Source organism: Porites lutea, chromosome 13 (genome assembly GCF_958299795.1).
Source record: "Porites lutea chromosome 13, jaPorLute2.1, whole genome shotgun sequence".
NCBI classification, from domain to species: domain Eukaryota; kingdom Metazoa; phylum Cnidaria; class Anthozoa; order Scleractinia; family Poritidae; genus Porites; species Porites lutea.
In genome coordinates, this window is record NC_133213.1 from 4,759,007 (window position 1) to 4,819,954 (window position 60,948).

General features: G+C 38.7%; 4 protein-coding genes across 4 annotated transcripts; 2 read left to right on the forward strand and 2 right to left on the reverse strand.

The window, feature by feature from the left end:
* The first annotated feature begins 12,940 nt into the window (after positions 1 to 12,940).
* On the forward strand, positions 12,941 to 14,603 carry LOC140922967 (transcription factor HES-1-like). Its single transcript, XM_073373014.1, has 4 exons — positions 12,941 to 13,093; positions 13,204 to 13,299; positions 13,521 to 13,614; positions 13,966 to 14,603. The coding sequence occupies exons 1-4, from the start codon at positions 13,031 to 13,033 to the stop codon at positions 14,385 to 14,387; spliced, it is 675 nt and encodes a 224-aa protein (XP_073229115.1). The 5' UTR covers positions 12,941 to 13,030; the 3' UTR covers positions 14,388 to 14,603.
* A 6,941-nt stretch (positions 14,604 to 21,544) lies between these two features.
* Positions 21,545 to 23,421, reverse strand: LOC140923014 (dehydrogenase/reductase SDR family member 6-like). Its single transcript, XM_073373069.1, has 2 exons — positions 23,111 to 23,421; positions 21,545 to 22,313 (listed from the first exon to the last, which is right to left on the reverse strand). The coding sequence occupies exons 1-2, from the start codon at positions 23,403 to 23,405 to the stop codon at positions 21,862 to 21,864; spliced, it is 747 nt and encodes a 248-aa protein (XP_073229170.1). The 5' UTR covers positions 23,406 to 23,421; the 3' UTR covers positions 21,545 to 21,861.
* A 98-nt stretch (positions 23,422 to 23,519) lies between these two features.
* LOC140922912 (conserved oligomeric Golgi complex subunit 5-like) lies at positions 23,520 to 56,373 on the forward strand. The gene is made up of 23 exons (XM_073372958.1): positions 23,520 to 23,777; positions 25,633 to 25,690; positions 26,764 to 26,818; positions 27,301 to 27,370; positions 28,982 to 29,102; positions 30,542 to 30,579; positions 31,672 to 31,764; positions 32,466 to 32,741; positions 33,649 to 33,726; positions 34,514 to 34,592; positions 34,672 to 34,855; positions 35,525 to 35,686; positions 36,401 to 36,500; positions 41,244 to 41,354; positions 42,483 to 42,545; positions 50,178 to 50,281; positions 50,905 to 50,974; positions 51,524 to 51,591; positions 52,166 to 52,274; positions 52,811 to 52,887; positions 53,402 to 53,528; positions 54,266 to 54,345; positions 55,063 to 56,373. The coding sequence occupies exons 1-23, from the start codon at positions 23,598 to 23,600 to the stop codon at positions 55,178 to 55,180; spliced, it is 2,421 nt and encodes an 806-aa protein (XP_073229059.1). The 5' UTR covers positions 23,520 to 23,597; the 3' UTR covers positions 55,181 to 56,373.
* Positions 37,655 to 40,697, reverse strand: LOC140923011 (two pore potassium channel protein sup-9-like). The gene is made up of 4 exons (XM_073373065.1): positions 40,316 to 40,697; positions 39,344 to 39,847; positions 38,717 to 38,775; positions 37,655 to 37,790 (listed from the first exon to the last, which is right to left on the reverse strand). Exons 1-3 carry the CDS (start codon positions 40,626 to 40,628, stop codon positions 38,744 to 38,746), a joined length of 849 nt encoding a protein of 282 aa, XP_073229166.1. The 5' UTR covers positions 40,629 to 40,697; the 3' UTR covers positions 37,655 to 37,790; positions 38,717 to 38,743.
* Positions 56,374 to 60,948: the final 4,575 nt, after the last annotated feature.

Sequence of the window (60,948 nt, forward strand, 5' to 3'; positions counted from 1 at the left end):
TTCGTAATTCAGCTTGGAGCCTTTGTGTTTTTCCAGTCAATGGGACTTGTAAATAGTGGGTGGTTGCATTCAGATTTGGAGCGCGTTGCTATAATTTTATTTTTGTTCCTGTATTTCGTCATCGTTTCAGCCTTAAGCGAGATTCTTCTACTAGTAGCGACACGGACTGATAGATTTATTCTTCCCCATTTATTTTTTGGATGGAAGTTGTACATTGGCTTTGTTTTTGTGCCAAATGTAATGGGTATATTTGGCGGAATTGCCGTTTATAAGGCGGAAGATTTACAAACATCCGGTATAAATAGTTTAACGTTAACGGTATGCGCAACACCTACCCTGCTTCTGCTGTTGTTGATCACCGCGGATGATTCGTTTGGCTCCAGAAATCACCGAGATCTTGTCCGGAATTTATCCATCCTGATGGTCTCTGATCTCATCGATGGAATTGAAATGTTGGACAGTACTCTAAAAGGTAATTCCTATGGAGTTCATAAGAGCTTTCTGACCTTAGGCGCCGTCATGATCATCGTTTTGTCATCATTCCAAATGGCTGAATACAAATTCGTTGAAGGGGAACTCATGGAACAACCGATCTATACAACAACCGTTATGCGCCACATCTGTGTGATAATCTTGAACTTGGTATTCTTGATCGTTCGTGTGAAGTTTTCCAGGTCCATCCTGATCATCTTTAAGAACTGTATGGCCATAATATTGTCTGTAATACAAATCTCCTATCTGACACAACACACATGAAACTTGTGACCTTAATTAACTTCACGCAGCCAGTTAATGGCTATAAGGACACCTTTGTATTTATAGCATTGTTGTTAACGTATTTTTGTTTGTAAAAAGACAAAAATTGGTACGTTTTCTTTGCTCTTTAAAGTAGAAATCTTCGTACATGCGCTTGATATAGTTTTATTGTTGTTTTTTGTTTCACGCATTCCTAGATAAGTCATGAACTGTCTAATTTTCAAAGATTTCTTATTCTTTTTGGGTTCTTCTTATTAATGGCCATTTTTTTTACTTACAGTTAATAAAAGTTATGGATTTGATAGTGATAAAAAGAACCTGTTATTCGGGTTTCTTTTCGACCTTTTTAGAGTAGAGAGACACTTCCAGCTCTTATAGAATCTGAGCTTTCTCATATACCTTGTTTTCCCTGTCACGCCATCAAAACTAATAATTTGTACAGGTAATAGCATGATTTGTAGTGAATATTTGGCATAAATACCACGAATGATATTTGGAAATTGTTATACGTAATTTCAAGAGCCGTTAGGCGAGTGAAATTAGAGACAATTTTGAAATATCACGAGTGGTATTTATGCCAAATATCGCGCCTACAAATCATGCTATTGTTTGCTTATACTACTACCCGCAAAAGGTTTGTAATTTTCACATGTAGGTATTTCAAATTAAGCTGAAATACCACTGCTCTAAGCCAATCAAATTGCAGAAAATTTTCATGTAGTAGTATAAATGCAATAATTATGCACACTCATCACAAAAATCAATGGATAAAGTCCATGAATCCCCAACATGGCGGCCGCAAACCAACAGAAACACCTGTCATGCTAAAACGGGATATACCAAGTCAATATATGCTACTTTTGTGTCGTTCTATTGTATGAAGTTTTTTCATTAGGTAAGGGCAAGGTTCGCTGGGTGTGGCAACGAAAGAGTGAATTCATCTCTCGAGGAACTCATAAACGTTATTTAAAGTAGTACTTTTTCGAATACAAGGAGTATTCAGATACCAAAATCCCCCCAAATAAGTCACTATTAAGTACAGTGAAAGCCCGCCTTACGGCCACCTTGGTAATACTGTCTCCTCGTTAGGATGGCCACTTTTTTGGCCGCCTGGCAAAATGGCTTTACATTTTCTTGTAAAAAACCCTCGTTAAAACGGTCAACCGTTACAACGGCCGAATTTGTTTGGCTTGTTAGCGACCGTTATTACGGGGTTCCACTGCTCTTACTTCACAATTTGATCAATGTCAAACGACCATAATTAAACAGTATAGTAATATATCAGACCCTTAAATTTTAAGCAGCTGCAGTCTTCAACTTGGCCTGTTATACCCAGAACAATTCAGTCAGCACGTCTGCGTTAATGGTTTACACTGCAACGCTTTTTCGCTTCACTCTGATTTGCAATAGTGGTAAAATATAAATCCATTACTTTAGTCGACACAGCAATGTTATAAACCACTGCTCGGCAGGGTGCGTTATAACCCGTTCAGACTCCGCTACAACAAAACTAAGGTGGTTCTGAACGCTCTGTGCAGAGATTATTACATTTTGTAAAAAGATAGTTTTTTCAAGATAATTGGAATTAGATAATGAAAGATGGAGTCAACGACTCGTTTGTTAGTTATAAGCAGATAGGGCTCAAAAGGGTGTTTGTAACGAGTTATAACGTTGTCATGGTAACGTTTTATAGTCAAAATAGTGATCAAAAGTTTATTCACTAGAACCATTATTGTTGGGTGGAAAAAAAGTATTGTAATATTGATCTACCATAAACCTTTGCAGTCCTATCTGAAGACAACAAAACCGTTGTGAGCTACCTTACGTTAATTTCTAAAAGTGTGTCTTCTAAATTAAAAGTTTGTTTTAGTCTATTCCGTAGAGTGTAGCTGGTATAACAGTCTTTTAATATCGACAAACAGAGGTCAAGCAAAGGCCTATCAAAGTATCTCTGTGTAAATGGAGTAATTTTTGTTCACAATTCATCTGGAAACAAAGCTTTTGTACCATTACTGAGCTCACACTGCTGCGATACCAAGTTGTAGTTGCAACTCACACAGTTGTCATCTTCCATGCAACTTTTAATGCATGTTGGGTATTCTTGGACTTCCATTATGTTGTAGACATGCCCAATAAGCGCGCAGTGCATTTTGGATGACTTCGGCTCGCCGCAGGTTTGCCCTGATGCAGTGACTGTGGAAGAACTTAGGAGAACATAGAATATAAAGGACGGTTTACTGAGGGACATTCTGTCTTCAACCTGAAAACAAATACGGTTATTAGTATTGCGCAAACCGTGGGTGGCAGATGAAACGCTTTAAAGAAATAGACACTGTTAGGGACTTGTCAGAAATTAGCAGGGGGGAGAGGGGTGGAAACGGAGGGAGGGTCACAACTTTCTGCGACTGCAGAAAAGGGAGGGGTCATGAAAAATGGGCCGTTAAAAGGGGGAGGGTCATACAAATATGTGTCCATGATCATGTAGAGGTTCACCCACAGAAGAAAAAAGAAGTTCTTTATTTTGTAAAAAAAAAACCTGGGAGAAACAGGAGAGTCGAGTGATCAGCTGTCAGAATCAGAGTCGGACTCAGCTTAATATTGTCATCTAAAATGTATGTATATGGCATTACAAAGAACAGATTAGAAATATAGTTTGGGCTTTCATAATACTGACTAACCCTAGTGTATTGCAAGAACTAGATTTTATCATTGGTGAGACACGATTTGCTTTTTTTTTAAAAGCATCAGTTGAACAGTTCCAAAAATAATGGTCCCAGAATATATTAATTTTAGGCATTGAAACTATTTCCTGTCCTTTGTTGTTAAGGATGGCAAGGATGGACGTGGATTGAAACCTGAAAAACTTGGGACAAAGTTTTAATGTTATGCCTGCAAAAACCACTTTCGGAAGAAATTTGTTCGATATCTTGTTCACAATTCTACAGGAGCGTTTTGTGAATGGCTATAGGCACAAAGTACAACGCCTTTAGCACATAATTGACTTAAACGACAGCAATCAATACTCTTGACATAGCCACTTTAAGTACCTTTCGTGTACCCTTGGCTGACCAGACCCCCCTCCCCCCCCGGTTTAGATAACGTCAGTCTACACTAAATAGCCTGCCAGTGGATAATCCCCCCTATGAGGTAACAATATAGAATCTGGGGCATCCTTGTAAGAAACAGAGAGGTTGAATGATTGATTGGCTGATTAACCCCACTTTCGCCCGCGAAAGGAAACTCTCTGAGGGGGAGGGGGAGGGGGAGGGGGAGGGGGAGAAAAGAGGGGAGAGAGAGCTTCTTCCCTTCTCTCAATCCTTCCCCGCCCGCTTGCAGAGACCCCAGCATGCCCAGGGAGCTTGTTTGCAAACTAACTGCACATCGATTTGTGATTCTTCTTACTCTGAATACGTTTCAGTTCAATGTTGCATTTTTTTTTTTATTATTTGAAATAAAGTCATTGTTATCTAACGGTTGAATTTTGAAAACGAAATAAGCACTCTTCAAAATAAATGTTCCCTTCGAATTAGCACACTCTCTCCGACTTAATAAAACTAATAATTGCCTAGTGCACAAAGTCGGGCAATTTTATTTGAAATTAAAATCCACCAAATCAGTGCTTGAGCCAAGCCATAATACACGAGGTAAAGATATTTAACTGTCATCGATTGCAAAAAATGAAAAAAAGAAAGTTCTAGTTTTTCATAACGACACACTTGCTTAAAATAGCGAACAAAAATTGTTTATTTTCTGTTCTTTCCGCCAGTCAAAATCAGTCGCTCTGCATTATTTATTAAAGTATTTTGGAGAATCCTTTCCAGTGAAGAATTAAAAAAACCCCTTAATTACGGTCGTCACTAGACACATTTTGTGTAAAAAAAAGTACTGTAAATGTGAGTTTGTGAATAAAAAAAAACTCCATCAGCTACCTTTTAAAGGTGCTTATTTAACAAACCGTCGATATCTCGTTATTACTTATTTGTCGTTTAAACTGTATGGTAACTTCTGATGATGCTTAATTTATCAAATATCATAAAATTACTCTGATCCAAATATTAATATATTCCAGTCCAGCTTCCTAAAAACTGATTTACGTTTTAGTGAAAAAATATTAATTGCAGAATGAAGACAGTTTGTCGGTATGTAGTGCAGTTTTGTGCGCTGAAAACCCGATCTTTATCTCTGTAGTACACAACTTTAATTTATGTTGTGCGACTTTAATTCAGGAGGAATTTCATCACAAATTTCGTGCAACTTGAAATTCACAAAGCTGGTTAAGACTGTATTTAACCCTTTTTAAGTTTCATTACAGCTTTTGATAACTCACCATTACTTCACAGCTGTTTTCACCAACGTTTCAGCTTCAGAAATTGGTGCACGCTGATTGCTGAAATGGGAACTGGAAAAAGTACTTGTACTATACGTTTCTAGGTGATAAAACTTAGTTCGACAGGTGCATTTAAATGGCGTTGTTGAAATTAAATAAAGAGAAGTATTTCAATTAATGTTTTTATTTCTAACTTAGTGATTAAAGCCTGCCCAGCAGGGTGGTTAAGCAAGAAATATATCAGTGAAGTCAGTAGTGTTTCGCTATTATCCCCGATTTTCATTTATCTCACAATGCTTTGAATTAAGAAACAAATTAATATCAATGAATGAGAACTGTAACGTTTTGTAATGTTTTGCACGTACTAATTAGTTGCATTAGTTCTTAAATTTAGACTAATAGCTTTTGCAATACTGTAATTTATTTATGGTCATGCAAATAAAGCATTTGTTGTTCATTGTTCATTGAACAAACAAGCTAAGTTGATCTGTGTGAAACAAGTTGATCCATAGTACTTATTTCACGGGACGATTCTGTTCAGGGCCATTTAACTGAATGCAAACTTTAAGTAAAGTTCGGGTATAGGGATCAATCGCAATCGTGCCGGGTTAGAAACACCGTAAGCCCTGCTATGTTGTAGTTTGGAGTTCATCTAGCCTTTGAAGGATTCGAAACTGAAAGAAAAGATCTTTTAGTCTAGTTACTTTAACTTTGCGACATAAACTACAAAGATCGATGGTTTGTTTAAAGCTTAGATTATATCTTTTTTGATTGTTGTAGATTTTGTGATTGTTCGTGTGGGGCCTGGATGCTTTATATATGCGGCGTTCATCGCTCAATTCTTTCACCATACTTTTTTCGAGTTGTAAGATTTTTGTCAGTGTGGGGCCTGGCCCGGTCACGCAGACCCTTAGATAAGGGCCGGGGGGCGGTCTCCCCCGCCCAAATTTTTTCGGCCCTCTGGGCCTCAGTTTGGTCCAAAAGTAAACGGGGGGATGGGGGGTCTCTCGCGCCACTGTATTGAATGAGAAGTGTGGCGCTTTTGTCAGTGACTTTCTCAAAAGATGACAGGGTGAGTCGCTTTGGAGGTTTCCCTTTGGCTTTATGTTTAGTTTAATATCAAGTGTTTTTTCTCCCCAAATGTTACAACAAATTTTTCTTTTTGTGTAATTATGTTATTGTCATTCCTAACAGGAAAGGAACTATGCTGTTGATTCACCTGAATAGTCAGAGGGGCTTTAAATGTACCATCTGACGGAAAGAAAACTAAAATTTTAATTTTTTTTGCTAGTTTTTTTTTTTTTTTTTTTTACAGCGGATAACTGCTGTAAAACATTATGTCCAAAAGACCAAAAGTTGACACGTTTTGTGTAAACGCAGAACAGCAATTTTCAGAATTTTTAGAATTTCCGATAAGAGGTGAAAGATTGTTTAGAATTCAGCCACGTTATACTGTCATGTTAGTTAGTACTTATTTTTTAGCTGAGGTGTTGGGAGAAAAAGCTGCATTGTGAAAATGATTCCGGTTAAAACTGACGCCAATTTTTTCGCTCCGTTTTTCTCATTTTGTTTCAGTTTTCTCTTGCTTTATTTAGATGATAATAATGGTTAAAATAACTGCCCAAACTTAAAAAAATGGAAACCATTTTTCATGTCTTTTCTATAATTGCTTCATACAGTTTTGATATAGTACTGCCCAGTATTTACCCGCAGCACTGCATTTACAATTTGCAACTTCTAGTTTCATAAGTTGTTCCGCAAAGAAATACCTTCCAGATTCTGTGATAGTGCCACAGCCTCTCGTTATCCTTGGCTAAGCAGAGATGTAAACAAAATTTAACAATGTACAGGGTAAAACATGGACCCTTCTTTCTTTTTACCAGTTTTTGGACCAGTAGGGGAGGAGCGGGTTGCTAGTTTTCTTCATCAGGGGGATCGGGGGAGGGTGGGAATTAAAACCCTTGTTACTGTGTAATACGCCATGATACTTGGAGAGGGGTAGGTACGTAGCTCTCTTCTTCTTCCTCGGTGTCTCCTGTGTTCCCTTGTGTCCCCTGTGTTCCTTGTGTCCCACGTGTCCGCCGAGTCCCTTGTATCCCCTTGTGTCCCTTGTTCAGCAGATAATTTGTTTAATTTTTAATATTCAACTAACAGCTCATTGGTTTATTGATCTGGGCGACCACCTTGGAGGCCCGGGCACCCCAACTAAAATGTTGGTTGCCCGAAGGGCTCCCCGTAATTTCATGATTTGGGCGACCATCTTTTAGGTCTGGGCACCCCAGCTAAAATGCTTGGGAGCCCGAAGGGCTCCTTGAAAATTTTCCTTAGAGCACAGCCTTGCGCCCTGTAGTTATTGGAAGTCTGATACATTACATGCTTTTGTTAAATGGGTAAGTGCATTTATTGAGGATATTAGTAAAGCCCGAATGCAAATTTTAGTGAACTACCCCATACTCTCGTAACATATATGGTAATGAATATTGATGTAAGTTTGTTTTGAGGAGCAAAGGAACCCTCATCTTCTTGTGTATTTAACAGAACATCTCCGTCTCCCCCGCACACATTTCAGGGGCATCCAACGAGAATATAGTTCAAAACCACTTAAACATAGCATTGTTAAACGTATTTTAGTAGTTAAAAGGTAGATATAGGCATTTTTTTATCCCCCCCAAATTTTTCATCTGTTCGGATTTCCCAGCTGAAAGTTTAGTGATCCGAAGATTACAGGGATCAAACTTACCTTTTCGAAAATTTAAGCCAGAAAAAAGGCTCCCGAAAATTCTAGGCGACCCTTTAAGGGTAAAAATCCGTTAAAAAATGGTCAATTAAACCATTTCTTAGATGTTCGAAAATCCTAGGAGAGGCAGGTAAGCAAGAAATTTTACAACAAATGTTTCGAAAATTCTAGATCTCAAATCGTCTTCCGCACAGATATTTTCCGAAAACATTTTCTGTTGATACACTGCTCAACTTTCCAATGCCATTCAACTTAATACTTACTTACACCAACACATCCCGTGTAAACGCTTCCAGGCGCCTTCTTGTTTCTTTGTAATTTCTGTAAGAACCAGCTTTTTACTTATCCGTCATCGGACAGTTGTCAGTCATTCTCATTGAGTTGGAGGTGCGTTTGGATTTTACTCTTAATAATAACTATAACAAAATTCTCAAATCTGATTGGTTCTCAACTTCCCTGATTTCAGCCTTAATAGGGCGGTACGAGTTTGACTAATAGTCGCGGGTCGCGAGTCGCGGGTCCAAAGTCGCGGTCGCGGGTCCAATGTCGCGGCAGGGGAAAATGATTTGGGGTTCGAGGTAACAGCTGAGTGAAAACGGCTGATATGAACACAATATAAAGGGAAAAACTCTTTTTTATGCATGATACTCCACGGTAGCCAATTTACAGGTTACGGATGTTAGAGTCAACAAAATAATGTCTCGAGAAAAGACCTAAAAGAAAAAGCTGGCCTACTTCTGTGTTCACCGCAAGTTTATTTTGTTTTGTTTCTATCGGGCCCAGTTATACTTATGCATAACAGTATCTGATAAAAAAGTTACCATAAGTTACCGTTGCTTTTTTCTTGTCGATGAATTGCTCACAAATGCTTAGGGGTTCATTTACTGAAAAATATGCGATAAACTTCATAGACTACAGATTAGTAATGGTAACAGGACTGAGTGGAGTCCAATTCGGTCTGTAATCATACGAGTGATTAACAAAATCGGACGACCGCGTAGCGGGAGTCCGATTTGTTTAATCACGAGTATGATTACAGACCGAATTGGACGACACAAAGTTCTGTTACCAATTAATCATAACTTTAACAAAATTTGTGATATATAGGGCTCTTTTTAAATCAAAACACAAGAAATTCCAAGATTTTTTCGCTAGCTATGAAAAAAAAGCCATTTAAGCGCGCCCGTGATGGCGCGTACTGTCCAATTACTTAGGCATGACGCGTACTGTCCTATTAAACTGTCCTATTAAGGCTGAAATCAGGGCAGTTGAGAACCAATCAGATTTGAGAATTTTGTTATAGTTATGATTATAAACGTTACAACAACTTAAAGCCTTTTTTTAAAAAAGCGAACTCGGGCTCAAAAAGCTACGAGTCTGTCGGTAGAAGAAACGAGAACTCTATTATTATTTAACAAATGTTTTCGACAAAACTGAAAAAAAAATGTAAATAGGCGCATGAAACTTCATTCAAGCGGTATTCAAGGCATGAATTTAACATGGAAACAAGTAATAAACCACAGAAAGGAGTCTGTTCCTCGAAGCAAGATTTTCGCTTAATGCTTTTATTTTTACAACTGAGACGGCAACCCAGAATGTTCAATATAACTTCTTGTTCTCTTCACCTAAATGGCAACCAGGACAACCTGACAATAGGAAGCCATTCAATGTGCTTCTCAGTAAAATCTTGAAAACATGAATCGTAAATAACTAAGTGAGTAAGTAGGTAAGGAAATAATAACGCCCGATATCATGAAGCTGAAAAAGAAAGTAAACCAGACATTGAAAACGGTAAGTTATCAACCCCATCAGAGCTAAGAAAAGACAATAAATTAATTAGGTAAGTAATTCCAGATTCCAGGTACTGGATTCAAGTCTTTGTCAGTAGAACCAAGAGACTATGATGTATTCTGTCTTGGTAGAACTTGGATTCCGGATTTCAATCGTTAGTGGGAACAAACTCCTTTCTGTGGACAAGAGAGGATAAAGCTCGAGCTTTATCCCCTCTTGCTGTGGATTATTACTCGTTTCTATATCAAATTCATGCCTTGAATACCCACTTGAATGTACTTTACTGGCACTTCAAACCCAACGTCTCTCCTCCTCTTTCCAGTTACTTGTGCAAAGAGTTTATTTTGGGAGTTTGTGACCAGGAAGTTTTTCAACAAGCGTTTTCTTTATTTTTGCCGAAAACATTTGTTAAAATTGATTATAACAGTTCTCGTTTCTTCTACCGACAGACTCGTAGCTTTTCGAGCCCGAGTTAGCCGTTTTTAAAAAAGGTTTTAAGTTGTTGTAACGTTTATAATTTATAGTCTATGAAGTGTATCGCACATTTTTCAGTGAAAGCACCCCTAAGAATTCAGTGTGAACAATTCATAGACAAGAAGAAAACAATGGTAACTCATGGTAACATTTTTTTTATCAGATACTGTTATGCATAAGTACATTCAAAGCTGAATTTATACATAACTGGGCCCGATAGAAAGAAAACAAAATGAACTTGCGGTGAACACAAAAGTCGGCCAGATTTCTCTTTTACGTCTTTTCTTGAGACATTATTTTGTTGACTCTAACATCCGTAACCTGTAAATTGGCTACCGTAGAGTATCATGCATGAAAACGATTTTTTTCCTTTTATATTTTTTTCATATCACTCGTTTTCACTCAGTTACCTCGAACCCCAAATCATTTTCCTCTGCCGCGACATTGGACCCGCGACCGCGACATTGGACCCGCGACCCGCGACCCGCGACTATTAGTCAAACTCGGACACGCGTCACGCCTAAGTAATTGGACAGTACACGCCACCACGCGCGCGCTTAAATGGCTTTTTTTTTTCATAGCTAGCGAAAAAATCTTGGAATTTCTTGTGTTTTGATTTAAAAAGAGCCCTATATATCACAAATTTTGTTAAAGTTATGATTAATTGGTAACAGAACTTCGTGTCGTCCAATTCGGTCTGTAATCATACTCGTGATTAAACAAATCGGACTCCCGCTACGCGGTCGTCCGATTTTGTTAATCACTCGTATGATTACAGACCGAATTGGACTCCACTCACCCTGTTACCATTACGAATCGTATTATGTGTCGGCACTAGACGAAACTGTTGGAAATATTTGTCTCTCCAAAAAAATACACTTTTTAGCAGTCTTGTGTTACTTTATAATTCAGTAGTGGTCATTGAAATTCATTTTCTTCCTTCTGACACAAAAAGGAGTGTCCAAGAGGGTTATTTTAAAATATTCAAGTGTGTTGCATGGTATGACTATGTTGATCATCCTGAATGGTTAATGTTTGTATGGACAGTTTCCCCTAAGTTGACTGAGTATCATGAACTGAACCGGACCTAATAACTTCTAAATTTCAATGTTTGATGTTATTGAAATCCTAAAATAAAATAAAAAACACACACACAAAAAGCAACATCCTTGATTATATTTTCGTTAATTATATTTGGTTTGTTTATTGAAAAAAATCAGGATAATAATAATTAGCTTTGAGTCGTTAATGGCAAGTTTCCTCCAGGATTTTAATACAATCTTGGGCTGGTGAAATCAGTATCTTTTTAAAACTCAGTCTCCGTTCGCTCGATTTTAAGAAATGATATTTACTTCTTTTTCTTGGCATCTATCTATCCTGGTATAACTTAAATTTATTTCACCACGAATGAAATAACTTTCTCTGATTTTTTTAAGGCTCGTGGTTTATTCGAGCCCGGCTTTCAACCCAGAGAACACGGTACTCCCCTAAAAATTTTAATAAGCGTATTTCGTGCACCTTTATTTATCGAACGGAGTTAGTCGGAATAAGTATCTGTTTCCTACTTTCCGCCTTGCTCGGGTCTAGACGAGATAAGAGTATTAAGCTAATGCTTTCCTAAATTTATTCGAAGTCATAGAAACAAACTTACACGCGAGAAAAAACACCACAAAGCAGATTTGTGTGTGGCACTCTCGACATGTATCAATTCCTGAAAACGTTCTTCACCGCACTACGAGATCATGCGAAGGTTGTGAATGTAATCGTTACACTGTATTATATTTGACTAAAAGTTTCAAACAAGTAATTAAGTTTTCTATTTTGACCAGTGATCCAATTAAAAAAGTAGACGGAAGTGGCTTCAATTTATTATAACAGAATTTCATTGCATAATCTTTCCTCTTTTTTAAACTGATTTCCTAAGTCCATATATATATATATATATATCTTTAGAAGGGACGTTTTGTTTTACGATATTACTTAACAGAAGTGCTTCTGATTTTAATTCGACACTTTTTGATCATAATAATAAAGCTTAACTCGGGCATTTGTTCACTAGATTTGCACTGTCAAAGGTAAAATCCCTTTCTCTATCACTATACCCAAACAAACAAATCGGCTCCACCTGGCTCTATGTCGATTACGTGCACCGAGGGAATGCCATTTATTTCACATTTAGTTAGCGACTCGTTCTACCGTGGGAAATTTTCACCTTCTTTTGTTATTGAGATAGTGCTTACAAAGCGCGAATGAAGTGTAAAGAAGAATCAACTGAGGCCTGAAGCGGGCAAACAATGGAAACAATACCTGTTATGTTTTCTACAGCACGTGGATTACAAGAGAACGACTTAAACTTTCTAAAACGGTCAATATAAAACTGATTAGTGTACTTTTAAACTAAAAGCTTTGTTGAATGGCTAGATCTCTCTTCTTAAAACCAATGAGAGTGCCATGTCAATAGCCCACACGTGCTTCAATGGTTTTGAAGCCAATTTTCAAGAGCCCTGGATTGTCATTTTGCTTTTGTGTTAATAGTTTGAATGTACAAGAAGAACAGCAATAATTATATGAAGTGAATCGCGCGCGCCTCAGCCAATCAGATTCGTCTGGTCTCACGCTTTTCACGCGCCGCTGAAGGCGGGAAACAATGCAAAAGACGGTTATCGTGCGACTATTAGGGCTCGACCAATCACAAACGACTGTTCCCACGGTTGTGGCTTTGTATATGAAGCCACCATTGTTCTCTGCTGCAAGCCGATTGTCAGTAGACAGGTGTTTGTAAATAAGATCTATCTAATGTCGGCACACGACCCCGATATTTTCCCACGACGGATGAATATAAATGGAAGGCATCATGCATGTCGGACAGTTCGCGACACACGCTCATCGAGTCAACATCTCTGACAAACTTCTCCGGAAAAACTCATCCTTAACTTGACACAAACATGGCCGTTGAATGCGTCGACAGTTCCATTTATGTTAGCAAGATTCTGTCAGAAAGAAGAAAGGTAAGCATTGAAATTTCTATTTAAAAAAGCTACATTTTTTGCGTCATCTTTCCTGGAGATGTGCAAATTTGTTGCATTTGTTCCTAAAAGTTCTCTTTTTACCATTGCAGGCGAAAAAACCTTTGATGGAAAAAATGCGTCGAGCAAGAATCAATGACAGTTTGAATGAACTTAAGAGCCTAGTTTTGGATCTTCTTCAAAAAGATGTAAGTAAAACAACTCTTTCAATTTGATATTTATAGAGCTTACAACATTTTCAGCATCATCATGGAATCTTTTGATCCTTTAAAAAAAAAAAAAAACTTCACATGATGCTGCTGAGCACGCTAGTCGGGCAAAGCTGGATTTATGTAAATCTGCCATACTTCTCCTTGATCATGTTTACATGGACGCCTTGAGCTAAATCATGTTTGTTTGACTTTTTTAGGCTTCTCGCTATTCTAAGATGGAGAAAGCTGACGTTCTGGAGATGACTGTTACGTACCTCAGAGCCATGCAACGAAAGGACACGCGAACAGAAGGTGAGGTTTTGTGAAACATTTTGCCTGTAGTCCAGTTTCGAGCGAGTTTATAGCCACTTTGAGTACCTTAATGAAAATTCAATTTGTATCTAATTAGCGAGGTGTAAATGTTTGGTCGCATGAAATCGCTGGGGTTCTTTAACCTCCATTGATACGTATTGATGTACTTCTGAACTGATCCCAATAAAGACTTAAATATGTTGACATTTGCTTTTCTTTGAAAAGTTCACGTTGAGATTCTCTTTATACTTATATTCAACTAGAGTAACGCCAAGTTTAAAGTTCCAGTAATGGCGTCCACTTTAAATTGAACGAGCTGAAAGCTTAACCAAGCGTTTTATTTATTTTCAGATCCTAAATCACTTGCTGACTACAGAGCAGGCTTCAACCAATGCGCAAATGAAGTCAACCGAAATATCCTGACAAGCGAAGGAAGCGACCAGCTCAGGGAAAAACTCTTGAATCACTTGGCTTCATGCTGCCATGGTAACACCACGAACCGTGTCGCCACGAGCCACGCGCCAGGGATTCCCGCCATGACTCCAAGTTTTCCCGCCGTTGCGCCAAGCGCCGTGTGGACACCTTATCCTTCACCACCACCATCGCCGACAAACCAGTCGACAGTTTTCATTCCTGTTAGTCCTTTAAAGCCAGAAATGCACGCCTTACCAACGCTTATCAGTCCAACGGCGGTTCATGTGCAGAAAATCGCTCTTTCGCCGGCAAGCTCACCTATCGCGGCGACAAAAACACTGCTATGGCGTCCATGGTGAACAATGAACATTGCTCCGTAGTTTTGTTTCTTTTCAAATACGCAATAAACAAGCGATTGGACGTGTAATTTCATTACGCAATTAATTTAACCGCAAGTGGACGCTAGCCTGCTGGAGTGGTCTCATTTTCCATTGAATTTCGCTTGTCTTTGCTACTTAAATACTATTGTATATATAGAACCTTTGGTGAAAAAGAAATTTTATAAAAGAAAGAGTGCATATTTATAATTCTCGAATTGCTGCTTGGCAGTGTTTAAATAAAGAAGATTTGATCGTTAAAACTTTGTTTTCTTTCTTGTCCTATGAATAAAGAACAGTAAACTTGATTTTGGGAAGGGTTTACCAATGAATTTGTTCAGGCGAATATCTATTCATAAATCAAACCAAGTAAAAAAATTCATATTTTCATTCAAGTTTGTTGTTCACAGCGCAAAGTTCCTGGCAGTCCCTGTGTTGTTCTTTTTGCCGCCAGGACGTTTGATTTTAGAATTCTTTAATTTCAATAACAAGTTCCAATCAAACACTGAAAACCTAGTGAATACTTAATCCATAAGGAGTGGTTAACCAGTTTTTCAGAGGCATGACCTCGAATTATTAAACTGTTCTAGATAGTGGAAGGCGGAAAAGAGGGAGAAAAGACATGTCTCTCACTTTTTCAAATGTCAACTATGCGACCGAAATGCAAATTTTTCAATCACCGATTTGCTTGCGCATGATAAAAGATAACGCGCGTAAGACTCAAACTTTAAACTTTGAAATCATATCGGAACAACATCAAGATATATAACATGTTACGAGAGTTCGAGAGCATTGGTCACCGTCAACGGAATTACCCGCAGACTTAAAAGCTTGGCCAAAAAGCAGCGACAATCATACCCCCACAAGACTATCTGGGTTGGAGAACATGTCACTTTTATTAGTTTGAAAATGCCAAAAGAAATAAGGCTATGAGGAAGATCTGAAGTCTTTCTAACAACCCGCCTTTGTGGCAAAGATTGTTATAATCTCTACGAGACTGACTTTTCCAATTTCTGCGATCAACGTAAAGATCATGGAAACAAGCCTTAACGGACAAATCACGCATCTAGGTCAACAATTACAGTGGGAGTGCACGCACCTTATTTGCAAAAGAAAAAAAAACGCTATGAGACGTGGAAAGGGCTAAACTAAAAAAGAAGACGGGGGTTATTTTGTGTCAATAAAATCCACACGGTGTGTTCACTGTATGTTTCTTTACAGTTACGGTTCAGTTTTTAGCGCAAGTGAACATAAGAAGTCTTGATTGATTAATTAATTGATTAAATGATTCATTGATGATGAGCGGACAACCTACTGCCCATTTTAAAGACTCCATGTAGTTAAACAAACAGCGATAAATGTTTATAAACTTCTTTTTGTTACAAACAGGTGTTAACGCATACCTTAAAAGTCACCGGAAAGAAAGTCGTTGGGATGCACGAGTTATTGAATTCTTGAGTTTTGAGCTGTTCGGAACCCTCGGCGAGCTTTTGTTTGAAAGAGATAAACTGGGTATTGTTTTATGAAGTCCAAAATGGACGAAGAGTCGGTTATTTTGTTTCATACGGGTGTTTTAATTTCTACAGTTTGTGCTCGTGGGCGTACTGTTAATTTCAAATTACGAATGGCAGGGATGAAAACAAAGAAACCAGAAGGAAAAAAGACTTATATAGTGTCGGTTGCCACGTCTTTAAGCATATCCACGACAATGAAACAAAACCAACCCATGAAAAATACAGCCTCTTCATTTTGTAACTAATATTAATAGTCGCCATGGCGAAATTTCTAACGGCCATGGCACGCTTCAGGACGGCTACTCGTTACGTTAGCACTTCCAGGAGGCTTGTCATCCGAAACAAAATAATACAGGGCCTATGTTTGCTATTGGATTGGGCAGCGTTCTTGACTTTGTAACTTCTAGACTTGAGGAATCGATCAAGCAGTGAAAGAACTTTTCCCTTGTTTGCTGGCTTTTCATGCTCGGTTGTTCGACAATCTTGATCAAGGGACTGCGCATAGTTTAGACTTCACACCGAAACTTGAATCTTACAACATCTGCACGGGTGTCACCTTTCTGAGTCGAGTTTGGCCGCAACTTTTAAGTATCAGAAAAGAGGTCAGGTTCAGTCAACGAAGTGTAAACGAACGCGCGTGCACTGGCCACAAACTGAAAGCATGAACGCGAGACAAGGGAACGAGATAAAATACCATATTTCAAATCTCTTTTCTGTCGTATTTTCACTTTAGTTTTACCGAGCTTACAATTCCCCATCTCTAATTCTTTTATCAAATGAAAGGTTACTTTCAAAGGGTCTAGCGTCGAGCTCTGAGAATAGAATTTAATTTGCTGTGAAGAATCTAATAACTCCTAACCGCGGTCAAGACAACAAATTAAAGTTCTTATGACTCAAATGCTTGCATGCTCCGCCCCGAGACAGGAAATGAATTTGCTTCCTTCAATTGGATTCGCTTGATTACTAAATACTTAATAGAATCCCGATCTTTATTGTTTTTATTTTTGACAGAAGTTCCGACAGCCTTTCTTTCTTTCTTTGTCAATGAGAACATAAAGATTCCCGAATATCACTATGTATCTAAGGCCGCACGTAACTGTAACGCTATAGGATTGATTATAAGTACCACAAACTCTGTAAGTGAGTTTTTCATGACTATATCACGGTCTTTTAAGTTTCCCTAACAATTCGATTGCGATTGCATATCGCAATCGTTGCCGAATGAAATGATAATGAAACTAGCCGTTAAAAGACAAAGGTGCTTACAAAAAGGAGCAAGGTCATTGTGTTGTCCCTCCACCTCAAACGTGTAATCTGCCGCGTAAACCCACGGAAAAGCTAGCGTGAAATTTGATTACATAGAGGCCCCAAATTAGAGCAAAACTGCTCATTTACTATGTCGATACTATGCTCGAGTTTCTGTTTCTTTCGCTAAGATGAGAAGTTTTTAGTGATACTGGGGCCGTGCACTGGGGAACCCACTCGCAAAGTGAGACAATAGACGTTTTAAAGTGGATCAGTGTCTGATCTTTAACTATCTGCGGAACATCTCACATCGGATCATAATCGTTCAAGCGAGTAAAAAAGATAGAACGGCTTGGGTTTTTACAATACTATCGTAAATTGCGCAATCCGCAATTTGACCGTCTGTTATGTTGCTCTTAAATCATGTGATTAAACAGAGCCGCATGGCATATTAAATTTCCCGCCAAATGATCTTGAGACCATGTGACCTTACTGAGGGGACTGGAGCAAAAATGCATCGCTCGCAAGCCGGAGGATCGGCTGTTTTTTTAAAATCACAAAGCTTGTGGTGATCTGTGACTACGAACCTCCGCATTTTCTACAGGTACGCCACCTTCATCAAATCATCTCTTCAAAGACACAGGTAAGGTAGACCAACGAGAAACGGGGGGATTTCCATGATCCATCGTACAGTAATTGATATTATATGCGTATACCCGCCAACTTTTTCTTAGTCAAATTCGTGAGATATTTGCCTTGTCATGGATGGGATTTCCGAAAATGTCCCAGCGACTTCCGAAGATTTCCGACAAACGTCCGAACATGTTCCAGCGAACTTTGACCACTTGTGAAGCCATTTAAAAGACGACAATTTAAGCGTGTTCTGATTTCGCTGGGACATAAAGTCATCATTCAATTTCTTATTGGAACATTTTCGTGGAAATTGAATTGAATTTTCGTGATTAATCAAGTGTTAAAGAACAGTTTGTTCGGATTTGTGAGTCAGGTTTGAGAAATTGTCCTTGATGCGTGAGATCGATGTCCTTAGTCCGCAGGCGTGAGACTCACGTAGAATGCGTGAGAGTTGGCAAGGTATGCGTGTTTACCCTCTGATAAACATACTCCGCCATTTCCTAATACAGTGGAACCTGATATAACAAACCTCTATATAACGAAGCCTTCGGTATGACTAACGATTTTCTGTACCCCAGTAACGGTAAAACACTTAGAAATCAGCCTCGATAAACGAAACTTCGTTACAGTGGAATCTCGAAAAAAACGAACCTCCATGTTACGAAGCCCTTGAGATAACGATCGACTTTCTTTAACCCATTAACAGTAAAACGGTTTCTTGGCCCTTAGTTACATCGAGGTTCTACTGTACGTGCAGCTAAATCATTCCTACGGTCTCTCAGTCCCTTATTTCGTGAGCCAGAGCCGCGCCGAGACACTGAACATTTTATCACTGTCAGACTTTCCCTCACTTTTCAACTTAACTCCATCCCTCATGAAGGTTTCCCATCCGCGATTTTACCCAAGTAAACTTTGGTAAGTAGTGTGAGTCCGCTGAGATCAAAGGAATTGTAATAGACGTTCAATAACTCGTAACCTTTCGTAGACTTCGCTCTTTCACCTTCAGGGGCGGATCTAGAAAATTCAGAAAGGCGTGGCCGGGACACCTGCCCACTTGCCAGCCACTTTTTATTTTTCTGAGAATTCTATAAAAATAAAACACAATTTCAAGGAAAAAGGGGTGACCACGCCCATCTCGGCGACCCCTACATCAACCCTTGACCTTTCCCAGAGGCTACGACTGTTAAAGAATCAACAATTTCAAGAAAGTGGCTCGGAGACTCGCTGGTCAAGATGAGTGTTAATAGAACGAGAAAGGTATAATACCCATAAGTGTAAGACATAAAGTCACGTAAGTTTAAGTTTTAAAGAACAAGTAAACGGAGGTATATAACTACATTTCAGTGGCTCGGTGGCTCGTCAGTCGAGGTTAGAGAACAAGAAAAGTGTATATTTTAGTGGCTCGGCAGCTCGGTTGCTCGTCAGTCGAGGTCAGATCAGAGTTTTAAAGAACTAGAAATGTATATGTTTTAAGGGCTCCACGAATGTAGACAACGAAAATTGGCCCTGTATTCTGTAGTTTTGCGTTATTTTCAACTTTTTATATCCCAGTTCCACAGAGCGTTTTCCTTTTCGTTCAGACCTTTGATCCTTTGTTTAATAACAGCTGTTTAAAGTTACAGCAGTAGACTAGTATAATATTGATACCGTAAATTTAATGAAAATGAGATGCTAATGAGAAAAGAAAGAACCTGTTGATCAATAGCTGACCTGACGAGCATACATGCAACTCTTTCACAAATCAGTGCGGGTACCTGCGCGTTCTGTACAGAGGGAGAAAGCCACAATAATAAAACTGCAGGTCCTAACGGGTCAGGTTGTGCACACAGTTGTATCAAACACGCGTGTGACACGACTGGGCTTTTGCGCGTGGCTTCGTGCCTATAAATTTGAGCAAGAAAGAAGGAACGAAAAAATGAAAGTACAGCACTCTCCCCCTCCCCGCCAGCAGTGCGTGCACACAGGAAACGACAAAAGACTCATCCCTTGATTTGTTTTAAAGGGGCTTCAACACGCTATTTGCAATCGCCTTTTTAAGAAAGCTTAAACGTTTTTTCGCGTCAATCGAATTCCAAAAGTAATGATCCAGTTTTGTTATTCGTTGAAACGACATTAAGGCATTGAAAGTGCTTTCTGTCGTCCTTGCAACGAATAGCAAGGATGGATATGGATTGAAATGCTATGCTTGCAAAAATCGCCAGAAAAAAAAAAAAACTATTCTGGTTAGTTTTTAGCTGATGAAATTAGCCAGCAATGGGCTAGACATCCCCTCAAAGAAGGAAACATGGGGGTTCAGGGTATTGTGGTATTGAGCTTGTTCCAAAGCGGTACATTTATGGATTTAGGGTGAAGATCAACGCTAAATATGAAACAGAACAAAAAAAATCAGCAACAAAGAATTCCTTAAAAGAAAGTGGATTCTGACGCCTTATTTAAGTTAACTGTCTTAATTCCGTATTATTCATTGCCCTGTTGACCTTTTTTCTAATTTCTTTTAGCCCTGTAATAATTTAACAATCCATTTTGCTTTGCTCTGTTAATGTCTACTGTTAAAATGCTTTTTTGTAGTATTGTAAATGTAATTATTTAATGTGATTATCAATAAATATATTAACCCCCAAAAAAGCGGCATTTTGGTAATTTTGATTTTAATGTATGGTATTGTGGTATCATCTGGCCTGGCGGTATGCGGTTTTTCATCCTTTTGGCAAAAACAGCATTCGGTAAAAAAGACCCTTCACGGCGTTGTGGTACTGTTCCTTTGCAACAGCCCACGGGCGGATTTTCAAGTAGGGGGGGCTAAGGCGAACACGTCAAACTTACGTGAGCAAACTAGTGGGTCCGGGTGCATGCTCCCCCGGAAAAATTTCAAATTTAAGTCTTCTGAAATGGCTATAAAATATTACTGAATCTAAAACTGCCAACAGTAATATAAATTTGTAATTATTACATCGGCACTTAAAACAACAAGTTACAACCTGGCCCCCACGTTAGACCAAAATTTCAATGAATACACTTTGAAGCTAAACCCAGCACAAGCAACGGTTGGGTGTCATCCGGACATTTTTAAGTCGGATTCTCTGAAGGTGCCAAAGTTGCCTTTCCGATTGTCATTAAGAGCTACAAACTCATTGGCAACAGCTACAAGACAAAGTTTGTCTGTTCTCTGTTTGTGGGTGTTCAGTATTGTCAGATTACTAAACCTTGTTTGTGTGGTAAGTGACAGATCTGGGTAACCAAAGTAAAAAAAAAAAAAAATTACCATCGGAAAAAGTGGGGGTTTGGGGGGGGGGGGGGGGGGAGTGTGGGGGCTAAAGCTCCCCCAGCCCCACCCCCTGCGTGGTCCCTGTTTGCGCTCATACAGGTCAATATTTCTAAGACTTCATGCTTCGCGGTAAATGATTACACAATTTCTGACAGTTAATCCACGATGAAATATTTGACCGGGCTTTTAGATGGTTGTACATAATAATACCAATCAATTCGAGGTCCTCTTACATTTTCTCACAATGGCTGAGGCTGATTGCTGGTGCATGCAAGTACATGCTTGCGATAAAGAAATGCAAGATGATTACAACTTTACGTGTAAGAAAGCCTGACTGATCATAAAAAAAAATTAATGCAGTATCAGTATTTTGTAGATTTTTGACACAGTATTTTGGTATTTGCCAATTTTTCTTACGGTATTGCAGTATTGGCTACCCTCCAATGTCCCCCTCCTCAAACACCAAAAAATAGGGTTTGACGTAAGTTTGTAAAGTCAACTTTATTTTGAAACTGGGTTTTGATTCTCACAGCTTTTGGTTTTCATCAACAATAGTTGGAGAAGGTAATTTTTTTTGCAAAAAAAAATGCATATTCATTTATAAATATTGTTCAAGATAAAAAGCAGTTATGTTTGTATTAAAAAGCAGTTATGTTTGTATTTAAACCTGTTGATCAACCCATACAAAATAAAAACATATATTTATAAGTATATTGATTTTAAGGTCTGTGGATTAAATTTTTTAAATTTATACTCTACGTCGTATTGGAGAAATACAAAACATGGGTAAGGTTCTAAGCTAACTCAACATCCATCCACCATCAATGATATACTCACACCCTGTCATATAACTTGCCTCGTCGGAAGCTAGAAACAGTGCTAGCTTTGCAATTTCTTCAGCCTTTCCAATTCTCCCCATTTTCTGCCGAGCCAGAAATTTTTTCATAGCTTCTTCAGGATCTGGTTGGCTGTTTACTCGCTCTCTCCAAGACGGGGTGTCTACTGTGGCTGGACAGATGGTGTGGCAGCGGATACCTTTTGCTGCAAAATCCGCGGCAAGGGCCTTCGTCAAACCAATGACTGCTCCTTTGGTGGCACTGTAAACAAAACGATTTGGTACCCCCTTGAGGCTTGAAGCCACTGACGCCATGTTTATAATCACTCCTCCACCTTGTGATAACATCATGGGCAGAAACTGTTTAGTTAAGCGATATATACTCTTAACGTTGAGATCAAATGACATGTCCCAGTCTACAACAGAACAATATATTTTTTAGTATGATTTTCTCAACAAAATTATAGTGTGCATGTTTCTAACCTGGCTGGGACTGGGACATTTTTTGAGAAGTTAATTTATGCCAGAATGCCTGTAGAGATACTGGTATACTGTAAATCCTTTATTAAGCCCCTCCTCTCAAATAAACGAGGTCCCTTTTCAGGGGAAGACAGTTAATAAGTCCCCCTCCCCCTCCTTATTAATACAGTGGAACCCAATTAATATGGCCAACATTAGGCCAGAAAAATTGGCCGTATTAACGAGGGTTTTTTTTACAAGAAAATGTATGGTGGTTTTTGCCAGGCAGCCAAAAAAGTGGCCTTAATAACCAGGTGCCCATAAGGCGGGGTTCCACTGTATACATGTCCACACGCTAATAAATATTATAGACTGTATCAATCAATCACGACTGTAAAACTTTGTGTGGACGGGTCCGTGGGATCTTAATAGAGGATTTCCAAACTGTTCCACCCCCATCCCCCGTGAGACAACACCGATTGAAACAATCCCCCACTATCTCCCAAAGGGCTGGACTTCAACCACGGATAACAAAGAAAGATACGAGAACACCAGAGTAATTTGCCTCTCTTTTTGGTCTGAGAACACCAGCAAAATAGATGTAGACGTAAAGTTGACATGTAAGCTTATAAATTATTTTGCCTTAAATGACCAACGTTTTTAACAACTAGGGTAGGTGGTCGCCTACATGTCCGAAAGCTGTAACAAGACTACTAAAACGACACTTTCAATAGACAGAATAGACAATGATCACCTTTCTCCTCGCATTCCAAAATAGAACCATTATGGACCATCCCTGCATTGTTAAAAAGCACGTCCAGCTTCGTGACTTCTTTAGCAAAAGCCTTCACAGCATCGTAGTCTGTCACGTCAAGAACTTTAGTTCGTACTCCTCTGACTCCGTCTAGCTCGGCCAGTTTTTCGCCATTTATATCGGTAGCAATTACGTTGGCTCCTTCTTGGGAAAATGCTTCAGTTACAGCACGGCCGATTCCCTGCGCTGCAGCAGTAACGAGAACTTCTTTGCCCTGTAATCGCCCAGACGCCATTTTTGCGGATTTTTGCGTGACTTTAAATCATGTGACTTGTCCACGTGTAAACACTCACGTACACTACATCGGTATTATAAGGTCAGCGGATGAACTTGAAAAGATATCATTCAAAATGGACGCCAACTTGGAAAAGCTTCTCCAAAATGATGGTAGTTTTCAAGACTTAAATTAAGATCGTCGGGCGTTTTCATGGTATTAAAACTTTTCTTGATCTCTCCAATACCTTTAGAAACCTTCAGACAATTTTTGGAGGACGAATTCGACGACAGAACCTATGCAAACAACATTATTCAAGGTCGAGCCATTAGCGATGCTCTTGCCAGGTTGGCAGATGGAATAAATTTGTTGGATAAGGAACTTCATAGTCAGGTTAGACGTCCATCTTGTCGTTGTCTTCGTTTAATAATTATGTTCACGGTTGTGAAGGTACATGTAGTTGTAACAGAACAAGGAACAAAAAGATCCCTGAAGCTTAAAAAGATTTTCATTGCAATCTGAAAACGGTTTTTTTATTTTTTTATTTTTGAATCCAATTTTTTTGTATGGCCATAGCCAGTTGGCGTATTAGCCAACACCCTCAAGATTTGGATTTCAAGTGTGAGTATGTGGATATGTATTTATAACTGCCACAACAGTGCATAAACATCCTCTATAGATATAAGGTACAATGTGATCATCATTATCAATATCAATATAATCATCATCATCATTGTCATCATCATCACCATCATCATCATCATCATCATCATCATCATCATCATCATCATCATCATCATCATCATCATCATCATCATCATCATCATCATCATCATTATTATCATCATCATCATTATCATCATTTGCAGGGTCCAAAATTGCGACTAGCTGGTTGTACTGGGCTTAAAGAATGAAGAATACACAGTCTCAAAGTGTTTTCCTTGTTCATGCACAAACTATAAATGTACTCGAAGGGATCAATTTTTTTTTGCAATTTCACTGCTTGAGTTTTCATTGAGATGTCTGGTTATCTAAAATGAAATTGGAAAAATTTGAGTTATTTGAATGGTTTTATCATGGGATTTCATCTATGGACTCAAAGACTAGATTTTATTTACATGTGAAATATAATTAATAGCAACATGTTAATATAAACCTGTAGAGGAAAAGAATTTTCACTTGAATCGTCACACCACAGAATTTCATGCACAGTCTCAAATGCTAGGACTACATACAGTGTACCATAGTGGTGAAAAGGCTTAATTTGAATTTTACATTTACCCCATGGAATTTCATCAACAGATGCAAAAGTGAGAAGCACCTCACACTTGCAGTGCTGTCAAACTCTCCTGGAAAATCTGGGAGACTCCTGATTTTGAACCGTTTCTCCTGGTCTCCAGATTAGAGTCTGAAATCTCCCGGATAGTTGCCAAAGTTTGCTATTTCTTGTAGATTCGACTTTCTGTCAATGAAACTTCAAATGTTTTGCGTTGTTTGAGCTTAACTTTTAACATTGAACGTTTCCTCAGAAACTCTGGTATACCATTGTAATATAAGCAATTATGTGATTGGTGAGAAGTAAACCAATCAGGTACAAATGTTACAATTCCAACAACATCTTTTTTACATATTTTTTTGCCCAAATGACGTCGTGTTTTGTGCATTATGACATCATCTTTTAACCCTTCCCTGTCAATTCTCAATATTTGAAGATGTCGGGGGTTAACAGCCCTGCACTTGCAGCGTGCAAAGAAAGTAGTGTCTGATAGCCTGGGGCTAGTGGATTGGCTAGTGAATTCTGTTTTTAACTTGCCCGACGCGCAAGTGATGTTCTTTGAGGAATTCGAAAAACAGAAGAAGTGTGAAATCAATTCTGCTCGACGAAAAGCTTTTGGGGCTAGTTGAAATGACGTCTGGGCTAGTAAATGCTAGCTTCAGGTTGCCCGAAAGGCAAGCTGTAAAAATGATTTTCTTTGCACCCTGACTTGACTCTGTTTTTCACCCTGAGGAAGCGGTTAGTTAACCCAAATTCAAGCAGGCACTCAATCTTGAACAGAAGTGAGCATCAGTGTGACTTCTAAACTTTCCTGCGCATTATTTTCTGTTGAAAGCAACTGACTTATATTTTACTGGACACTTGTAAAAAGCAGAAAAATACATGTACAATGTCAATTAATAATTTTTCATGTCTAAATTTCTTATTACCATTTTTAGGAAATTATTCTCTATGTTTGTACAATGTATGTAGGTTGTTGAACATCATGAAGATTTGTTACAGCAGGCAACTGGAATTGAAACACTTGAAGGTTAGTTCTTAGGCATGACACTTCATCTTCATGATAATTATAATTATCATGAGAGAGAAAAAATAGCAACAATTCTATATGATAGAACTAATGTTACTTTCAGTGCAGCTGTATCTATACAAAATGTGAGATGAATGAAACTTGTTCATGCTAACAGCTCTACACTGTTATACCTGCCAACCTTTTTACATTTATAGGCGTGGCATTTTTTTATGTTAAGAGTGCCAAGATTTTTCGTAGGGGTCCCATAATATCTGAAGATGTCCAAAGATGTTCTGAAGACTTCCGAAGATGTTACGAAGAGTTCCGTCTAACACGAACACAGGAACACAAAGAAACATTGACTTCCCTGCTAAAAAAAGAGAATTCGGAGAAAGTCGATCATCCACATAGACTTTTCTTTTCTCTCTTTGGTTCTGGTTTGTTTAAATAATTAATATATTCAAAATGTGTCAGTTAATGCTGTAATGGCTCAAACTTTTCTACCAGGCATGACAAATCGGAACACAGGCGTGAGTAGGCGTGAAATCCAAGTTTTCGATCCACAGGCATGACAATCACGCCTCAGGCGTGACACTTGGCAGGTATACACTGTATGTGAATGAAGTTACATGTACAGTGTCATCTGTAGGTCAAGAGTAAAGGAGGGATTACACTCATACAATACACACTCAGAATGAATTGTCTACAGTTCCAGACTGCTCTGTTTAACCCAAGGCCAACTAACCAACCAACCAACCTTTTAGGAAATCAAGTTGTTCTAAAAGGCAAAGTAAACTACAGCGCGTAGTCTGGTTGTGCTCATCTTTACAAACTAATGTAAACAATAACTTGAAAAGCATTTAAAAAAATGCTATGCACTTCTATAATTTTCTCTATATACATGCAGTGTAAGAGCAAAAGGAGCTACAATAAAAATGTGTGTAAATGATGTATTTTATTTGTCTTCAGGCCTGGTTACAATTGACATTAACTTGAAGTCTTTACAACCAAACTCTCACACTTGGTATGCGACTTAATTTGTGTGTTCTCAGGGTAGCTTAGAGGGTTACTTTTTTCTTTTTTTAAAAAAGGTGTTCTTCAGATGATGCAAACCAGGATAAATTCCCTGAAAGCCTCTGTTGAAAGGTACTTGCTATGAAAGTTAAATAAAAATACTAAAATATAATAATTGATAAAAATAGTCTGCAGGGTATCTTGTATTATTAGATAAACAAAAAAGAAAAAGCTGTATTTATACTTGTGGTGTGCAGTGAGCAAAGATTGTGGTGAGCAGTAAGCAAAGAAAGTAGTGCCTGATAACCTGTGGCTAGTAAATTTTGCAATCAAGGTAGTGAATTCTGTTCTGAACTTGCCCAACGGGCAAGTGAAGTTTTTTGGGGATTTTAAATTATAGACAACCTGCAATCAATCCTGCTTATTTTTTTTTTGGGCTCGTACAAGTTAGCAACAAATGCAGCAATGAAGTACTGAAACATGATAATCTGGTGCAATGTACATGGTTTTGCTGTATGACACTATTATTAATAGTTTGTGTGTGATACAATCAAATTAATGATAATGCATTTTTTATGGTTTCCTACATGTATTTTTATTCTGGTACTGTTTAGGATACAACAGCATATTGCTGAGCCATATTTCAAGATTGTATCAAGAACAGCCCAACTCCGAAGGCTTCAGGTGAGTTTGGTTAGGTTTCAGTATGTTTCTAGAAATATCCTACCCTGCGAATGGCAAAAGTTTCTCCTCGCTCATCGTCGCTGAGGGACGTTTCACGAGGAGGAACATCTGCCACTCAGCAACAGAAATTCCATACTGATGACGAAAATCTGTCCAGAGTCTGGTCAGAAGAGCTAATTGGTCGACAGAGTAGTTTCATTGTTTTAGCTATTGTTTACGAATGACACACAAAAGACAAAAGGCCGCAAAGGTCAAATGTAAACGTCATGAATCTCTAACAAAACAGCCAATATTATTATTTGTGGAATATAGTCTTCTCTAGAAGCATCTGAGTTTTGCTGGAGCTTGTTCGCAGAGGAACACAATGCACTTTACTAAAATCGACCAGGAGAAACATAAAATTGTAAAAATAAAAAACAAATTTGCATTTGGAACCCCATGACTACCGGATTTATTATGTTAACATTGATTTACGTCATCAGTATGGAATTTCTGTTGCTGAGTCGCAGACGTTCCTCCTAGCGAAACGTCCCTCAGCGGCGATGAAACTTGAAACTTGAAGGTACAAGTTTTTTTTACACCCAACATAAGTTTAGGTAAACTTTTGCAATATTGCGACACTTTAGGTCTTTTTATAGCTACTTTTCATGTAAACATGTAGTTTACGTTTGGTACAAAAATGTACATTTAGTACCAGGAAGAGCATGTACTCTGGATTTACTTGTGTGAAGGAATACATGTTCAACCCTTCACTCTTAAACCACAGTTACATGTAATAAAGTGAAATGGTTACATGTATGATTAATGAAGCCCATCGGATACCTTTGTTACAGTGTATAACAATAAAATAATTATACACTCAGGTTAAAATTAAATTCAGGTTTCATTTTTTTAACCTGGGTTGATTCTCTAATAATTATTGATTATTACTCATACAATTGTTTGGACTTGACAGTGCACAACATTCAATAGCATTCCCATCATTTTTTGTCTGACCAGTACAAGTGTCTCGTTAATTTTTTTCTGCTACAATTTGCAGGGCTGTCACTAACATTTGAAGTTGTCAGGTATAATTATGTGATTAGTAGGAGGGGAATTATACAGCAAGGTCCAAGTATTTTTCTTTTGTTTTCTCTGAAAGTAGCCGTGGCTCACGCTCCTAGTAGCCAGGGAAAATCCCCGGCCCCCAGCTCTTAGTGACAGCCCTGATTAATTTGTGAACGAAAAACAAGGGATTGTGCATTGTCAGTGAGCTCTCAAAATAAACTGCAGCAACATTGTTTTTACAGTATCTTTGATGCTTGCTGCCTGTCATGACCAGTCTCAATTTAAGTTTTTAAAAACCTGTATTTTTTGGCACCTCATATGTACATTGTAGCCTAGGTTTTAGCCATGCAAGCACTGAAGTCATCAGCTTTTAGTATTTTAAGGTGGTAAATTAACTTCATCAACTTAGTTAACAAAACCAGTGTGAATCTAGCCGCTCTGATGGCAACTTGATACACTGCAGGTTGACAAGCACTTGATAATGTTAAAAGACTCCAGCTAATTTTATCATTATTTTCCTTGTCCAATATTTGCAGTTTGATGGTAATTTTCATTTAATGACAGGAAGCATGTGATATTTTAAGAAGAGTCATCAGAGTTATTTACCTTACCAAGCGACTACAGAGTCACTTGCAGGGAGGAGCCCGGGAGATCACCAAGGCAGCACAGAATCTCAGTGAACTGGGTAATAATTATACTTACGGGAGAAGTCACTTGTAATTTCAGTGTCTGCTGACACCTTGAAAGACCTTAATCTTAATCAGGGTTTCTTTAAATTATTTTTGTTGGGTGGAGCAAAAATTGCCCAGAATTTTCTATAGCTTAAGGAGGCTAAAATTTTCTAGATGTCCGTTCCATTCAGGTACAATTTTCAAAGCTTATCTAATAAATTCCCTATGATTTTCTCAAGTTTAATTTTTTGCATTTCACTAGTCCCCAGGTTAAGCTGTTTTTTTTTTTTGGGTAGAAAAAGGAAACCTAAGATTTTTGGATTTGAAAATGTGATGGAGAGAGGAATTTGAAAAATTGTTACTTTCGAAAAACTCCACACGGCATCTAAAATTGTTAAAAAGTTTTAAGTTGCCCTTGGATTACTGAACAGACACAAATTTTATAGTGCCGCTTAGTTGGAATGCATTTCTAGATATAAAATCTAAAAGTACTCTCACTGGATAGTCCAAAAAGTGTTTTCAATGCATTTTAGATAAATCTGTCGTTTGGTGCCCCTGCTTAATTGTCCTTGAATTTCAAAATAAATACAGTTGACTCCAGTAACTCGAACCTGATCCGAGGGGAAACAAAAACTACATGTACTTTGAGTTAGCGCGAGGGTTTGAGTTATCAGGTGTCAACTGTATTTAAGGCCTTTAAAGTCATTGAAAGTTGCAGTTGGCATTGGACAAGACATTGTTGCCACAAAATAGTAAAATACTGATGTAAAAATGACTATAATTGCCTTGATTTTGAACAGCATTGAGAAGTGAAAATTGTGTTTTTGGAAGTCCTTATTGTTGGTGCAAAAAAGAGTACAATTTGTGTATATTTACATGTATGCTGTATTGATTTTACTAAAGTTTTCTAAGGTTCTATAATTATTACTGGAGTTTAACCCTTTGAACCCGAAGATCAAAATTTGAATTCTCATTTGTTGCCCCTATTCATTTCCTACAGAAGTAGTGGGGAGAAGCTGATAAAATATCAAGCAAATTCATCTTGTGTGATCATGTCTGTAATTCTCATGACCAGTCTGTTTTACAAAGCATTGATATTACAAGGGGAAATTTGATGCTGATCACTCTTAGGGCTTAAAGGGTTAAAGAAAATAAGAGTGCTGGACAATACTGTTTGTCAGTGATATGATACAAAGAAACCATTCACATACTTTTATCCTCCTTACACACTATCATGGATTAATACATTAACTTTGTAGAAATCAAAGCTTGCTTGCAGTGGGCAGTTGGATGCTTGATTTACAGATATCTTTTCAAGGAGATGATTTGCCAAGGGCTATTGAAAAAACCTGGGTCAGACCATGTGATTTTTTCTATGATTCACAGTTTTGCTTGCATGTACATGTACGTATACATATTCTGTACTTACAGGCCTTTCCATTGTTCATATTAGATTACCTTGTTCAAGGAGCTGACCTTTCTGGAATTCAGGTTTGTAGTGCATGTACAGCCATACATTTCAACTGGTAGGGAATCCCTGTTTTGCTTCTCTCTTGGGTTTCTGGGAAACTGCCCACCTACCCCTCCCCTGAGCCATCATTTTGCCCTAAGTGAGAAGTAAGTGTTAATGTGAGCTTAGGGGAGGGGTAGGTGGACAGTTTCCCTGAAATCTAAATTGATCCCCCATCTTCGCTATTTCCCCCAGAAATGACTGATAGTCAGGCTACGGTTTACTTACATTGTATTTATTTTTTCCTTACTATCATTCTCATCCTGTACATGTAAGTATTTGTGTTCACATTGTGGATGACTCTTCCTAATTAATTATTATTATGTTCTGCAACTGGTATAGGATTTAATTGTGGTTTAGAAGTATTTTGTGTGGAATTGCATTCATTTTAGCACAGTTACCACATTTGGATATTCGAAGGGGCAGCAATTATTTATACTATTGATCATTTATCTTCTTAGAATCATTGAATTTTTCCTTTTTACTGGCAATGTGGTACTTTGCAGTCAGCTCTCTTATCAAAGTTTAAATTCTCATTTGTTGTCTCTATACACATTCTATAGTCAAGTAGTGGGGAGTAGCTGTTAAAGTATTAAATGAAATTCATCTTGTGTGATCAATTCCTTAATTCTCATGACCGAAATTTATGCTTTATAAAGCAGATATCAAATTTCTCCTTGTAATATCAATGCTTTGTAAAACAGAGTGGTCATGAGAATTACAGAAATGATCACAACAAGATTAATTTGTTTGATATTTTATCAACTTCCCGCCCCCTTTTTCTGAAGGCAATGGATAGGGACAACAAATGAGAATCTCAATTTTGATATTAGGGTTTAAAGGGTTAAGGCTTTAAGAGTTATAACCTTTCCTCTTTTTGAGAAGTGTCTGCAATGTAGAAAGTCACAGAATGACTGAAGAATGGGAACTGACTTCAATCTAGTTTGCATTGGAAGTTTGAATGTGAAGGGTTCGGCTGAATTATAGTATAGTTTAGAGTTAACCGTCCATTTTAACGCACTTCAAATGCCTTAAATTTAAATCTGTTTATGTGAGTACATAATTTTTTTCAGGCTGTGGAAAATGACCTTAAGATCGCTGCCAAAGCAAGAAAAGATGTCGAAAACCAAGCTCAGAGGATGCTGGCCCAAGGAATGGAGACACAGGTGACATAATCTCGGTGCCCTTTTCAACTGTTAAAATCTATGAAGCTTCCCCAGTCCCCTGTTCAATGGACCCTCTTTTCATAATTGTAAGGATTTGAATTTTTACCCTATATATTAAACCACTTGGAACCCAGACTGATCGTCGTTGTTGACAATAGTCCATTTTACAGTTGTGGGCTTGGTATCCTAGCCTTTGAGTGAACGTGAGGCTGAGGTTGACCTTGTTTTGATACAAACCTCCTTCCTTTTCTAATGGAAATTTTGCTTAAAAACAACTAGTTAGCATAACAACAACATGATTTACATGATAAAGCAAGAAGGGTTGTATCATCTTTAGCCTCGTTTCCAACTGTAAAGGTAAAATGGGCTGTTGGGCAACTTATCTTTGGTGTTTCTTGAATAAAGGTGTTCTAGAGGACAGGTTCCTTTGTAGCAGAAAATCTCGGAGTATCAGGCGTATGGAACGTTTTTTCAGATTTGTAGCCTTTCTCGAGCTCTACACATTTCTAGGTAATAATTATTTGCTTTTTCGAAGAGTTATTTCGCAGAAGTTACATCGTTGAATTCGGCCGCTATTTTTTCCCGTAAGATCTAATATCGAGAGTAGCGGGCGGCCATACATGTTGGTTGGATCTCGACGGAAAAAAATGGTATGTTAGACTGTAAACAGTCTAACATCATATAACTTTGTTTTGTTTCAGAACCAAACCCAAGTAGGCACTGCTCTGCAAGTATTCTACAACCTGGGTTTACTAGTTAGCACAGTCAATGAAGTTGTCAGGAAAGTTAAAGAGAAGTTAGCAAGTTGTGTACAAGAAGCTTTGGATTCTAATACTCTCTCTCAGGCTGCCCACTCAAGCGCTGGTGGACCGGGCCGTGCCGCCATGCCTGCCCCTGGTAACACAGCGGCATGGCGAGCAACTTTGTGGACCAGAATGGAACAGCTTATGGACTCCATTTTCTCGGCATGTGGCCAGGTAAACATGTACATGTTTATCAGGATAGTGTTGTGTTCGTGTATCATGTGTATTCTATATTTTTTTGGTAACGCTTACTAATAATTATATGCCGGTGAGACACCGTCCTTGATAAAGATGTTGTTGCTGGTATTTTTTCGACTACATGAATGCAACGCAAACGAAAATGCAAAAGCAAACAAAAAACTGGTGGCGACGGCGGCGAAAAGCTCGCTTGAAACGTGAACCTTCGCTTTGTTTTTAAATCGTCACCTCGATTATTCCAACTCACTTACTTACTCAAATGTAGGTGAACTCTCCCTGTTTTGAATTCCAAAGAACGGTTCAGTCATATCCAAGTTTAGAAAGAGAAAGGAAATGTTGTCATTACTTGTTTACGTCCTCCATAAAACTCTTAATTAGGCATTTTTTGCTCGTAGCTGTGCTGAGGCAGAAAAAAGCGTGCTGCACGTGCAAAGTTGTCACAACTTTGCACGTGCAGCGCGCTGTTTGGTTGTTTTGCTCATTAAACCTGTGGCATCTTTGACGCTCCCCTTTGCCGTCGTTGGTCTGATCTTGAAATTTTCCACTGTAAAACAGTACTCAACACTTCATGACTGGTCTTGAAGAAAACAGGACTAGTCTCAAAGTTTCTCGTAATATAACATGCTGGGGAAAAATTCTGCGTGTGCAGATTACGGAACGGTCAACTAATCTCAGCAATTGGTCAACAATTTTGGACGTCAAGTTCGACAACTGTTAACCTCTGACGTCACAGATTTTGCTTTTGGCGGGAAACACTTTATCGCCAGATGTCATGTGAACTCGAAGTAACCAACAAGGGAGAGAGCACGTGCTATCTGGAAAACTCCGGCTATGAAACACGTGAATCGAAATTTTAACTTAAATCTCTTATTTCCGTTTAAAGATTCATCATCTTCAAAAGGTGTTAGCAAAGAAAAGGGATCCTGTTACACATGTTTGCTTTATGGAAGAACTGGTGAAGGTACAGTGTTTGTTATCTTTTCTTATCCTCCCGGGAGACAATCATCGGAATTCGTGTTCGGTGTGTGCTGCCCGGTTCTCGATATCCTGACCTTCATTTAGACCTAAACACGTCGTTTTCCACATTCGTTTTCAGACCTAGCCTGGACCTGTTTTCTGGCTTCTGAAAGTAATAGTTGAACTCGGTTTGCCAACCATTAACTTGCAAACATACTGTTTAAGCATATTTATTATTTAGTATTATAATTTGACATTAAATATTCATTTAGAGCTGAAAAGACAACCGCGTTTAACCCCCCCCCCCCCCCCCCCCCCCGCCTGGTGTTTTCTTTGAAAACCATGCCCGATTTCAGACCACAATAGTCAACTCCACACCCGTTGCCAGACCAAAGTTGCTCAAAAACCAGATCCTTTAATGCCGTACAAACATGTATCAGTTTTCAAGCAGACGTTCCTTTCTGGCATTGCTTTTCAGTAGCATTTACAAAGTCGTTTGCATTGCTTGTCAGTCGCATATTTGGTTTCCCTCGTGGCGTAAATAAACTGACTACGCGACTGACAAGCGAAAAATAAATGCTTAATCCTAAAAGCGACGCCAGAAAGAAACTTTTCACAGGGTAACGTTGTGTCCTGTCTTGACGTTTCTTCGCCGTGGGGGTTCTTCGCTGTAGATATACGGAAACTGTGGTCACTGTACCGTTGGTGGATAGTCTGTGAATGAACTCCAATTAAAAGTGAAAGCTGTTTAGCTATTTAACCACAATACCTTATAAACTGTCTCTTTGTAGGAGGGAAGTTCTTCTATTACTTCTTTCTGGGAGTCGGTGACACAAATCTTGACCCAGGAATTTGCACAGGCAGCCCAAGGTCAGTTGGATTTGTCTATGCTTGTGTTCATAATACCTAAAATGTTCAGCAATGAATGGTATCGTTTCCTTTCTTTTAGCCTCGACATTCTTGAAGCAAGCATTTGAGGGAGAATACCCCAAGCTACTGCGGTTATACAACGACCTATGGTCTCGCTTACAACAATTTAGCAATGCTTCAAACTCTACCTCCGTGTCTCTTGGGATACAATTAGAGCCTTCTTTTGGTCTTTTCCCAGCATCAGAGGACGACTTTAGCTTAAGGTTTGTAACTGTTTGTATTTAAGTCCCAATAGTGACCATCATCAATATTATTTTCTCCAAACATCACCAAGAAAAAAGGGTACGTGAATCAGTGAAGTGATCATCAAGGGGGAAATGCTTTGATTTTTTGTCAAATTTTCTCAGCGAATTCTTTTAGCAAATGTACGGAGATCAGTCTGGGGAGTTTGTTTGTGGATCTTGGTGCTCAACGGGATAAAATAGAGGAGGTTTATGTACATTAAGCCAACAAAGCATATACACACCGACGGTAGAAGGAAGTCGCTAAAGGGTGTCGGGGCCGGGGGCAGGGGATTTCCCCCGGCTAATATAAGGATAAACCCCGTAACTCTTATAGAAAAAGAAAAAATGAAAATAGAACTAAACAAACTTCCAAGCTGTTCAGCTCTCCGGCTGCCAATTGCATGCCCCCCTCCCCCCCCCGAGGGGGCACAGAGGGACAAAATTAAAAATTAAGCAATATTAACGTGTTCCCTCATCAAATTTGCTGCTTCTTAATTATCATTTATAAAGTGTCTGTCTATCTACGGCTTTTGTGTTTTTTTGTTTTGTTTTGTTTTGTTTTGCTTTGTTAAACTTAGTTTTAAATCCAGATAGGTTAACTTGTAGTCTTCTTAAACTTATCGTTACTTTTTGGTATTTCTACCTCAGTCCTGAACAAGCTCTGAAGAAAAGCCTTGCCCCATTTGAGACTGCCTACCTATCCAGGTCTCTGTCCAGATTATTTGATCCTATTAACCTCGTGTTCCCGTCTGGAGCGCGCAACCCACCGTCAAAGGAAGAACTGACCAGCATCGCAAAGACAATTGGCAGGTAAAGTTAAGTCGTAAACAAAATTTAAATCCACCGAGAAACATACCGTTTCAACATCATAGCTTAAGATTTAATGACAAGCTTTTGCTTCCACTTTCGGAGGCTTTTGTTTCTGGTGACCCGATTTCACTGTGGCTCCTCTAGCCCAAATTGTAGTAAGTTTCACGTGAGCGGATGTCCCCGTTAATTGAGGGGTGGGAGATCAGAACCCCTGTTCCTTTAGAGGTTGGTCTGGGTGGGGAAGGACGTTTGGATTCGGATAGCCAGTAAACAAGCTCCCCGGAGAATGTGGTGAGGGACTTGGGAGCTTTTCCCCCTTCCATTTTCCCTCCGGCAGGGTTTTCAATAAGAGCCGGTAGCTGGCGAATTCAAGTGAACTCGCCGCCTAATTTCTTTGGAAATTACCCCAGTTTAAATAGGGTATTCGTGTGTTTTTACAGAGTAAATGTGATGTCTGTGTTCTGTACAAACCCTCTAATTTTTACTCCAGAAAGCTGGAAATGCACAGGTTTTGCAAGAAACTCGCCGCTTCCGCGCTTGCAAATTTCGTCTTTGCCGCGAGTTTTTTCCTTCTCCAGCGCCATCACCGTTGGCAGAACCAAGAGGCTTAAAGGTTTTCAAACGTTTTTTAAAGTGTACTTCTTGTTTACACACGGTAGTATGACTGCTAGTATGACATACTTGTATATGCATTCTGTCTTGTGCCCTTTTTAGTGAGCTGAGCGTAGCCAGTGTAGATGCTGGTCTGACAATAACTGTGGCGAGAAACGTGGCGAAAACTGTCCAGCTCTACTCGGCCAAATGTGAACAACTGGTAAGACGCCTTATTATGATTAACATTGGGACCAGTCAAGTATGCATTGAAGGGGGCTGTGGAGGGAGATTAATGGTTTAGTTACCATTTGTTATTTTTTTCTTTAGTTTTTCTTTTATGACAGTGCTAGTCTTGCAATTGTAATTCTTGTTATTTCTAGTAAGTTGAACGCTTAAGGGTCAACAGAAAATTACTTTTAAATATTTTTAAAAATATATATTTGGTTTCAGCAACCTTTACCCATAGCCATTTATTTAAACGAAGGCCAACTTACATGTAGACCCCTGTTTAGGTACTCAGTGGGCCTCCAAATCTATTTGTATGTTCAGTTGATAAATATTTCTAGCCTGGACCGCAAGCTTTCGTGACACTGTTAACAGCAGACAATGTTGAAAATTGCTTTGAACATGGTTATGTTTAACATAGTTTAAACTTTGTTGTAATAACCGATCCAAGCTTTTTTGTTTCTTAAGAATTTCATGATCTTGTTATACCAATGTTTTATACGGGTTTCAATTATTATCGTTGGCTTCCTCGCACAAATCTGGTCGTGATAATTTTAAAGCAGCAGCAAACTCTTCTATCACATGTTCCAATCTATATTTAGTACACTTGTACTGTATCCTTTACCGTTTTCCTCCTTGATATTATTTAGTTCCAAGGATGACATTTTTCAATGTAGGTTCGTTTATTCCGCCGTTTCTGCCTGTACATTCCCGTTTAATCCTCAGTCTCTTCTTTAGCATTGATATTTTGTAGTCGCTTGTGTTTGGCAATGAATCGCAAAACTCTAGCGTTTCAAATTCCCTCATCCTTACGCTTTTTAAAACCCAGGTTTTCTGCTGTTACCAGCCAAACAAACTCTGATCATACTTGTAAGCCTGTTTTTCTGTTCTCTAATCCCGTTTCCTATTTCCATTGCTTTCCTTTCTCACTCAGTGGTTTCTTCTGAATCTTCGAGACCTTCCTGGAGAATGTCATTTCCGTTCTTCACTTTTCCTAAACCTGCCTTTTTTCTCTCCTCCACTGCATTTAAATTTTCTGCGTCCACGTAATCCGGACACTCTAGCTCTTGTACATTTGCGTCAATTGTAGAATTAGAATACACCCCATTGCAGTCCACCTCTTGCGGCTTTGCCTGCCTCTTAAGTTTTGGTTCAGCTAAACAGTCTTTCTGTCCTAACGCAGTAGACGAATAACGCTTGGATGACTTAAGTATCTCCCCTAGAGGTGTCACTGGTTTTGGAGTTCGCTCTCTTTGATCTGTGCGGTTAAGGTCGTACATAGAACCTGTTGATTAGTCAGTTACGTCAGCGATTGAAAATTCACCCAGCTGGCCACCTATCAGTTACATGAAAACCTACTAATCGATCTAAACCCCATTCATTCCCAGGACAACGGTTAAAGTCAAAACTCGGCAAATTTACCAAATCTCATTTTGCAAAATGCCGCTAAACGAATAGTGGCACGTGAAAATATAGGTGACGAGGATTTATTTGAATGGTAAAACCATAAGATTTCATTCATCGACGCAAAAGTTACAACCACTTTATAATACTTCACAATGCACTCTGAGAGAAAAAGGGTTAAATCTCTTTACTGTCTATAGGCGAATGGTTTCAACGGGTGTTGGTAGTTTCGTGTCATAGGATGCCACACCCTCTTAAGCGCAGTCCAGCCCCCTGCATTGCTCTTTAAACTGTGACAGTAGCAATTGGTAGTAATAGTACGCGTCAGTTAAGGTTTATACACTTGGATGGAGAAAGATACTGTGTAGTCGCGTTCGTCAGAACGCGTCCTAATCTGGTGTTCCTGTGGCACAAAGGCAGAAATTTGGCGACTGCCTATCAACCGTCCCAATTGATTTTATCAGGGGCATCTCGGCCGCAGGAAACTGGACTCGTTTTATATTTTAGTGCTGTTATGGTTCATAAAAAGATAACTATTTCAGTATGACAGATGCGACGAACACCTATACACATACCGCTGAGAAAAATTGTAACAAATTTAGATAGTACCTTATTTCAAAGACACGAGTGTCTACGAAAAAATACGGTTTTGTCTAAGATTGTTTTAGAAGTGTGCGTAGACAGTGAATGAGTCGCGATTAAGGAATAATGTAACCAAATTATAAGGAAACAGAATTATCAGTTATCAATGAATTCTAGCTGCATGCAATTATTAAATAAGAGTGAGGAATATTACGAGCCCATCACCTGGAGAAGAAGGATTTCAGGCCAGATTCAAATGTATGTAGGACGCCTACACCTTCTATCTAAAGAGAAAGACAAGTTAGGAAGGGTTATAGTCACAATATTGGAATCGTAGAATACGCTGAATTGGCTAGTAGGTATTCTGTCAGAGTACTTCATGGATAAGTAAGTCAAGGCCCCCAAAAATAAGAAAGAAAAAAGGACAAGGCTTAGAATAATAATAAGAAGAAACAGGAGAAGAGTTCGAGACGAAAAACGATTTGGTTGACGCGGAAATGTAATTTTTGTGGTAAACGTATTCTTTCTGTTAGTACTGCTTTGCTGCTCAGCATTTTACGGTGTGTCCGCTGACCAACTCGCCTGCGGCTCGTTGGACTTGTCTATCTTGTTACCACGTTTTCGACGTCATCTGTGATCTCTAACTACACATGCAGACGGCAAATTACATGGTACAGTATTTTATACTTGGCAACCAAAATGGAATGTGAATTGCTAAATAACAAGACGAACCAGCAGAATCTTTGCCCCTCGCCAATTAGTCAGTGATGCTAGTTGTGGTTTACTTATAGCCTAGCTTTCATGTTTTACAGAACCAGAAGTAACAGTAGCTTGGATAACTTATTTACTTACCTCGTTTACACGGCATCAGACTTCGAATTTCCTTCACCGCACTACAGACAGAAGTGAAGACACTCGAAAGAAGCGAGAGGCCTAAGCCCAAGTACATGAGGCGCACGATCCACATGCCTCGTTCGTATGACGAGTCTGGCTCCTTGCCTTCATTCGGCACCAGATCCCCGAAGCCGATTGTACTCAAGGCAACAAAGCAGTAATAGACACAATCTAGAAAAGTCCAGCCGAATTCTCTCTCTGAGTAGTAATACATGATACCTCCCAATGGCAGCCATAGAGCAATAAGCAACACGTCTATAGTGAAGCATTTGATGTGTTCATGTGTCGGTGCGTCGCGCTGTAGAGCGGCTTTCTCAAAGTATTTGATCAATAAATGGATTCCGAAGTTGATGTGTTCACCAAGTGACTGAAGAGTTAACAAATTCAGAGGAATACCAAACAGGGCGAAGAATATTAAAAACAAGCGGCCACCCTGTGTTTTAGGGGCAAGATGTCCATAGCCTGTAAAGAAACAGGTAAAGAGTTTATTAAAAACTTAGCACTTGTCGCGAGGCAGTCATTGCATGGGGGTGTTAGGTCCAGTGGATGATACGATTATACAAATAAACTATCAGGTCGTCCCATGTAAGAGAATCCACGACAGTCTTGGATTCTGGATTCCCCGCCATAGATTACGGATTCTTTGTCAGTCGAACTCGGAGGATTCCGGATTCCTTGAGCTGTATTCCGGATTCCAAATCCCAGGATTCCTGATTTTACAAGAAAATTTTACAAGAAAAATTTCCCGTATTCCGGAATCCCTTACATGGGGCGAATCAGTAAAATTTTTTCTTTCCATCTGGCCTCCTGCAGTGATTTTTTCCGATCTTTTTTCGTGTTCTCTTGACTAATTCTTTAGGGAAATGTATGGAATTCAGTCTGGAGAATTTGCATGTGGAGATCGGGGCTTAAGGGCTAAAGCTATCTTACCAATGGTGGTGGTCACACTGCCAACGAAATACAGCGACTGATAATAACTCCAGTCATTGTGACTATACTTGCACCTGTGAGCTTCTTCAAAAAGCAGTCGCAGCTCCTCGATGTACTGGTTAATAACGTCCAGTGTCTCGTTAAATCTCAGTGTCATGTTCTCTCTTATCTGGTCTATTTTCTCGCTGAAATGTCGGTCGCTTGAAGAACCGTCATGTTCGATCACCGAGAATATGGCTGCACCCGATGTGAGATAAACGGTCAGCGTAACCAGTCGCACTAGAAGAGTTTTTGTGTTTCGTCTTATTTCCATCTCCTGTTTCCTTAAATCGTCTGCGGTGTTGGCGGTACAGGCTTTGTACAGTCTTAGCGCATTTTCGGCGAGAAAAAAGAGGGCAAAGGAACTGATAGCTACTGGCGACGTGTGAGGTTACCTCTGCTAACTTTGTTTCTGATGAAAATAATGAAATACTTTTAAATTAGAGGGCGGCTGTGAACTCCTTAATTGTCCCCAAAAGGGCCATGAATTGCGTATAATAGAGCCTTTATTATAGCGTAATTGTCCATGTATAGTCTTCGGTTATAATCAATGTCTTTCATCTATATTAATGAACTGCTCAAGTCACTTAATATTTCTGAATGTGTGGTAATGGATAGAACACAGCTTCATTGAGTAATTAGTAGAGGTTAAAAAATAAAAAAATAAAATAGAATAAAACAATGGTTATGTTTAATGCTTTGTTAGTTATTTAACAGTCTGATAACACCAGCAACACAAAGTCCAGCTAGTTTTCCTTTTTTTTAGCCTCGATGGTTTTCTATAGATTTCCTGACACTTTTTCTTATCCGAGCGTTAATGTTCATACCAATACGATTGAATCTCTGTAGAGAGACTGTAGCTAAAACATATCTCAATTTCCTTTACCAGCTTGCTACCAGTGTGGAAGCGACTCAGTTATATGATCAAGCAAGTCCTGCGCAGCAGAAGAATGCTGCCATCGTGAACAGCTTGTTTCAACTGCATCAGGCCGTTACCAAGGTAACGTTATCGATCAGGCAACTACTAATTGCCTCTCTTTGCTGTGCGTATGAAATTAGCTTTTTGTACTTTTTTTATGCATTTCATTCACAGTTATATTTAGGTGATTTATATGATATTTACATGTTATGATTGAAATTTACCCTTGCAGCTGTAAAATTGATCATTTTTCCTAGTGTAACTTCTTAATTGTCGCCCGGTTAGCTCAGCTGGGAGAGATCGTGGGTTCAAACCCCGGCTGGGCCAACAACCAGGGTCTTTAAAAAACTGAAAACATCATGTAGGCTGTGATTTAAGATCTTCTTTCGGTTCAGGTGATCGCTGTATTTGGCGTTGACATGAAGCCGTTGGCCTTGCCTCCATCATCAGTCAAATTCAAAGCGGACGTAAAAGAACCCACGATACTGTTTCGTTTTGAGTAAGGGAGGTTTCTCAGTTGGTGTGGTCTACCTTAATTTAACATATCATTCATATCATGGGCTGAGTGGATACAGTAAGCTCATAAGTGTACTGATAGTAGCTGCCAGTGGCGCTCTTTGATGCTGACGTCCCAGCTCATTGTTAACATGTTAAAATACAGTCGAACCTCCCTTAAGCGGCCACCCTCGGGGTATCGGCAAGTGGCCGCTTAATGGAGGTTGGCCGCTCAATAGAGATTCGTCATAAATTAGCCTAACATGACCATAATCTTTAGCAGAAACTTCACTTTATTTTGAAACAAACACGCGACAGGAGCAGCATCGCTGGTCTGCAATCGGTTGTCACCTTCTATCTTGGACTGTATTTTCCTTCATCATATTCTTGAAATAAAGCCAAACTAAGTGTATTAAGCGCTTGATGGCCGCTTAATAGGGCGTCAACAATGCAAGAAATCTCCTTGGGACGGCCAAAATTTGGCCGCGGCCGCTTAATATAGGTGACCCCTTAACAGAGGTCTAAGTTCCCATTTTTTCTACACATATGTCGGGACTTTCACTACTTGCCGCTTAATGGAGGTTCAACTGTGCAACGTTAAGTGAACACGTCTGTTGTCAAGCTCTCATTCACGACTCTTCATTCATTGATTAGTAATGGTTATAAGCAGAGAAACAATTGCACTTGTCTTTCGTCCTATATTTTTGTTCACAGATAGTAGATGGGCTTAGGTCTCCCTCTGCAGTAGCCGTGGATGCCATAACTACTGGTTTACAGGTACGAAACCATTTAGATGTTAGAACCACATCGCGTTGCTTAATAGACCTTTTTACCGATACGGCGGCCATATTGAATTTACTAGATTTAAGGAGTCGATATCGTTAGGGCGAACACACGGAAGAGGGGAGATTCAAGTTGATAACTTAGTCAACTTAGGAAAGGAGAAAACAGAAACTGTTCAGAATAATCCGATTCTTATATATGAATGAGCCTGACCCGAAACTATTTATTTGTTTATTTATTATTATTATTATTATTATTGATTATTATTTTTTGGGAGGGGGGGGGGGGGGGTGGGGTGGGATAGATATAACGAACAGTGATCTACAGGTAAGAGATAACTTGGTTCCGTAGTAAATCTTCAATGTTTCTTATAGCGTATAGTAAAGCGCCTTGTTTGACTGCGGTATATTAAGCGCTTTTGATAATTTGCGGCCGAGCCATTCTGTAGTGCGTTTTTATTGCTTTGAGTTTGCCCAGGCTGACGCTGTTCTTAATTCTTCATTTCGTCCTTTAACCCTTTAAACCCTAACATCAAAATTAAAATTCTCATTTGTTTTCCCTATACGTTTTCAATAGAAGTAGTGGGGAGAATTTGTTGAAGTATCACTTAGATTCATCTGGTGTGATCATGTCCTTAATTCTCATGACCACTGTTGTTTTATAAAGCAGTGATTTTACGAGGAGAAATTTGATGTTCATCACTCTTAGGGCTTAAAGGGTTAGGGAAGGGCTGTTTACATGAAGGGAGGAAAGTCCTAGATGGCGGAAGATCCTAGCGCCATATGTTTTTTTCTGTATTACTTGTAAACTGCTTTCGCTAGGAAGATGCTAGTACTAGGGACAAACCAGACAAAAATAGCAGCGGGTCGTTCAGAGGGTAATCACGGCCGGTAAAGGCCGAACATTTCGTTTGGTGTCACCACGAGTTGATAATTGTGATAAATATTCTGCTGAAAGGTAGTTTTTAACGTCAGTAAAGAGAGCAGAAGGGTCCAAATTGTATTTTTGTTTTTGTCGGCCGTCATCTTTAATTCCCGCTGCTTCTCTCCTTGGTAACCGCACGGACCGAAATTTCTCCATGTAAACCCGACGAAAAGTTGTTCCGCCCTCTAGGATCTTCGTGGTACTAGGATCCTCCTTCCTTCATGTAAACATCCCCTAAGACTGGCGTAATAACGGAAGTGCGATGCTTTCGAATTAAATAATAGTCGGGAAACGAAAACGACGTGTTAGCTGGTCGCGCACGGAAGGCATATCTTATACAGTGTTATTTACAATCACGACATTCGTTTTACTTGCAATAAAACTCCGTCCATTGCTTGCCATATCAAATGTTCATTCGCAAATATCTTGACAGTTGTTTGTTCATTTCTTGAATACATAGTTCCTCTTATTTTCCAGGGCGCCATCGTAAGAACATTGACCACTCTGAACTAAGAGATTATTCATTTTTGTTTTCAAAACGTCTCAGTGATTTCACGATTTCACGTTCGATACAACTCGATCTGTTGCTTGCCATATCAAATATTCATTTAAGAACAGCTGGACAGCTGCTTTGTTCATTTTAAGAATATTTTTGTTTTCCTCTGTAGCGACCACTTAAGGACTTTCCATTGATGACTCCGAAAGAAGAGATTTTTCCGGCGCTCACGTCCTCCCACAGGAAAAGCGTATTTTCAAAATATTTATACTTCCGAAATATCTTCTCGATGTCTCGGAGAATTCAATGTAAACATAAGCTATTGTTTCAAATTCCAGCTGCTCTAGATTTTCATTCTTCATTCTTTGATGGCACAAAAATTCATGGAGAAACTAGACAACTAATTAAATTATCCCTGAAAGTACAGTATGTAACAAAATGTTATTTCCATTGCTAGACTCCGATCGGAAGCGACCGAGATCGCGTGTTTCAATGACAGTTTTATTAAGACAATTGTTTCCGCTACCCGCGAGTTTGCCAAAGCCGAGGTGACAGTTTCTACGTAGATATTATTTTGGAAGTGCGATCTTTAAGATAGCAATTAAAATGCTGCTATAAAACTACTACTAATAATAATTGTAACAAAACGAGATTTAATAGCCGGCAAAGATGACTTGTTCTAGAATCAGGTTAAGAATTTGTTTGGAAAGTTAGTTTTTCGTGAGAGTTGTATGCTATATTGACAGTAACACATTTAAATTTGCGTGATGGTTATTTGTTTAGATGTACAAGTCACATTTCTATTTCTCACCATGGAATTATACCTTAAACATGACCTGTATCTTACAGTCAAATCTTCCTGTTTTGGTTTCGCCTTTCTTTTCCGTATTTCATTTAACTTAAGTTCAAGTTTATATTTAGTATATCTTTTTTTAATCGAATTATCGCGCCTTTCTGCTGTTCTTTATTGTACGAGATTTCCTAGTTTTATGCTGCTAACTAACTGGTGTTAGTTTATCCCAGATTGAATGTCTTCATGCGTTTTCATGATTGTGGTAGACTTAGCTTTAGTAGACGAATCCCTTGTTGCCAAAGAGCACTTCCATTTTTTCTCAACCTCGAAAATACGACGCCTCTCAGCAGTGTTCTATTTTTTAACTTCTAGACGGTGGCTGAGACCGCAGTTTGACCATACAAATTAAGGCCAGAGCATTGCTGTCTTGCCGTGTTTTTCGATTCTCGGCATTATAATGATTCACAGCGAAGTGTGACTTTTTATTTCTTTCGCCCGATTTTTTTCGGCTTTTGGGACAAGTAAATACTTCTACCTTTTCTGGTTTTAAGGAGCATATATACACTTCTTTATCAGTGTATTTACAGCTTTCCTTGCTAAACTCCTGAAGGCATAATTATATAGGCTGTCGTTACTTAAAAAGGTTTCAAAATCTGATAATCTTTTTTGTTCGCTAATTTTGTCTGTTAAGACAAGAACTGTAACCCTTTTAAGCCAGTACTCAACATAATGTCTTCTACATTACTGTTTTTAAATCTTGTCTTTTTAATATATGCGGCATGTTTTCTTTTAACCTTTCAGAATCCTTTTGTCTCTTTTACGTCGCTCCATGATCTCGCGCTAACTAACGTGGCTAAAAGCCACCTCGAGGGCTTAGGCTTGACAAGACTTCTTCGGTTCCCTTTTGAGTAAAAACATTCATAGGCAGTTACATTTTCAGTGAGAAAATAAGGGATGTTACTTTTTTACTTACACCAAAAAATTTCGTAATTCTCTTCGAGAAGATCCATTTTGTCGATTTAGTCCACTCCTTGTTGTGCCTTTAGTTCAAATTGTATTAAGGAAGATTAAAAAAAGATCTTCACAACAGTTTCAAAGCTGATAAAATTTCCTTACAGTAACCAAGGCTCCCGGTCGAAGTTACAGGGATTTAAAATATATTTTCTACTCGGCTTATTGTGGTGTTTACTATAATTTACATGAAGAATTAGCGTTTTCTCACCTCCTTGGAAGACCTCATCAAATTGTAATCGTGCATGAGCCGTTTTAAATCTCTGTGATCTTTAATCCAGCCGTTTGTCGTCGCGTCTTTTTGTCTTTTCCAGTCTCGCGGTATAAAAGTCCTCAACTGCCCCGCTGTTTCGAACGAAAACACGAAAATTGGAGAAAAATTAGATCAACAATTCCTCGTTATAAGTGACAAGGCGAATTTCAGACTGCATTTAAGATTGCTCCGTCGGGGAACTTCAGCACCATGTTCTTCAAGTTTTCAGAATAACCCAAATTGTCATCTTCGGTCAATTTTCAACCTTTTTTAATATTATCTACTCGAACCGAGACAGTCAAGGAAATTCCTCCTTATTTTGAATTGCAAATGAGCTAGTCTTCATATCATTAATCTTAATTCGAACGGCCTGTTTTTTTCGTAGCTTTTTGAGTAATTATACACTCATAGCCATTGTCTTAAATTTGATGAACCTCGTCGTTGGTAGGGGAAAAAATTTAAATTAATATCCTCTCCTTTGCATCAGTTATACTCTCTTTAGCAGAAAGCCTCAATTTATCCTTTGAAGTAAAGGGCAATTAATTTTCAGCGCCCTTGTCTCTCTAATTCGAAATTTGTCCTCATTATTGTAACGCAGTGGGGTTACTTTGCGTAAAAAGAAATTAACGACAATGTTGCGTTTTCGTGTGATCGTAGTAGTCGTGCACGGATATCTTTAGCAATTATGATTTTCGCGCTCTATAGGGAAAAAAAAATAATGTCAGGGTCAATTACATTATTTTTCTTGCTGTATTTGTTGACTCACCGATAGCATCGATGCAGTGGAAAGTAATCGTTAGCGCATTTTGTATTTTGAAAATTAATCTTTAACTCACATTTAATGGTAAGAATTACCTGGTCGGGCACAGTAATCACCAAAATGTCACTGCTCAGTAGCTTGTTTTAAATTAAATGTTGTCAAGGCTTGATTACCCATATGTTTTTCACCACAGATTTACCTTATTTACTTTTACTTTATTTATTGATTGAAGTGGAGGATGATCAACTTGCCTTCAGTACTAGAATCCTCGTCTTTCTTGTAACTCCCCCCCCCCTCCTCCACCCCTCCCCGGTCGCAGATTTAGCGGTAATTAAGCGGTACTTCTGCCCTCGTGAGATAATTAAAGCATATAAACCTCTAATGAATCGCTACATCGCCCGATATGGTTCTGTTTAATCCTTTACAGCTTGTTTCTTTTGCCATGTTACCTGAGTACGCTTCATAATTGATGCGCTCGATCTGTTTAGTCTGTGTTTAAAGGTGTGTGTGCGACGTGTAATATCATTGCAATGACCACTAACGAGCGGTACCTGCTGCGCTGCGCGTTAACAAACCTTTGCAAATTCGATTGTTCATAATACAACTTAGACAAGAGGAAATAGGCCTTTAGGGATAGCAAATGAGAATTTGAATTTTGATGTTAGGGTATAAAGAGTTAAATGGTCACACCATAGGATCAACTGTCTCAAAATAAAGGGTAACATTAAATGCTTCCGTAAATGAATTTCAGTTCGGGTTTAACGATCTCGCTCAGCTGTAATCTATCCAGGTGTAGAACTTACGTAATTCATAATTAAAAAGCCTCCCTTGATCTGCTGGAAGAGTTTGCGTCTTGTAATGTACTATTTAGAAATGAATGAGCGGTTTATCTCTAATTGATTCCAGAATTTCCAAATTTCGCATTGCGTAGATAATGTATCACATAATGTATGATGTTGTTAGACAGCCACTTTGTTCTCAAAACTACAATGTGGACTATCGTTTATGGTTTAATTTCTTTTACAACCATTTTTCGTTTTCACACTAGTGGACTTAAATATTGTCCTATAAGAGAGCATTTATATCGAGCCATGTTCTTGTTAAACATTAGTTTCAACTTTGTTGGAATAAATTCGTATTCGGTTTTGGTTTGTTTTTAATTGAAGAAATTAGCAAACTCATAATCCAGCGTTAAGAATTAAAGGGCCTAAATCTTCTATTGATTCATGGAGCGAAACCCTTTTTTTTTGGAATGCTATGCGCTGTCTAAGGAACGTTTTGAAACCTTTCTGACGAATCTGTTTGTGTGGTTCAATTTCTAGCCGTGTTTTTATGCTAGATTGATAAAACTTTACTCAGTGCATTTTAAATCCTTCAAGAAATTCGAAGACTGAGTAACCTTATTTATTATGAATTGTGTTTAGTCTGTTTTAGTGGCTTATCAAATACCATGAACTGTCTCGTTAGATTACAGAGAATTGCTATTTCGTGATATCTTTTTATTATCCTTTACAACACGATTGTTAGTTTTTGAAACTTATACACTTTGGTGTTGTTTACTGTGTGTTACGTAAGGTAAAGGTGACTCTAACTCAGTACAGCGTGTCCGAAAAGTTGTCTTTTAATCTATTAAATATTTCATACTTGTTGTGCCATCTTTTGACTCGAATATTGGATTTGTCTATTTTCGCGCCAAAGATGGCGTGCGCGTGTATATTTTCCCGCCAAATTTTATTATTATTATTTTTGTATTTTGTAGCCCGTATTGCTCGAACTCTTTCCCCGAATATTTGAATTTCTAAATTGTTACAATTCAAATGAAAGTGGTTAGGTGCTAATTCCCTTTAGTACTGTCCGTATTTTGTCAAGGTGGTTCTAACTTTAAGTTTTCGTGCCGACACGAAAATTTATCTGCTATCGGCGAATCGTCGTTTACACTTTTTGCCTCACTAACATATGCTTTTCACGATATGGTGACGCTAATAAAATAAAAACTGTGACCATCTATCACCTACCACCTTCCCCAATTAGTGCCGATGGCTCTAGAACGACCAGACACAATAATGAAGGGCTGCTTGTATGTATGTATCAGATATGTGATCCTACACTTTTGAGATCGATGCGGCGCATCTTCGCTCTGTTAGATAAATCGCGCCGAAATCACCGTTCTTATGTGTGAAGAAATCCTTAAGCGCAATAGCCTGAGAAAACAGCCGACATTTGGCGACGCTACCACTGGTTTTCCCGCGAAATGACGTCTAAGAAACGAGCGTAGAAATTACATACTGATGACGCGTCAGTAACCAGATCTGGGTAGTACTTCTGATTGCCGGGTTGAATTAAATTTTCCACGCGGCACGACCAATCAGAAGCACTACCCAGATCTGGGTAGTGACACGTCATCAGTATGGAATTTCTGCCCTCGTTTCTCAGACGTCATTTGGCGGGGAAACCAGTGGTAGCGTCGCCACATGTCAGCTGTTTTCTCAGGCTATAAGTGCAACCACTCAAGTGAAAGCTACGGAGTAGTACTTTCCTGAGGCATTGTGTATTATTTATGGAGGTGGCTCATTTAGACATAGCCTTAGTCATTTGAAAATGGTTGCCTGTCTAATTTTAACATTTCAAGGATTATTTTAAAACACTATCCACTATTATAACTAAGACCGCTGATTATACTTCGGTATCATATATATCCCGCATGGGAGATTAATGCGGTTATCAATTTAGATTTTAGCAGTCTAACTTTTGACAAGTAGATAACTGTTTTAGTTTAACCGTTTATTTGAATGCCACTGAGCATTACTCTCCTGTGGTTTTCTAAAGTCCAAAGATCAACAAAGTACTCAGTGTCATAAAACGAATTTGAGTACGTGATTGGCAACTCAGTGTTTCTTGAGTGTAGTCTAGTCGCATTGAAGACACAGAGAAATTCTTAGGGATAGAAATGAACATGTGAAATCATCGCTCAAAATTTGCAGTCGCCTTTCTTTTACAGCTTACCTATTCGAGTATCCTAAATGAGAGGTTTTCTGTTTCATGTAATTGACCTCACCCGGAATTTTTAGCTAGATATATCCGACTCGGGATTGTTTGTTACTGGCAATAGCCTCGGGGTTAACCCTTTAAGCCCCAATATCCACATAGAAATTCTCCACACTGATCTCTACACATTTCCTTTAAGAATTAGTTGAGAGAATTTGATAAAAGATTATGGAATTTTCTCTATGATGATCATTTTATTAACTCTCATAACTTTATCTCTTGACAGTGTATGGATATTGTTAGGAGAAAATTGTTGTTGGTCACCAAAGGGTTAAGGGGGTGGGAGAGCTTGCTTGCAGCCTATACCGACAACACCGTTCATTTTCTATGGTATTCTTTTTTAGGGAATTGTAGCGCTCATCAACACAGCCTTAGATCCAATCCTAGAGGCAGTCAAACTGGATTTAGAAAATCTCATTTTCAAGATGCATTCGGAGGACTTTTCAAGGTAAAAGTGCGCAACTTTTCAGGTTTTTATTGATTTATTTATTTATTTTGGCATTTTATCCCTGGAAATCGCTCGTACATTTGCTAACAATATACAAATGGCGCACTAAGTGAATCAGACGCCACGCGACAAGTTTAGTGGATCTTTAGGATTTCGAAGACAGATAGTCGTAGGGAATTGCTGAAATGTCCCATCAATTGTCACAGACCTGAACAATTCTAAACGCCGCGGCCAGGAAGTTACAGTTTTCGTGCGTTGAATGTGTAAAAAAGACGCGATGTCTTATTCTAGTTCGAATTTTCACAGAGCTTTCGCGCTAAGGTAATATGAGTTCGACATGACTGTATGAGCTTTCAGCTGAAAAAGCAAATTGGTACTTTGCAGCCAACAAGGTAAAAGAAACTGGTAGCCCTCAGAAATTCTTTAAAAACAAAAGCTTTTGCTTACTCGAAATGGAATGTAGTCTGGTGAAGGGTGTGAATTAGGTAAATGGCGCGGAGTATGGTGAGGACGGGGGCTGGAGCGTGATGAAGACTGGCTACAATGCTTTTTGCCATTTTCTATTTCCCAACTGTCGTTTTTTTTTTGTTTGTTTGTTTATTTTACTCAACGTCTCTTTTCAGTTCAACGCTATCACGTGACATAGCTGATAACCCGGATGCGCCTTGTTCCAGTTACATACAGGACATGCAGGTTGGTCATAATAGGGGCCCGCAACAGTCGATATAGCCTATATGACAGCTGTCATTTCAGGTGATAAGAAACATTTGTAAAATTGTTTGTGTAGTTTGACAGAATCGTAAAAACGTCGATTAAAGTTTGGCGCAACACCGGCCAATCTTCTTTGTTAGACGGACCAGCTGGCTGTTTAGCTGATTGGGCGATTTATTCATCGCTCATTTTACTTTATTTGTATTAACTGATTTTTTGCTCAGTTTCTGGATAGAAGGTCGATTGATTCATTGACTAAAGAGTTGTTTTCTCGAATTTATATCTCAAGTAATTGATTGTTTGCTTAGTTTCTTGTTTGAAGATCGATTGATTTATTGATTATATGGTTGCAAGTAGACTTTATATAAATTTATTTTCTGATTTGATTGCATTGAAATTGACTGTTCCTTTAATGCTAGTCTTTTTATGCAGTTGAGCTCTGATATTCTCTCTCAGTGTATCCCCAGTGCCAGTTTACCATAAACAATCTGAATAACTGCTTTAGTTTTCTTCCTCTTTCTCCTTTTTTAGGATTTCATTATCCATGTGCAAAAGAACTATATTGCACTATATGAGTGTAGAGAGATGATGTTCGAAAGGTACGTCCCATTATTGCATTGCCTTAGGCCCCTCCCCGTCCACACAAATCCGGACATTTTTGAAACCGTATATTTTCTTACCCGGATTCGTGTGGACGTGGCCTATGAAGCATACCGTAAAATTCCGAAAATAAGCCCCTCTATGTATAAGCCCCTCCAAATATAAGCCCCCCAAACCGGTAACGCAAAAAACCCTCCCTTAAATTGCCCCTCCAAATATAAGTTCCCCCCGGGGCTTGTACTTGGAAAATTGCCCTCAAATACAAATTAAAACAAAGCAAAAATGGTAAATTTAGTTCTACCTATAAGGCTAGCCCAATCGATTTTGAAACGCAAATTTCCCTCCGTAGATAGGCCCCTCCGAATATAAGTCCCTCCAAAAATAAGCCCCTCAAAAAGGGCCTTTGAAAACTTTAAGCCCCGGGGCTTATTTTCGGAATTTTACGGTTGTAACATTTCAGGGTGAATGTTTTAACTAAACCACGTAGAACAGTCTATGGTTGCCACTTGTTTTGCAAAATGCCAGAAACGAGGAAGTGTGTGCATAGCTGACTGTCTTTGTTACCCAATACAGGTTGGAGGTGATTGTGTGTCGAATTGTCGAGTTGTTTGTTCGTCACGCCAGTTTACTGAGACCCATTGGAGAAGGGGGCAAGCTTAAGCTGGCGGCGGACATGGCACAGGTAACCCACTTAAACGCTTTCAGTCTAAGAGAGTTCTTTACAAAAATTTGCCCATATATCCAACGTTCTGTTCAGGGGTTCTTACCGCGGTAAATAGTACCATACCAAAGGCACTGCTTAATAGATGCGGCTTCCATTTTGCATAAAAGCTGTACATTTTGCACGTCTAGACTCGTAGAGGAAAACTTGAGAACGAGTAAGATGGGTAAAAACCAATTTTTTTTTGCCAGGGACTTAGCATAGGGCGGCGTTACAAAGGGCGGATCAACTGAGGTTTCTGGGTGGGTGACTACCTACCCCTCCCCTAAGACAATATTAGCACTTGCTTCTCACTTAGGGCAAAATTGTGACTTAGGGGAGGGGTAGGTGGCCAGTTATGTTCGGGTTTTTCCTCCCGTCTGTTACCTTTTGCATCGTGACTAAATTGTTAGTCTCAGTCATTGTCGTCGCAAGTTCTAAGTAAACATCAACGTGTCAATGCATCAGGGTGATCCTGAAGCTACTGTCTTGTTCATTTTTTTTTTTTGTTCTTTCAGATTGAGTTCGCGGTAGGTCCGTTATGCCACAAAGTGTCTGATTTAGGAACGTCATACAAGCTTCTGAGATCATTTCGGTGAGCTTTAGAGTGGTTGATGTGGCTTTTGTATTTCACTCTTGCAATACATCACTTGCTATATCATAGCAGTTTAAGGTCGTTTCTGAAGAGACCACGACGACGAGACCAACAAAAAAGAATAGGCATTAATTTATCTACCTCGAGAGGAAGGACTAATGGGCTAGTTATAAGGCTAGTTATGACAGAATATAGACTTTGTGTGATATAACCCCTACCATTTTGGGGATCTTTAATGGAACACTTTGTAAGTTGGAAATTGGCATACAGCCTGAAAAAAAAAAACAACAACAACAACAACAACAGCAAGAACAAACACAACGACAAAAAAACAGGCAAGCAAGCAAACAAACAAACAAGAAACAAATTACTATAAACAAAAAACAAAACAAGTAAAATCAAACAACAACAACGACCTCAACAAAACAAACGAGCAGCAACAACAAAAATCAAGTACATTGCATGTCTGAAATTGCTAATACCGAGCATGGTCTCTTTTTCTGTTTCTTCACAGACCGCTGCTGTTTCAAACTTCAGAGGATATCGTAAATAACCCATCCATTGGTGAAAGTTTGCCCCACAGTGTAGTCTTACATTATTTATTTTCAAGAGCTCCAAACGAACTCAAGTATCCACATGAGGTATCGTGAGGTTTTTAGGCCCGTTTCTCTCGCTACTGACCATAGACAGCTCGCTCCTTGTAAGGAAATACGGATTCCGGAATCCTGGAAGTTTAGCTTGTAGAATCCGGAATCCTGGGCTTTGGAATCCGGAATAAAGATCAAGGAGTCCGAAATCCCACTAACGATTGGAATCGGAAATACACGTTCCACTAACAAAAAATCCGTAATCCCGTACCTAGAATCCGGAATCCACGTCGTGGAATCCCAAATTCCAAGACTGTCTTGGATTCTCTTACATTTTACATTGGGTGAAACAGCGGCGCAATCACAAGGAATGTGAACATGAGTCGGGATGGGCGGGGTATAGGGGGGACGTGGGGGGCGGGTGAAGGCGAGGTGTGGAGGTGCGTACGAGATTTGGTCGTGCTAGCCTTGTATTGCACTGTAGGACTGTGTTGGGGAATTCTACCGCCTCGTCGGTTGGCCATTTTGAGTTTTTGGGAGAAGTTGGGTCACAACTCGTCGCGCTCCCTTAGTTAGAAAAAAAAAAAATGATACGTACCTGAATTTTCCGTCTATTTGGCGTCTTGACGCGTAAAAAATAAAAACATTTAAATTAACACAAAATGACAAGTTTTCTTCATCCCAACTCGAAAACGTTTCGCAAGACTTCGTAGTGCGATTGTATTCTATTCTCGTACCCCCCTCTCTCCCCCTCCCCTTGTATTAATTGTTAGTATACTTTTTCTTCGTAGGTAGCGGGTTGGTCATTAAGTTACTACTCTCAGTGGCTGGATGAACACTCATCAGAGGAAGAAAAACTCGCACTCATAAGGTAAGATATCCGGGTCGAATGAATGAATAAAAATGAAATGAATGAATTCTTTCATTCATAAGACAGGTTATTCGGGTCCACTTGGAGCTGCTTCTGTCCATTTGATTAGGTTTAGCCAGTTAACAGGTCTTTCCGTCTCCCATTTTGTCACTCAGTCAGCTAGTTTGTCCGTCCGTTCTTCAGTTAGATTCCAGTCAGTTAGTCGGCTTGACACTTTTTCAGTGCGCTGTCCATTGGTCAGAAAGTCATTCGGTTAGTCTACGGTTGTTCAGAGTCACAACCAGTTATTCATTCCTTCCACCAGCAAGATAGTGCGCCATTCCGCTCGTCAGTCAGACCTTCTCTCAGACCTTCTGTCAGAACTTCTGTCAGTCAGTCAGTCAGTCAGTTGGTCGGCCAGTCAGTCAGTAAGTCAGTCAGTCAGTCAGTCATTCTGTCTGTGTTCGTTCGTTCGTCTTTTTATTCGATCGTTCGATCAATCGATTAATCATCAATCAGTCAATTGATCGATCAGACTCATGGTCTGACCGCCACCACAGCTGCACCTTATCTAAACAGTTAGTTACTGCAATAGTCGTTCAATCGTTCAAACAACTGGCTAGTTTGCAGTTGTTGAGTACCCCTCCAAGTTTGTCTATATAGCCCCTAAGCCCTACAGCCCTTACAGTCCATTCGTGTTGTGATTCGCCCTTTTCTTGGTTTATTTGTCACGTGTAGAGGCACCTTAGAGGCATACGTCCAATCAGTACGATCACGAGGTGTAAAAGAATTCGCCGCTATTTATCCTATCATGCTTCGAATTCTCCAAGCTGCGAGCGGTTCAGTCAGTCTGTGATTATCCATGGTGCCTCTATTCATTGTTGTGATAGTTTCAAGCGCGTTCCTTGTGGATAAATTCTAGCCGTGGTGGTGAAAAACGGAGTACCTCAAGATGCAGCGCACACTCCGATGTTAGAATCTGAAAAAGATAAGAGCTAAAAAAGTATTTATTATATCAGACATTTTTTTCTTAGATTTCAGAATGGCCAGAAATGCTTTATCCTAGTTGCGCTTTATTTTAGATAGTTTCATAGCAGAGGACTAATTTATCATTTAGCGACACAAATATGTTGTAAATATTAAGTAAAAAAATATTCGCTCAAGAAGAGCTGAATAATTCGAGAATATGGATATCATATTAGGAGGAGGCAATTTAGCAGTTTGTTCAAAGCAATGGTTTTATCAAATTTGTGCTTTGGATGGTTTGAGCATTGTAGTCCATTTTGGCAGCTTTGTGACAAACGAATTATTCTCCCGTGCCTTTTTGTTCAAAGCAGGAGTTAACTCAAGCTAACTCAGAAATAGCACAGAAGATGATCGCTTACAAAGCAAATTTTTTGGGTGCGTTTTGGCTACAATTTCATGTTCAGACGCCTCTAAAATCATGAGTCAAAATGAACACAAAAAAGAAACGAAACAACAAATACAACAAAAGAAAACAATACTTTAAGCAACAGAAACAAACATATTTCGATATTGCGTTCCACCACCTGGTTACCGTATTTATTGCAATAAGCGCCCATCCTAGAGGCAGAAAAAGTTAATAAGCGCCCAGCCTCGTATGGTGGATGTGATTAAATAATAAGTTCGTACTACGTGTAGATAACTTGTAATTGTATGAAGCGTAATGATCGGGCTTCGAACAACTGTTCCCTGAACGTTATATTTGAAGCGGAGTTAGAAACATCGGAAAGAACTAAGGAAAAAAAATGTTAACAATTTCGATCCATCATAATCATATTCTTTAATTAGCTGTTATTTTTAGCCTTTCGTTAACGTTTTAAGCGGTTATTTTGTATTTCTCTCAATTTAAAGGCCCCGGGGTATCACGAAAGCTTGCCAAATCGATATATATATTTTTTTCTGGCAAATAAGGACTTTACATAAGTTTGATTTCAATTCATTGTTGTTGTTCAAGTTGAAAACCGGTTGGTTGTGGTTTTAAACATATAACATGATAAAGGGAAATAAAGTGTATTTGACTCGTGATCTACACACCTATAACAATGGCTCACCCGTTGTCTCTGGCGCCGTTTTGTCTGAAAAACCTTTGTTATACTGTCTTATTAACTTTAGTCATGCCCGGAAACAAGTTTACAAAAATTTCTTCGAACAAAAACCTAAAAACAATGCTTTACACATTGTTTCCTGCGTTGCTGTTGTTTTACGATTTTCGTGAGCTGCTCTTGCTTGCGTTATAAAAAAAATGATGATAACAATAAATGAACAAATAAATAATTTAAAAGATATATACTGTAATTGAGTGTCAATGTGTTTAGCACGAAAGGACTAATTCTTATTTAAGTCTCCTGTTCGAGACAGGACCGCCTTTTTACGTGGTCATCCTAACCATGCGGAGGTCTAGTCGTTTGCGAGGCAAAGGAAGTTCCTTTATGTCTCAGTTATTTTTGGACCCTAAGTATTGGTCAACTTCGCAAATGCATTGTATACTAGTAAGGGCACCTGACATTTGGTGGAAATTACTTTTTGCGGTTTTAGTTGCTTTCTGTTGTTAAAGTATATCATGTTTTGTCAGGTTTGTTAGAAGGTACAATAGTCGTGTCGATATGTGTATTTAGTTAATTCATTCACAGTGTGAAACATCGCTTCTTTGTGTAGTGTTCACGAAAGCCAACGAAATTATTAGTAAAAGCGAACTGGGTTTATCTTGGAAACTTTTTTATTGTTAATTGTAGTTCAAATGTTATCTTATATACCTACGTGTATATCCCGGTCAGGGTGAAACAAATCATTTAGATCAAAAGCCATTATTTATTTAAGCAATTCTTAAGCAAGATACATGTTCAGTAGTAATAAGGCTTATCGTTTTTGTTAACAGTTATTGGTGTTTAATTTTAAGAATGTAATGAGTTCTATGCAAGCACCTAAGAAAGAAAGTTTTTACAAATGTTCATCAGCTCTGGAAGAGGTTTCCTAATTTTCCCCTGATATAGTCTGCATTTTTAAGCTCTCAACAAGGAACAGTCCCTCGTTTCTAGCCCTCCTGCATTCTACATGTATGTGCTATGACAGATTTGAGACGTTTCCTCCGTTAATTTCTTGATCAGTCCTATTATCTCCAATTGCGTAACCTAGTCCTATAATAGGTTAAGTACAATTCTTATTTTATTTTATTTTTTTTTTTTCAAAAAGAATGAAGCAAAGAAATGTAGGGGCGATTGAAATACTTAATGAATATAGCCTTGTTACGTTGTTGAAAGTAATTTGTTTTTTATCCTTATTTAAGGGGCAAAAAAAAAAAAAATTAATAAAAATAATCATAGGAGCAATGAAAGATGGAATGGGCTGGTCACAATAACCAATGGATAATAAAACCAAGCTTCGTTTATCAGTTTTCCAAGCTAATACACGGCTATACAGTCGACTCCCGATAACTCTAATCCTCGCTAATTCGAACCTCGCGCTAACTCGAACCAAAATCGATTTCCCCTGGATTTCCGTCATACATTCACTGTAATTCTCGAACCCTCGATAACTCGAACTCCCACTAACTCGAACCAATTTTCCTTTCCCCTCTGGTCATTTTCTATATAGTTTTACCCTCGATAACTCGAACCATGTTTTGAGCCCTTAAAAAGACGGGAAGAAAGCCGTCTACTGGCGTCCGAAACATTGAATTTTGGATTTCCTATTGACGTGTTTTTGGAGTATAGTTTACTAGTGGAGCCTGATGTTGATTGTCACAGGCTACCATGAAGCAGCTTTTCTTCTCAAAACAGTAAAACGCATGCTCTATTTTCGAATAGATTATGGCAGATGCAGTAAATAATTTAAAGCTATAAACTTAGAAGGACACTCTACTGTGTTTCGTCGCACGCAAGAACTTCGTTGACACTCACTAAAATAAAGGTTTTTTAAAAATATTCATGTATTATAACAATAATAATAAAAAAATAAAACTAAACTTTAAAAAAAGGCCTTTGTATGTCCATCGAATTAATTCAAAAGCTACTGATAACATTTCTCAGTTAGTTCTTTGTCGTAAAAGCTTAATAAATGAAATAGGAGTTAACAATAAGGAAATAGAATTTCCATCGACATTGGAAAGTCTGTCTTATTCCCAATATGCGTTTTTTTAATAATCCAGTACAAAACACAAGAGTTACTAAAACTGGTAAAATCAGTGCCACCAAACCCTCAAAACACCGGAAAAATTCCCTAAAGCAAAAAGCCTTGGTTCGTGTGGTGTGATGAATTTACTTAGACTGGCGAGAACAGCTTTGGCAACTCTGGAAGAGGGGAATCATATTAAGAAAACTAATTGTTTTAATTTCACGATCCATGTTACATCTTTAAAGCCAATAAACAAAATCAGATTAACTGCCTCGCTAGAGGTAAAGAAATCAATGTTTAAATAATATTTGAAAGTTTGTACATACGCCAATTAAACAACACCAAGAGCTTCGCAAACATCATAGTATCAGCGGTACTTGTAAATCTGAGTAATGTACAGTCACTATTAATTCTTGATGACTTCGCTTAAAGCTTTTTATAAACTCTGCTGTAGTCGTTCGTTACATTAGTACATGAAAATAGTCATTTTCTCGCCTGACAAACAACGTTTAGTTGTTTGTTTGTTTGTTTTTTTTTCCTGAGTTTTTCTTAAGCTGCTTATAATACTGAAGAAACACCATGTGAGTTGGCAAAGTTATGGGTTATTGGATTCACGAGTGTTCCCGCCTAGCTTTCGTAACGCAAGCGAACTTTTCTCCATCTCTTAAATACGCCTTACTCGCGATTTTGTATCATCCAATCTGAAATTCGCAGGAACCTCAAATTTGAAAGCATTAGAATAGAAATTAAATTGCGTTTTAATCAATCAGCCGTGATAAAGGCTAATTGTTTAGCTCATCCCGAGCATGGCCAAAACTCTTAACGCCTTCACTGAGTCTGCCTCAGCTGTTAATCGCATCCGGCTTGCTAAAGGTTTGTTACGACATTAAAATTGTATTTTACAAACAACCCTTGAAAACTGAGTTCAAATAACGATAAAGGTCATTGAGCAGCTCTTAATTATACATTACAAATCATTTTCTTTACTTTGTTTGACGGTATTTTTGACAAATTGGACTGAAACCTTTCAACTTTGATTTCTATGATGTCTTTATTTTTTTTTTTTTCTATATTTTCTATTATCCTTTTGTCAATAAATCACCCGCTGTCCAACGTGAATGGGATGAGCAGATGGGTTTCCGATCTTCCATAGACATAGTCACGTCTCTCTTCATACAGATGAGCGGGCATGTGTCTGTTAGATTCGTTGTTTAACATTGTCATATGTTTATTCACCTGGTCCCGGTTGTTATTTGAATGAACGGGGGGAGGCGAGGGGGGGGGGATAGAGCTGGCGGGGTGGGAGAGAGGGTTGGTGTGGCGAACGCAGTGAAGTCCCTCTGTTTCAGATGAGTTTTTGGCCGAATTTTCCCTTTCAATTTGCCGGTAAAAGTCTCATTAGGACATGTATTTACAAGTCAAAGTGTAGGAAAAAAGGCAGCAATTTGTCTTCTTATTTATCCGTGTTCAGATGGTGATTTTCACTGAATTCTTCAGTTCAGTTAAATCGAATGGGTACCATTTCCTACAGAGAGTTGATGGCAGGCCTTGTGCGAATCGTCTTCGTGTAAAATAGTGGGCCTTTTCAGAGAGCTCGCTGTTAGCGAAGTTCCCCCCTCCGGACATTATTTCCTGCTTCAACACATTTTTAACGTTAGAGGCCATATCCTGTTGAGGTTCGGTTATGTCATTCACCCAGGGTAATTTGCAGAAATAAGTGGCTCAGTGGTAATTATCTTCAATTGAGTTAGATTAGCACCTGATTTGCAGTTCCCATGACGTCAGAGTGCACGTGGATCTTTTAAAAACTAAGTAGAATGTTTTACATTTCATGACTGCCTTGAATAAATATTTAAATTGTCCCACGCACGAACTTTCGCACTTTTTTTCTAGTGCTTGTGGTATTTTGTTCTTTTGTTAGAACTTACTTGTGGAACTATTTCTTACATTTTGAAAGGCGTTCTTCTATAGCAATTGTTAGGCGGTGAAATTGTGTAAAGGGAAAAGCGTGCTTATGCTGTTGTTGTTATTATTATTATTATTATTGTTATTATTATTATTATTATTATTATTATTATTATTATTATTATTATTATTATTATTATTATTATTATTATTATTATTATTATTATTATTATTACTACTACTACTACTACTTTGGCCCTATCTATTGAATAAACATCTAATAAGATCTTCTCAGAAGAACCGTTAGCTGTTTTCTGTTTTTCAATGCTTAGCAAAAGCAGGAGCCCTCTGGCAAAGGAAATTTTGACAATTTTTCTGCAATTTTTAAATTTTCTTCTGATTGCTTACTAATTAAAAGCAATTATAACTTCCAGCTGTGACATTTCATTTTCTTTGGCAGGTGAGACCTCGTTGCCGCGTTGCTATGCGAATCAAATGAAACGGTCAAATGTATTGTCAAGCTTGTTGATCGTTGAATAGTGTGATTTTCAATGGAGCGATTTGTTTGTTCACACCTCCAGAGCA

Excerpts from the sequence above, each read along its gene's own strand:
- LOC140922967 (XM_073373014.1), top strand. The coding sequence starts at position 13,031 with ATGGCCGTTGAATGCGTCGACAGTTCCATTTATGTTAGCAAGATTCTG. Across the intron at positions 13,094-13,203 it reads TTCTGTCAGAAAGAAGAAAG|GCGAAAAAACCTTTGATGGA; the intron begins GTAAGCATTGAA and ends TTACCATTGCAG. Across the intron at positions 13,300-13,520 it reads TGGATCTTCTTCAAAAAGAT|GCTTCTCGCTATTCTAAGAT; the intron begins GTAAGTAAAACA and ends TGACTTTTTTAG.
- LOC140923014 (XM_073373069.1), bottom strand. The coding sequence starts at position 23,405 with ATGGCGTCTGGGCGATTACAGGGCAAAGAAGTTCTCGTTACTGCTGCA. Across the intron at positions 22,314-23,110 it reads TTTGGAATGCGAGGAGAAAG|ACTGGGACATGTCATTTGAT; the intron begins GTGATCATTGTC and ends GTTCTGTTGTAG.
- LOC140922912 (XM_073372958.1), top strand. The coding sequence starts at position 23,598 with ATGGTATTAAAACTTTTCTTGATCTCTCCAATACCTTTAGAAACCTTC. Across the intron at positions 25,691-26,763 it reads TGGAATTGAAACACTTGAAG|GTGTTCTTCAGATGATGCAA; the intron begins GTTAGTTCTTAG and ends TTTTTAAAAAAG. Across the intron at positions 35,687-36,400 it reads ATCGCAAAGACAATTGGCAG|TGAGCTGAGCGTAGCCAGTG; the intron begins GTAAAGTTAAGT and ends TGCCCTTTTTAG.
- LOC140923011 (XM_073373065.1), bottom strand. The coding sequence starts at position 40,628 with ATGGAAATAAGACGAAACACAAAAACTCTTCTAGTGCGACTGGTTACG. Across the intron at positions 39,848-40,315 it reads CAGTGTGACCACCACCATTG|GCTATGGACATCTTGCCCCT; the intron begins GTAAGATAGCTT and ends GTTTCTTTACAG. Across the intron at positions 38,776-39,343 it reads TCTGATGCCGTGTAAACGAG|ATAGAAGGTGTAGGCGTCCT; the intron begins GTAAGTAAATAA and ends CTTTCTCTTTAG.